This window comes from Cynara cardunculus (assembly GCF_001531365.2).
Source record: "Cynara cardunculus var. scolymus isolate 2C chromosome LG 11, CcrdV1, whole genome shotgun sequence".
NCBI lineage: Eukaryota > Viridiplantae > Streptophyta > Magnoliopsida > Asterales > Asteraceae > Cynara > Cynara cardunculus.
Genome location: NC_037538.1, coordinates 12,169,531 through 12,241,619, shown reverse-complemented (window position 1 = coordinate 12,241,619; position 72,089 = coordinate 12,169,531). Strand labels below are relative to the sequence as shown.

The following is a 72,089-nucleotide window of genomic DNA, read 5'->3' as shown; positions in this document are numbered from 1 at the left end:
TAATTTTTGGAGAAATTAATGGAAATAGTCAATTTATGAAATCAAATTTATTTTTTTAGTTATTTTAGGAATCAAATTCCCAAATAGCTGAAATTCACGTTTCTACATAAACACTTTTTTTAATTCTATTAATATATATGTTAGACAATTATATCATTACATATCTTTTTATATACATATATTTTCATTCTCTTCTTCATCTCCATAAAACTCCTTGTATATGTTAAGTAAATGTGAACATATAGATGCAAATTATGATGATGAAAAAGAAATTATGGGTAGAGAATACAACATATATAAGGTTCGGATAATATTTTTGATGTAACAAAGTATCAACCTAACCAATCCGAACGGTTTGGGTTGGATCGGGTTGAGATTTTTGAAACCGCAAATATTAGATTGTATTGGTCAAATGACTTCAACCCGATCAACCAAACCCATAAGCACCCCTAATTATATGTATTTCGTCAATACGTTCAAAATGAGCCTAATATTGAATATTTTTTGGTTTTAATCATATTATTAAATATCATAAATAAATATGAATTATTTTTAGTACTTACATTTTCTATCCTTATGGTTATTTATTTGATGTATAAGTATAAGGGTGTAAAGTGTAAGTATTTATAAGATTTACTAATATAGAATGAAATCAATAAATATTTAATATTAAACTCATTTTGAACGTACTGACAATATGATTATAATGATGTAATTTGCAAAAAAAAATGTATTTTTATATATTTTATTTAATATACGATTATGTGTATTAATATAATAAATGTGTAAAATACAAAAATGAAAAAGTAAGAGATATAAAATAAATTAAATAATTAATTATACGGGTGTAGGGTGCAAATGTTTTTTAATAAATTAGAATCCTTAGGCAGAAAACCTTTTCTATGTAAACTTCATGTTTCTGGGTGAAGCTGTATTTTTAAATTCTTTTTTCTTTTGCCCCGAAAGCAAACCTTATGTAAAAAGACATTATGTATAAAATTTATGTGTAAACTTTGGCTATTTAGAAGAAAAGGTTCTAAAGATGACTAAAAAGTTTAATTAATTAAATGAATTGACTATTTTTGTAAATTTTCCTCGTTAAGCCTACCTAGCATCATCCATGTACATTGGTGATTTGTGATTCGTCTGAGATCTTACAAACACCCTGTCAGGGGTTCATTGTTTTTTATGAGGTTTGTTCCACCATCCCAACAGTACAAAGGTCTCGTCAACTTTGAATATAGACTAGGTTAAGGGCGTAAAAAACATAAAGGGAAAAAGTTATTTCGGTCAAAAGAGGATAAAGAATGGATTCTGATTCAAATAGGGAATGGTTATTGGTGTTACTATGTTTAATGATTAGTTATAGATGTTAATAGTTGTTGGTATGCAAAAAGAATGACTAAATGTGAGTGAGAATTGAGTTAAGTGGAAGGTGGCATGGATTTGTGCAAAACATAACCAAACCAAACTGTACAAAAGCAGAACACAAGCTTAGACCCCGCATACAAGGTCGTGCATGACAGGAAATAAGGTTGAGGGCGAGTCTGCGTAGGATCTAGTCATGAGCTTGGAGGTCGTTCAAGAGATCGTATAGAGTTCTCACCTGTTTGACCCATCTTTGACCAGTTTGACCTAATTTGATTAGGGTAAACTATACGTGACCAAGTTTGACTAGGGTTAACAAAATCTTACGAGGGTTGACTAAGTTTGTGTGTTTGACCCTTTAACCCAATTGGATCATATTGTTGGGATCAGATGAGTATTCAGAGATCAGTTAGAAGACTTAAATGCATGTTGACTCTAGGTTTGAGTCAGGTTTGACCGTTATTGACATTTTTGACAAAATTGACCTTTTCTTTGAGATGTCTACCTATATATGTACATGCTTTATTTCATGTTATATGGTACCGATAGCGAGAAAGGAACAATATGATGTACATGTGTTATTCATATTTCATACGTGTGGTTTAATTATCGAGACAACACATGCTATATGGTTTATAACATTTATTTCAATCAGATGAGTATGTTCAAATGAAATGGTTCAAAATTATCTATTGTTTCACTCTAGGGATGTTGGGATTTCAGCAGGCAGACCAGTGTGGACTACAAGAATCAATACGGTAAGGACCGAGTAACTCCTACTTGAACTACATGGTAGTATAGTGAGCCAGATTAAACGGATAAATATGAGATCTCAAGTTCCATTTTTGGAAAGTTTATAGTAAACTAGGAACTTATTTACTTATGATGTTTATATACATATGAAAGAGTAACACTGAGTACGTGATTACTTGTTGCATTAGATCATAATTAAACTCTATGGGCTTTTTAGTTGACTAATTGTATGCATTTCATGAGCATGAACTTGGGAGCTCGACAGGTATAAGAGGTGTGTCAAGGCTAACTAGGCTCCATCTATTCCATACTTCAGTATTTTCTTTACAAGCATATTGGTCTGATATGGAACATACTACAACCTGAACATTGTGTTTCAATTTTGTTATAAAATACTTTTAATATGAAATTCTTTTGGTTTTCGATCTTTCATTTTCTGATTGGTGATTGATTATATTAAATGATTAAGATTTATTCTGATTTATATTCTGAAATTTTACATTAATTACATTGTTTTTATTTTCACAAACTTTGAATCAACTATCGTTTTTACAGCTAATGATATTGAATTTGATTAATGATTTTCTTTTTCATTTCATTTGTTTGATTCAATAAAAGCCGATACTGATCAACTCAGTTTATCCTACGATTGAATTGTGATAGTTGGATTCCATCTTCCATCTTCCTATAGCTATGACTCGTAAATGTCATAATCGGATTTGTTGTTAAAAGTTTAGGGTTGCTTTTAAATAAGTGTTGAAAGTTGAGGGGTGTTACATTAACTCCTATAAGTTAGATTTTACTCCTTTTACTTTATTACTACAAAATGAAATATTATATATAATAAAATATTTTAATTAAATTACATAATCTCAAATAGTGTGTATATAATATAATCACCTAAAAAAATACTAATGAACTAAAAAACCAAGGGGACGTTTACCAAACACTTACCCGGTAACATTATTATTTACTTATCAGGTAAGATTTTAGTCCATCAAAACGACATCGTATGTGGTAAAAATCGTCGCCCTCACTTACCGGGTAAGACTCTTGGTCTTTGTCTCGCTCTTACTTGGTAAGATTCTTGATTTTTACCATATTCATACAATGAGATAATATTAATTGGTAAGCGTTATTGGTAAACGTCGCCTTAATAATACATGAATTATGTTTAGGTGCATTATTTTGACAATTTATAAAAAATTCCTATAATGTGGAATTTTGTGGTTAAAAAATAATTTATAAAAATGTTGCCATATCATTTTGACTAACTTCCATTCATGTATGGAAAGACTTGCAAAGAAATATACTCTTCTTGAAAATAACCATCCATTGTTTTCTTGTTTTTAACATGTTTCATATTTATTACACTTTTCTCGAAAGAAAAACAAAGATTGCGTATAAAGAACTTGACGTCTCATCTATCAACTGTGTTTTAAACTCGTAAGTTTAGGTATGATTAAAGTGGACAATATCTAGTACAGTTAACTGAAATAGTATAATACTAAATGATACCATTACGCCTAAACCATAATCATTTGGTTAGAGTTAAGTTAAGCGATAATTGTTTTTTTTTATTAATAGTTAAAACTATAAAATGTTAGCTTGATATTATAGTTTATCATCGTCTTTTTACTTTATTTGATTTATATAAAAAATGTTTTACATATTAATAATCAATTACGTCTGGTAATATGAAAAAATCAAGTTTGTGACTTTACAACATCTTCAATAAACACTTTAAAATAAAGATTTTAGAAATTATTTTACTGTATTCTAAAAAAATCAAACGGAGAAACCAATAAAGAAAAACTATAGGTCTCTGAATTTAAAAAAAATCTTTAAAACTCAATATTTATGAGAAAAAAATATTATTTTAATTGTTCGTCACGAATGAGATTGAATGTATTATTATTTTATATAAAGTTTTTTAAAAAATATAGTGGGATGATAAATCTATAAAATGTTAAAATAAATATAATTAATGTTAAAATCTACAAAATCAAAAATATGTCGAAGTTTAATGCATTTTTTTCTGATTCTAAATTTTGGGTCTCTATTTTAAATTTAAATAATTTATTGGAGATGTTCTTATGAGCTCATTTAAGTGGGGGTGGGGTTGTGACAACTTACTATACGAATAGAATATGAGATTTATGATCTCTTATGTCTTAAATTGTGGGTTACCAATAATTTATACCATATCTTTGAGCTAATTTAAAAGTATGAGTTAGTCTATTGTTTTGGGCTTTTATACGTTACACAAGGGCAATATGTGATAACCTGACCCTCTAAAATGGAAGTTGTGAGCTTCTTATAACTATCAGGTTGTGAATTACCATAAACTTTTACTGCATTTTTAAAATTGATTCAGAAGTTTTTGGACTGGTTCATTAGTTTGGGATTAGGGTGCTACAAGATAGTATCAGATTTGATCCTTGTACCATCGGGATGGTTGGGCAAACCTCATCGAGCATAATGAGTCTTAAAGGATAGGTATTTGTAGCACATTAGGCGAATTCTAGTTCAACATCGTCGATGCAAGGAGGATGTTGGATAGATCTTTTTGATGATATCAGCATTTTAAATGGAAGAGTTTGTGAAAATCCGGCCCACATAATTAAAAAATCAAACTTGTGAACTAACAATAACTTTTATCATGGTTTAAATTAATTTAAAATTAATTGGGATAGTTCATTGCAACGGGTTTTAGGGTGTTCCACGACACATCAACAAGTTTTTAAAGATGGCTCAAAAAATCTTATGACTTAAACCACAAGGGTGGTGCTTGATTGGTTTGAGTTTGGCTCCAAAGGTCAAAAGTACCAGAAGGTCTCAGGTTCAAATCCAAGAAGAATAAAAATACTCTTGTGGCCACGGAGGTTCAAATACGGTGACTCCGGGCTATCTGCAAAGCAGGTGGTCGTCCTGAGATTAGTCGGCTCGCATAGCGGATTGGATATCCAGGTTAATAAAAAAAAAATCTCATTACTCAGACTAACTAAAATAGAAAAATATACGACATCATAAAAAAGGTTAACTGGTAAAATAAAGTTATATATACAAAAGTCGATGAAAGATATAAGTTGTTCTTTTTGCTCCTCTTGATTATATGGTGTGCCCTATGTCGACATTTGAGTGTGGGATCACTAAACCTGAAGTTATACATATCAACCAACCAAGCAAGCAAGTTCAACTCTTTGTCGTTTGCAGCAGATATATGATGACTAAAAATGACAATAAAGGTATGAGTGTAATCTTTAGATATAAGTATAGTTCAAGGTTTGTATTATTGCTATCGGCTTTATCCATCTTATCCCAGCTATAAGAATACTTTCAGTTCTCTAGGATAGCTAGATACGACAATGACTCGTTTAGGTTGTGTTATATTCCCGCAACTATGGCAACATCCATGGTCGTTTCTTTTTCCCTTTTGGTCGCTTTTGCAGTAAGAGCATATCCCGAACACTTTTTTGAAAAAGAAAACTATCATGCACTTTCATAATACCAACAATCTAGGATGTCGTCATCTCGATGATGATGCGAGTTGTTTAAGGTATGAAAAATTTTGTTGATTACAAAAAGACTTGTTTCCGTTTTATCTCTTTATTTATATGTTTTTCAGTTGCACCCTTTACTAACAACAAATGTCTTAAGGTCAAAACAACATATTGACTCACGGGCCGTTTACCAAGCGCTTACTCGGGTACATGTTTACCAAGTCACACTATCTTTTTAGCGAATAAATATGGTAAGAATCAAGAATCTTACCCGGTAAGAATCAAGAATCTTACCCAGTAAGAGCGAGACAAGGACCAAAAGTCTTACCCGGTAAGTGAGAGCGACGACTCTTACCATCGTAAGCGCTTACCGGGTAAATTGTTGCATACGATACTGTTTTGGTGGATTAAAATCTTACCCGGTAAGTCAAAGATAATGCTAAATTTTATTGGTAAGCGTTTAGCTTACTACCCGAGTTCACAATCTTGAAGATCCCACTTTCTATCAATATGAGACAGAATTGTCATACAGGCTAATAGAAAAAAGGTGATATTGTGCAAGATTTCGTATTAACCACTTTATCTGACGGGTAATGCTATCTGTACTTTTTTTATGTCAAAATCAAATCAAACCAAATCATGCATTGAAAATATAAAAAAACAAATATTACGAGAAAAAAAAAATTAATAGGTAAAAATACATTTAACCCGTGAATTAAATGTTGTCATGAAAAAGGGGTTAATGTATTAATTATTTTTGTATGGATATGTTTCCACTAATTCGGATTTAACTTCAAATTTTGAAACTTGCCTTCTTAAGCAATTACGTGATTCTTTACTCTTTTAATTTAGATAATTATTTTTGTTGAAGAAAAAAAGTTAATTTTGTATGTTTAAAAGGGAAATTAATAAAAATACTCTGAATTTATCTTTTAGTTATTTCTCTTTTAATTTCAAAAATGTCACTACCTCCACAAGTAACTACCGGTTAACTTGTGAAAGAGTCAAAAGTGTAAAAAAAAAGTTTTTGATTCTGATCCGCAAATGTAGGGACCAAATCTGTAAATTATTCTCAACGCTTCCGCACAAAAGTGGTCCTTGCACTTGTGGATCTGGTTCAGAAACTTTTTATATATATATATTTTTTAACCCTCTTTGCAAATTGAAGAGGTGTCATTTTTGAAGTTAGTGATATTGTTAGAATTTAGAGAGAAATGACTAAAAAATAAATGAAAACAGGCTAAAGTCCTTCACTTTCAGACACTTTAGCATTTTCTTTTGTATTTCACCAAATATAATACTTGGTTTAAAACGGCATTACAAGTATAATGGTTGAAGTACATTTAATATTGAATTTTCAGTCAATACAGTTGCAAAATTATAAATTGAATTTCGGTGGAAATAATGATCTTCGACAATTGTACTCAAGGTTGAATATTATCTACAACAGTTGATGTGTGGAAACAAACTGAGTTTAAATTTAAACAAAAACAATAGATTATCAAATTGTATAATCGGGATTAAATGATGTTAAATCATTTAGAACAACTATGTTGATTATCATAAATCAGAATTCCCCTTGAATTTTAAAGCTTCATTTAGGGGTCTTCATAATTTGGAATTTCAGATCAATTCAATAACTGGTTAAATCCATTTACTAATTATTCTGTTTGAGTTCATATTGGGATTAAACTAAATAAGGGCACGTTTAAATGTTTGGTTTTGAGTTTACGCATTTTGAATCCAGCACCGAACACTTTCCTAAATAAGTAACGATTTTTATAAAACTTTAGGTTTCTGCTTTATACTTTAAAGTTTTGAAATAATGAAAATTCATTTCCAATCATGAAATACCCTTCCCATTGCCCAAATACTTTCCTATCATGGAATCCCCTTCCCATTGCCCAAATCCCTTCTTGATTGTTGGTATTTATTTCCGATGTATGTATTTGTTAAACTGTAATCGATGATATTCATACAGATTATAACGATTTGTATTCATATAAGTTATAAGCTCAAATAAGAATTTAGGTAATTCAGATTGATTGGTGCCTAATTCAGATTGATTGGTGCCTAATTCAGCTTGGATCTCAGGTAAATCGACAATCTGGCAAAACCCCAATAACCACTCCTAGCGTCATTCAAAAAGTTGACCCGATGATCAATATGTTTATTTATTATACTTGAATTGGGTAATTATTAGATTTGTTGTCGCTTCGAACAATCTTTAAGTCCATCATTACTAGCTTCATTTTAATGATATGGTTTCAAGTTCAAGCAACAAAGTACAATATAAATAAAACTAATAAAACCGTTGGAGATGAAACAAGATAACATGGCATCTATTATATTTTGATATACGTTGTACATATGACCAAATTGATTATTTAACATCGAGTTAAAGATGGTTTAAAATCTCAAAATTCTAACAAATTTAGATATTGTATGTATTGAATTGTTTTATTTAAATTGTATTTCCATAATTTCATAGATTATATATACATACATACATACATACATATATATACATATATAGACCAATTTTTAACCTTTGTATTAGATCTACAATCTGAACATTCATAAACGTCACGAGACTTCTCAATAATCACAAAATTGTCACCGTGCAACTTTAGACCATTAGATCATTAACTTATAAAGTTGATCAATGAACATAAATTGGTCTTATGGGTCTCACGAAAAACTTTTTGTCTCACGTGAACCCAACCCTACACACACACACACACATATATATATAGATTTGGGATCATGTGAGATCAATGGTTTTTCGTGAGACCCCTAAGAACAATTCTCAACCCTTTGATTAGATCTACAATCTGAACATTCATAATCACAAAATTGTCACCGTGCAACTTTAGACCATTAGATCATTAGCTTATAACGTTGATCAATGAACATAAATTGGTCTTACGGGTCTCACAAAAAACCTTTGGTCTCACGCGAACCCAACCTTATCTATACTATCTTATTAAACAAATTTAACAAAAGTCTTAAAGTCTTAAAATACTAAATGACCAAAATATCTTTTATACTCACTTTTTCACTCACTCCTCTCCTCACATGCACTCACCCCCTCACGGCCTCACATACACTTACCCTCTCACAAACGGATTTTTTTTAAATTATAATTTTAAATTTACATTTTATATCCCTATAATTAATTAATTAATTTACTTTACATCTTTTACTTTTAAATGTTTCATTTTAAACATTTATCAAATTAACATACATAATCGAATATCAATTAAAACATGTTTAAAAAATACATTTTTATTTTAACAAGTTACACTATTATAATCATCTCGTTAATACCTTCGAAATGAGTCCAATATTGAATAGTTTTTGACTTGATTATATTATTATATATTATATATATTGTGATAAAATATTTTTAATATTTACGATTTATACTTTTATAGTTATTTATTTATATATATATATACTATATATTTTGAGGTTAGGTTGTCCAAATTGCACTGTATAATATGTTTTGAATTAATATGTTCTTAGGTTTTTTAAAATATATATATACATGTATTAATTCAACCTTAATCTGATTTTCTGGACAAGAAAGAGGGTAAACAGTTGAAATTTCATTCTAAAACCTAACTTTTTTTGTCTTTTCATGGCTTATGATTTGTCAAACTTGTAGTTTTCTTTATTGGTTTTGAGTGTTTATCTTAAAACTCAAGTTTTTTGGTTCTTTGCTCTTGGTGTAAATCGAATACATTTGTGGAGTCGTTTAAATATGTTGGATTTTAAATATATTGGATTTTAAACTGTCATACAATTTTTTTTATCGATAGTCTGTAATTGGAACTATAACTCTTATTTATTCAAATTATATTAATATGTAAAGACCAAGTGTAACATATATCATCGTTAAATCTTATCTTATAAAACCAGTGGAACTTCAAAATCGTTAAAAATTCATGGCTTCCGCCGCATTGCATGGATACACAACTAGTATATATACATATATATATATATATACATATATATATACATATATATATACATATATATATATATACACACACATACATATGTATATATTTTGTAAGGAGAAAGAAATACCTTACATATGTATATTAGATAGTGGTTTTCCTCATGCTTCTAGATGTAATGCTTTAGTAGTTAAAATTATATTAATAAATTCAAATAAAAAATAAAAAATTCGAATTATTTCCCATTTTCTTGATTTGTTTTAGGGTTTTTCCTTTTTATGTAATTGGGTTGGTGGTGGTGGGTCTTGTGGGACACCATCTACACCTTTTCTTATTTGCTTGTTTGTCCCTTTTCTCTCTCTTCTTTTTCAAACTCTCAATTTCATATCATTTCGTTGTGTAATACATTTGTCCCTCATTCTTCATGTGTACCCAAATTATGATTAATAGTGACATCATAAGGGCAATATGGGAATTCCATTCTTGTATTATAGAATTTTCAACATTTCTTAAATGATATGACGTATTGTTTATTCTATTTTTATTATAAATTGGTAATAAATCCATATTAAATATCTTTTATTTTAGACAGTATATTACACGACAGTAATTTTGATAGAAAAGTCAAAAAGAGCATTGCAAGATGCAACGAATGTGTTCAGTTTTTATCAACAACAAAAAACCTACTGTATCCTTTATATATATGGAAGTAAAACAAGACCATCATGCAAAAAAAATGTATAAAAAAATATGAACAAAAAATACAAATGCAGACAAAAGATAAAATGAAGTGTATTCATATTTTGAAAAGATTTACGCGGTTAAGAAAATTTGTATTAAATGGTAAAAAATTGTTCTTTGGCGAACAAGATTTGACGTTTTATAAAAAGTTAACACTAAAGTCTTAGGCGTTTATTGGTAGGATATTTGATGGCACAAGAAAATTGTTGATTTAATTGAAAGAATGTTCGATTTGGTCTATTAATCTTTTATTAAGTTGTATTACGTTAATACTTGCTGGTATTTACTTAAAAAAACTCAAGTATTTTTGTATATCTAATCATGAAAGATTGGTAATTTCTTGAATGATATAAACGACATTTGAAACCAGAATGATTCTTAGGCTTTTTAACTTTCGATGTTTATTCATTGCATCGGTAAATTCAAAAAAATGGAGCTTTTAATCCTTAAAATCAAATCGATCTTTACATAAAATTGAAGGTGAAATTTAATAGGTATAAAATTATATGTGACATTGAAACACACCGGTTTTGTTAGTTTTGACATACAAGTTAACTTTCAATTGAAAACATAATTAAAAAAATAACAGTTTCATACCTGTATTATCATAATACACGGGCCAGTTTTATGAGAAGACTACAAAAAAATGGAAAACTGATAAACAACCTAATAACTATTTATTTGTATAGTATGCACATGAATTTAAAATACATGCTTGCATTACTTTTATGCATATGTACATACCGTGCAAATGAATTGTTATTAAAGTATTTCTCAGTTTTTCATTTTTTATGGTTTCCCTTGAACCCGAGTCCATGATAACTACATAAAATTATATGGTATAACTCATCAAGAATGGTTGAGATTAAATTGAATTTAGTAACAATTATATTTATTTTCAACAACTTTAATAGCAATAGATATTAACCACAACATTAAGGGAGTGTTTGAGATTGCTTATTTGAAACAACTATGCTATTTTTATAAAAGCACTTATCAATTTATTAGAAGTCAGAAGGGTTTAACTTCTTCAAAAACTCCTTATTACAGGTTTGGCACCGGTATAAGTTGTTTATCCAAACACTCAAAAGTGCTTATTACCGATGTCACATCGAAATAAATCAATAAGTTATTTTTATAAGCAATCCCAAACAACCCTAAGACTGAAAAATGATGATGAATATTGTTTTTGTGATAAATGAAGTTCAAATAAGACAATAAATTGCTTTCCAACCATATCTATTGTCCTTATTATCTATTTCATGAAATATGGTGATTTTTTACAAGTATGTAATATCAAAATGAAATAACCAAACATTTGCATTTTTGTAAAAGAAATAAGCAATTTTCAAGACTAAGTGACATTGCATTTGTATAATTGGGGCATATGAACATCATATGGTACTTGAGCTACCAAAAAAGGCACAAATTGACCATTAAAGATACACTAATTAAGCTACTGATATGAGCTTCAGAAACTAGCACAAGTTTAAGTTTATAAACCTCCATAACACATGACATGGAATTATATATGACCTACAAAAACCAAGGGTTTCTAAAAATCAATACATGACAAGAAGCATACCGACCAAGGCTCTCTCGCTACTCGGTTTTAATGTCTTGTGCAGATTCGTCATTTTGGTTTCCCCCGCTTTTCAGCCCATCTTTTAACTGAATTACACCAAAAAGAAAGGAATCAGTCTTGGAATTAACAAATGAATTTACAACTTCATTTCTGGGATGTTGGTAACTATCTTATCTAAAATTGCAAAGTTGCTAGCTGTCACTAGAGATGGGTGTTTGGGCATGAAGGCCAAGCTTGGCCCATGACCAGTTATAAAGATCCCAGGACTTGGTAAGACCAGGTAGTGCCCGACGGTTACAATCAGTTGTAACTTCATTTCTGGTTAGCAAAAGGACCGGTTACTATATATATACACACACACACACACACATAACACATACATATAAACAAAACAGATATAACACAAAAACCAAATCAGAAGTACCTAATATGTCCCACTCAAAAGTAAGGTTGGAGGGTAGGATGTATGCAAGACCTCTTCCTCCACCCCTAGGAGTATAGAGGTTGTTTATGTGAACGGCTTGTAACAAGGTTGTGGAAAGTATTGAAAGAAGCGGAAAGTTTCTATGATTTTTATAGAGGTTTGAACATTTTGTAGCGCTTGAGACGGCAAAGTCTTACCAAGCAAAGAGGCCACTCTCTAGGTACCCTAGCATTACCCCACCCAGTTTGCTTTGTTGAAGGGAGGAAGATCACAAATAGTGTCCACTGCTAACCTATCCGTCAGCCCTCTTAACTCTTCCCCTCCCACCCTTTACCCCTCCATCCCCCTTTGTAGTAGTATTAGTCCCTATAAATAAATTGCTACCATAATCCGGTGTCTCCAGGAGCTTGTATCAGAGGTCTATGTCCTTGAAAAGATTTAAGATTGCCATGTCCATTCTCAGCTGCTCATCCCACATCATTGGCACTGAATCCTAAACTATTACGCTTTCTACCCTCCTGACCAGTGTCATTGTATATAACACACATTAATAAATACATACATACATACATGCATTTACACATACATATATGATATAGACCAAACCAAACAAACCCAATACATCTACCTAAATATATGATATATAAACATTAATACATATATAAATATACATATACATTTTAAATAAAAATATCTATAGGGGACCAGGCTTACAGAGTGGTTTAAGGACTGATGGTCCTACTTCAGTTATGATTTTCAGGTAAAGCACTGGTTATGAAGGCCCAGTTAAGGCCCGATTTTGGGCATCTCTGGTTGTCATCACTACAAAGAATTGGTGATATTGATTCTTAAATTTTGTTACTATTGAAGACTCTGTTCAATAACCAAATATTCATCTTAAAATACGATTTCGGGATTTTGATGGGAGGGAGAGTTTCACAAATATTAACCGAGATCTCATAGAAATAACAAATAAACTGCATCTTTACCTGTCGCAGGACTTTTTTCTGGTAACGGTAGCCCTGATGAGAAAGAAATACAGCATTAGTAATTTATGTTGCAACAAAATAAAGCTGCAACTATTGCCTTGTGGGTTCTGAAATGCAAACGGATAAATTGAAAAAAAAAAATACAATACCTTGTCTGTTCCATATATGTAGTCACAGTAAGTGAAGACAGATGCAAAATTGCTTTGGCTTTGTCCTCCGACATAATGGTGATAATCATGGTAATCAGCTCCACCATAGAAAGGGATAAACTTCGTGAAAGTCCAGGGGAAATCATACCTGCATAATGCAAAAAGTCCAATAGTATCAAGTGTTTTTCTGTTCAGTTGTACTTCAGTCCATATTATGTGAAATCCGGAAGTAGCATTTCAGTGGAAGCACAATATCTATAATCTATCTTCCCATTTCATACGACTGACAAAGCCACAAAACCTTTAAGCAAAGGTATGTCAAAGCCACAAAACCTTTAAGCAAAGGTATGTCCATACTAGATGTGTCAAAGGTACTGAAGAAAGGGTTAAAAATGCATCAAACGAATAAAAATCAACAATTTTTAACCAATTCAGGCGCTGATGATACATTGTATACAAGTTGCTCAAAGACATGTGTTTTGTTTCCATAAATGTGGTTTGTTTTGAAATTTGGTATTTTAGGATTTCTCTACAAGAATCTCTTTCAAATAGATGCTAGATATCTATCTCATTGCAGCACCTCAACTTCAGAATGGGTAGCTTAAAACTTTTTGTCATCCTGGCAAGGGCCAGCATACAACTGTTGGTCAAAATTATTGGATTAGGAGGCCCAAAAAGAATTGGGCATGCTAATTACAAACTGAAAATTATTTAATACTAACCAAATTATTGTGGCTGAATCAAAAGTTAAGACCAAACTACATAAGATTCAGGTAGTTGGCCTTTCATATAAATATATATTCAGAAGCCATGTCATCAAACAGCGACCATTAGAACACTACACCTCATTTTACATCAACACTCAGCAACAGCATCACAAGAACTATCATACAGCAACCTCAGATAAAACACAGAGCAGCACCACACAGAAATAATCCCCAGCAGCAATATTTCATCTCATTAACATGATCATTCATAATCATAGAAGTTCAAGAATTTTCCCGAAAGTGCAGAAAAATTTAGAATTTCTCTTCCGAAATTCCAGCACTTTCTATTTGTGAGAGAACCACGGACGCAAATCTTCCTTTTGACAGTTCCCATATACTTATTATCAGTACTTTTAACTCCACATTTGCACACACAACACCACCACATATGCTTGACCACAAAAACTGTTGATGAGGTAATTAAAACAAGACATAGAACTCCCCAACTTCCAACAATCATCAAACCTCCAGCAGCATATGCACTAAACATGATAAATGATACAAGGGTAGGGCTATAGTATCCACAAGAAAGTACCTTTCCTTGGATAGAATAACTGTAAATCCCTTAACTATGAAAGGTATAGAACCAAACACATGCTCAGACCACAAGGGAGAAAACTATAAGAAAACGCAAAAATTAAGGATAAGTGCCCTCACTTCCAGAGCCTACTGAAAGAGCCCAAACTGAAAATAACAGAATCGTACCTTCCTTGGTGACAATGTGACAAAGATGATAAGAATGAAAATTGTTTGTCAAAGGATCCAAACAAAGACACAATTTAAGACAAACAGAGCACAGCAAAATTACTGTTTACTGTTAATCAAAACAATGGTAGCAGCATATACTTTCCATCATACTGTTATTTCTATTTTTGACATAATAACCTTGTGGTTGTGCGAAAGTAGAAAATACTAGTGATGGCATAATCTATGTTGCTTCGAATACAAAAATAAAAGGTTGACTACTACCTAATTGTGAAGAAGGTCTTTCAGCAACCCATGCAGCTACAGAAACTTTATCCAAAAATATGATAGAGAACTATTTAAACATTGGAATCATGTGGCAAGCAATGGCTTATCTTGTCTTCTAACCTCTTGAGAACCATTATTAGAATCTTGGAACTGACAACTGCTGTCTGATACATGGATATGGAGGCTCTCAGAGATCTTCTTTATGATGTGTAGGCTGTAATGTTATTTTTAGTGTTGCAGTTAAGTAAGCCATTACAGAATGAAATCAATTTTTTTCACAATCTTGAATGTCTATATTTGATGGGCTTTCAAGAATTGTGATGACACCCATACCTACCAGGCTATAGCATCTCCTCCAGCTATAAGAAATGCCCCACACCCACTTTGTTTCACGTCATGTAAAATATATCCTGAATTGTTTCCTCTTGGAACTTCCACACATGGATGAGACTAGTGCACTACATCACTATGGCCATCTTTTCCTCAATCACTAGGCAATGCCACAGTGAAATGCTCATCAATTCTGATCAATATGATTATGCTATGCTACCTAAAGAGTAAAGTTCACTAAGATGTGAATATAGCTATGTCTCAATATGATTACACTTCCAATCTGAAATCTATGAAACAAATATGGAAGACCAAATGTATCCATCCCATATTTTTCTTCCAACTTCTCACGATTCATCAAGCAATAACTCAAATTTAAATATTAAAAAATAATAAGCTATAATAATGCAAGAGTAAAGAAATAAGTACCCTACGTTATTTTAAAATATTCTGTAACATGTTCACTCATATTAATGCACCAGTATGCCCGATCCTAAAGCCCAATAGAATAAAACCATTTGGTAAAGACTCCACATAGAATTCAGATAACTGAAACTCCATAAGAACAAGGCAACGATGATTGATTATCTTTGAAATAAATAACAAAAGAAATTTTATTTTCCTATCAACACAGCCTTTCCTTGGTAAAATTTCATAAAAGCTTAATGTAAAAATTGACCTTTCATGATATGTTTGGCCTTTGAGTGCAGTGCAAAAGTAACAAAATAAAAAGATGTAGAAAGTAAAACACACACACCACAGGTGAGGGCAGAGAAAGAGATAAGTGCGGTGAGGGGAGGAAAAAGTATGTTGATCATTTTTCCATATGGCCAAAAGTCAATCCTTTACTTAACATGACACTATTTCCAATCAGGCCTAATCTTAATCTATTATTAATCATCATTTCATCAAATAAGCCAAATATTAAAGAGAAGGGTAGTCACTCACATCAAAAAGTAAGGATCAAAGATTGAGATAAATACAAAAGCATGCTTACTTACCCACTGTGAGTCTCAATGGCCTCGATCTGCCTCAAAGCAATCCACAGCCAAAATGTAATCATGTGGCCAGGAACCATGGCGGGCCCAAGAAAAGATGGAATCCCAAGTATCAAAACCTCGGCCCAGTGCGCATACGGTGCTGCAAATCCTATAGGTGCTGTATATTCATGGTGAACCTTATGAATTTTTTCATACCCCCACTTTCCATGTAAAAATCTATGGATCCAGTAATTTGTGAAGTCTTCAACAAGAAAATAAACGACCAACTGAGATATGATCTCCATTAGTGATGGCAAGGGCAAGCTTGTCCGGATGCCGATCATCTACAAAAGCAATTTAGTAAGTTGGTCAATATTCCTACAAATCTATAAAGTGAAAGTAAAATATTCCCAATCATCTCAAATAAAATAAAGAACAGTAATGCATCACTTCACTTTTTCTTGCCTTAAGGCCAATATTTTTTTGGTCTTATAGGGGATTGTGAATGTTAAACTTTTAAGTCCTGACGATTGGTATAAGCCCCACTTAACCATTAAACCACCAAATATAACTTCATAATAAAAGAAAATCTGAAATTCTGAATACATAGCTGTTAATGAAATAGCACAGGGATCAAACTATGATGTAAGAACAGCATGAAAAACATCTGATTAGTTCGAGACTACAAAACTGAATCCTGTTTTTGAGGCTTGATAACACCATTGAATAAAGAGATTTAGTTCCATGGAATTCAGAAATCACTTGGATCAAACATAGAATACAAAAATCAAAACAAGATAACAAACTTGTTCTTATTGAACCAACCAATCACAAGGATTACATAAAATTTATCAGAGAGAACTAAAGAAATGGAAATCACTATCGCTGTGAGACCAAAAAATTGGCAACTAAAATGGGCAAACTTGGTCAAAAATACAATCACTTGATTAGATGGCTAATACAAGTAAAATCACCAAACTACTATACTAAAGTTGGAATCTATAGTCCAACCAGGATTCAGGTAAACTAAACTAATCTTGGATGTCAGCAATAGCAATCACACATAAAAAAGGTCACTACAAAGGTCAATGAACTATAATCTTGTATTCAAACTGAGATTAGAATACTAAAATATTCATAAAAAAGAAGTCCGCAACGTCACTAACAAGAATCACAGAAACACCATACAGTCGCTTATTTAAGTCAGCAGTATAAAAAAAGGAACTGGTTTTCAGCAAGAAAACAATAAGATTAATACTCGGCAATCAGATATCAGGTAAACTACAAAAAATCAGAAGTCGTAATGAAATCAAACTCTAAAAGACTTACTTGAATCGAAGGATAAGAGACGAGTTGAAGAGGTCCAACAACGAGGAGGAACATGCGCATTACATCGAAGTAGCAATTGAGATTATCTGCAAAGGAGTTTTTAACTTTGGGTTGAATTTTGTAAGGGAGGATGCTTTTGGAGAAGACGAGTTCGATGAAAACGTACAAGAGAGGGACGAGAGTGAAGACAAGGAAAAGGAAAAGAATGTTGTGGCAGTAGAGGAAGTAATCTGATTTGGTGGCGGAGTAATTGAACCAGAAGGTTTCAGCGGTGGTGAGTGATCGGCCGATGGCGGTTTCGGCGTCTTGAATGGAGGCGTAGGGCAGCATTTTGCGGCGGTGGAGAATTGGGGATCAGCGGCGATGTGAACTAGAAAGAAGGGTGGTTGGGTTATTTCCGTTGAAAAAATTGGGGGGAATCTAAAGGAAACCGGTGGTCGGAAATTGTAGACGTTTTCATTGAGATTATACTCTGAAACTTGGTTTTTATACCATTTCTGTCAGACATTTTTTTTTGCTGCTAAAACAACGGGCAGGGGTTGTTTAAAGGCTTATTTTGAATAGTTTGGTGTATAATGATTAAATGATCATAATGGTTAATAGGTTTTGTAAAATGAAATATAAATATTTGGTAATTATTTAAAATGAAATTAAGACGTTGAATGATTAAGAGCAGGTTCCTTCCTGACATTTTATACGCACGGGGACGAGATCTCAAAAAAGGCTCTCAAGAAGTACAATTTTGTTTCAATATATTGTTTTTAGTAAAATACTAGTTCATATAAAACTTTTTTTCCGAGTAATCTTAGATGACAAAATTAATCAATAGTTATTTCTAAATTAATATTATCTACCATATAATTTTTACATATCATCGTCAATTCGTTTCATCGTCAAAAACATCCTATAATATACGTTTAATATATAGATTGACATCATTTGAAATCACAGTTTTGATTATTTGGAGTAACACTCTACGTAAATCAATATAAATCAGTTGAGTTTTCATGTCACATCATGTTAATGTTTTACATCACCATTTTAAACTTTTAGGGTTAAAAGAAACTATTTTGAAACCAATAATCTTATAATCAAAAACTTACTTTGGTTATAGCTCTAGACATATTTTTGGTTTAAGTAATTAATAGTCAATATAGATAAAAGTTGGACCGTCTCATATGGTTGGTAATTGTTTTTTAAAAGATAGGAATTTTCTTAATTAATAACAAGAAATGTATTATATTACAATACAAAAGGGTAGGTTAAATGCACCCTTACCTACTAATTTTCTCGTCAGTTTTCACACACATCAATATCAAGGTTTACTTATTATATTTTCAATGCATTATTTGACTTGATTTCGACATAAATAAGGGTGCATATAGCAACACCCATACAAAAATAGAATTCATACGAATGAAATAATCAAAAAGAGTTAGTGGGAAATGAATACGGAGAATATATATTAAGATCTATAGTTAGGGTTTAGGGTTGGTATTAGACAAAAAACATAAAAAGACAATAAATTGAACGACCTATTAATATATCAAATATAATCTTCTTCGATATTAATTAATACATTTTTGGACCATTAATATAATACTAATTTTTTTGGGCCTATTAGATTCTTAAAAACTGACTCTTTTTTATTTATTAATTTTTTTAAACTACTACTATATACCAGTGTTCAAAAAGACACACATGGCTTGCGTCATGGCGCAAGAGGCCTCTCCGCTGTTACGAAATGACTCGTAGCATTCCTGTAGGCATGACTCATGTCATGGCGTCTTGAGACGTGCCACAATGTGCGTTTTTTGTAGCACATGATTTTTTTTCCAATTTTTATTTTATTTTATTTTATCTTTTTGTGTTTTTACACTTTTAACTTTAGATTTTATATTTTAAAAAATTTAATTAATCACATCACTTACAGTTTCACAAATTCATAAAAGTTATAGACTCACGATTGAAATGAAGTTATAAAATTACCTTTTTAAGTTTTATTTTAAATATTTAATCAAAAACTTATTTTCATAATAATAATCTATTAACTATATGATTTTTCTTCTTTTAATATGATTATACATTTTTTTAATATCATTATTTGATTAGATAATAATACATAGGAAAAAAAAAAAATATATATATATATATATATATATATATAATACTAATAAATAAGTAACTTTGGGGACACGTGTCACGTTTCTGTGCGACGGTTATTGATTTTTCCCGCCTAAAACACAATTTTCACTTGCGGCCCCCAGACTTACAACATAACTCTGGAAAAATTCACGTCTGAATTTAACTCTGGAGTGGTCATCAAAATCGGGTTTAAAATTTCAAATTCGAGTTTTTGAAACATTTTTCACAAAACAATATTACCCGGGAAAAAAATTCCAAGCTGACCTGGCAGCTCGACCCCAGCCAGGGGCTCTGCCCCTTGGACCCCGGCCAGGGGCTGCCGCCCCTTGGACTCCGCCACCCGAGGGCGCTGCCCCCGGACCCCTTCTGTTAGGGCTTCGTCCCTAAATCAAAATAAACTCAAACAAGTGTGCACTCCGCACCTGCCTTACCTGTTCAATATTTATCATGATTACATTGGTCAATAATTTAATCTCATTACACTTAAATGACATTAGTGATACAAATCATCAACATGAAGTCATCAGATATTGGTTATTTCTCAGACTTACAACATAACTCTGAATTGTTCTGTTCCAAACTTAGTTATATAGTTTATTCCCAGACTTAGAATACAACTCTAAACTCCTCTTCAGAGTTACGTTTCTGAGTTATGAGAAATCAAAATTCTTGTAACTCAGAGTTACGCTCGTAGATACTTTCTAGACTTAGAAGACAACTCTGAATTCCTCTTATTCAGAGTTAACTCCAGAGTTATTTTCCAGTCTAACAATAAAATTCCGAATTCTTGTGTTTCAGAGTTAATGTTCAGAGTTTTCTTTCAGAGTTAATGTCCAAAGTTTTTCTCATTTAATAAGAGCAAAGGACAATCATTTTCAAAAGTTGGTTTATTTCTAAAACAACGGAAAATGTATACAAACTTGTAGCATTAGTTAATTTTAGCAATTAACTCTTGAAAAGAACTTCACACTTGTAGCCAAATTGGTCGTCTTGATTTAGAAGTCTTGCAACGCTAGATATTGTTCGTCGTGAACTCTGGAGGATTTCTTAGCCCTTGTGTTTGTCAAGTCTGATTTTGTCCTTCATACAGAGCTTAACAGAGGTTCTGCACGTGCTATGCGGTCAATCTGAACTAGACTCTGTGTTTCGTGCAGAGCTGCACAGAGGTTCTGCATCTTAGTCTTGAAAAAGAGCTCTATCTCTTACTCCGAAGATGGCCTTCAGACTTGTAACTCTGAATAGTTTCCGTCTTAATCTCTGGAAACTTTCTTTACGCTTGTGTCCTTGAAGCTTGATTTCGTTCTTCATACAAAGCTTAACAGAGGTTCTACAGGTGCTACAGGGTCATTATGGCCATGCCTCCGTCCTTCATACAGAGCTTCATAAAGGCTCTGTACTTGTCTTGAGTAAGAGTTCTATCTCTACATGTACTACCTAGAGCTTCTGATTCCCTTTGTTTGTCTCATACAGAGGTATACAAAGGCTCTGCATATATTACGCAGCGCTGCATATTGGATCTACATTGTTCGTCTTCATTTAGAAGTTTTTTTGATCATCGAAGCACATGCCGTCCTTTGTATATGTAACATTTAATTCTCGAGTAAGAGCATCTTTATATCAAAAATTTAATCGGACTTGTACTTTTGTCTAAGTTTATAAATTACCTCCGATTATTAATTCTTTATAAAATACATATCAGTTTCGTTTAATTTTTGTCACTAACCCGTGTAATACACGGGTCCAAACCTAGTATATATATATATATATATACATATATATAATTCTATATATGACATACAAATTTGTCGTCTTATTCACGTCTTGAAAAACACCGCATCCTCGGCTTGGCGTGTAAGGCTTGAGGTTTGACCACGCCGCCACACCATGTCTCACGCCTTTTTGAACCTTGCTATATACTAAAAAAAAAATTGGCCCCCTATTTCTTGTGGGCCTTGGGCATGAAGCCGGCCAACCCTCCCCCAAGGGTGGCCTTGGTTAAGAAAGACCCAAGATACAAATCATTCAAAGGATTTTAGAACTATTAAAAAACATGTTTTTCCCCAAACAAGATTCACCTTTTAAAATATTGGAGATTGCATCTTAGTGGAACTTTTAAAAGGTAAATAAACAATCCCTAAGTTTATCAAGAGCATAACGAGTCTAACGGGATTTACTATTTATTTGATCAGTTATACATGACTGTCTGACAGTAACTTAATAATTAGTTTCTCGAGGGAAACTGTATGCAGAAAGCCAATTGTTTTTTTCAAATATCTTTTCCAATTAAAAAGCAAGCTCTTTTCTTTACAAAAATAATTTTGTCAAATAAAAACCTTTCTAATTTCTCTTGATATATTAATCCATACATACAACTTTATTCATATAAAACTTAAGCAAAGAATCCCAAAATCTTATTTGAAACAAATCGATTAGAACGTAAAAAAAAGTTTGATTTTAACAAGTTTAGGAAACAATTTTATTTTAAATCGTTAATAAAATAATTTAACTTTAAAAAAATCTATAAAAAACTATTCAGATTTCAATAATCATTTAATTTTAATTACATGATAAATAAGCTCCGTTGATACCTTATAGTTTTTCTGATTGAAATTATGTAAAATAATTGATTTTGAAATGTATAGCGGTTTTTAATAACAACTTTTAAGATGTAATGACTAAATTATAAATAAAGTGGACGTATAATTGTTATTTATTGTAAGTTTCTTTGAAACACGATATAGCTAGGGAAAAAAAATCAAACCTCAAAATTATGAAGCAATTAAAACAAATTGTTGTCTTATTCATTTTCATCATTAACATACAGTTGGGTCCTTAATTAAACTTAAACCGACAAGACTAGGTCTCAAGCTTTCCTTGCATGATATTGCATTCTAAGTCTGAATCAAATCTATTTGGATCCACAATGAATTATAATGGACTCATACATCGATTAGACTTGGATTACTTCTTCTGTATATATGTTGGAACCTCTCATTTCTCCTCAAAAGTTCTTTTGGAGAGTAATCTGAGGGTTCCACATATTTTTACAGAATGCAATAGAGGACATCCGGTATATTCCTCTCTCAATCATATTTAGGTTTCATCAAAACTGATCTTAAACTTATCAATTATCATATTATAACAGATAAACAAATATTTACGGTATTCTCTTAAGTAATATTATTATTTTAAAACTGAAGAGTAGTAATCTTCTGCAAAAAGTGATTGTGATGATAAGGTGAATGGCATGAAAGAAGAGAATTAAAGCTCTCAATTTGCAACCATGGCCTACCCCAAACCATCATCATATTACATTCAAATCAATCATTTTCTTAATATTATTTCCTCAATTTTTATTCCACATGGATTAATTTCATTGAGAACTTATATAATCTTTTTTTTTTAAATAAGAATTTAATTACCAATAACTTAATATTTTTATTTTAAATAAAAACTATTTATCAACAATTTAAGAAAGATTGTGCTTTTTAGGCTAGCCGTGGGTTTCCGGGCTGGCTTATGGATACCCACTAATCCCTTAGGCAATCACGATGATTTGAAGTCATCACAGGTGAACCTCCATGGTCACAAGGGTTAGCAGCACTTGATTCGAACTTGGATAGATAAGATTTTTTACTACATCCCGCTGAGGTTTAACTAGTGTGCCACAACCCAAGGTCGTGTTTGATTTGCTCTTTTTGTGAATTAGAGGTTGTTGTGTTTGATTTGTAAACAAACATCTATTACCAAAGGGCCTTTGGCCTAGCGGTATCGTAGCCCTTGGTCTTTTAGGAGGTCAGGGGTTCAAACCTCACCATATGTGAGGAGGGGTGTGAGTTTATTTGTTGCATTTTCCGTATATAAATATTATATATTTAAAAAAAACATATATTTCGTGACTAAAAGAGTTGTAAAATTGTTGATCCAACTCTTATACATTCAATGGCCAAATCTATTAATTGTTGACCGGTTTTCTTTATTCATTGTTGATTGCAAACAATCATGAGCCAAATCGCCTTCTTTCGTGTTGTCGCTGTTGTCGGCTAAATCAGCTCCATTGTTAGCCAAGCAAGTAAGGATTGACCAGTACTACTGATACCGTAAGAGATGAAACTAAGTTTGATAATAAAAAGAACATCACATATAACATATTGTTATATATACTCATCATTAGTTATTTATCAGATTTGTTTACTTAAAACACAATTAAAAAGGAAGATGGTTTGTAGCCAGCTTTAAAACAAGACATGTGCTACATGGTCCCTGTTTTACTTATAATTGAATGTTCAACTATTGTGTTGAATATTTGATAATATCGGGATAATGTAATTTATTGTATTAATTTGGACAAAAAGTTGATTACATGCAATTTCAAAACCAGCTTTGCATGGAACCCGGCTGTAAGGACACCAATGTGAGAAACATTTTTTTAGCTTGCTTAGCAGTTGAGATTAGCAGGGATCCAAGGATTGAACCCATGACCTGTCCATTGTTGTGCATTTGGTAAAGTCACTCCACCTCTTTACCAATCGAGCTGCTACGCAGAAGGCAGTGCATTGCATGAATTGATGTAACATCTTATTAAAGTTTTTTGTAATTACAAAGGATGTTCAACACATTTTTCAAAATGGATATTATTGATTTAAGGATCTTGAGCTAATTTTTTGATTTCGACAGATTTTTTAAAACTTTGTCCAAATTGGAGAAGATGTGACATAAATGGTAAAAATTTCTAAATTTGGGGAACAATTTAAAATATATTTAAGAATTTATAAACAACATAGATAAAAGCATCTCTAACAGATATATCATTTTCTTTCTAAATTTAGAGATTTATCAATTTTCTTTTTTATTTATTTTGGAAAATAGTTTAACATAATTATTTTATAACAGTTTTTTTCTAAAATAAGATAGTTGCCAAAAAAATATTGTAAAAGCATGATGTTTTATTGTGATGATGATGATGATTTGATGTGTCATGATGTTTCCATTCATAGAAAGAAAGCAGAAAACACTGCAACATAATTGACATTTTATGATGTTTGAGATTTTATGTTTATAGCACAAGAAAAGATTTTTTTTTAATTAATCTGGATATTTAATTCGTTATGCGAGCTGATTAATCTTAGAACGATCACATGCTTTGCAGATAGACCGGAGTCACCGCATTTGAACCTCCGTGGCCACAAGGGAATTTTTATTCCTCCTTGGATTTAAACCTAGGACCTTCTGGTACTTTTAACTTTTGGAGTCAAACTCAAACCAATCAAACATCTATTTATAGTTCAAGAAAAGAATTTATGTTTTCTCTAAATACTTTCTAATAATTTGTCATACTCAAATAAGTTGTTGTGTGGAACACTTTCTTTCAAATAAAGTATTAAAAAAAAAAATATATATATATATATATATATATATTTAATCTCAATATCTATTTTAATTTAATAATGATATCATTTAATGAAATATTTAATTTTATTATTGATGGAAAGATATTAAAATATCTGTTATAGTTTAGAGATTTCGTTAAATTTAAAGATTTTCACATTATCTTTTCTTTTCTATATTTTTTGCAGACGTTTTTAGTATAGCTATTGAAACAAAAAGAAATTGCTAAAAGATTATTTTATCATAGCTGTTGGAGATGCTATTAGACATTCTAAAAACATCTCCAATAAATTCTCCAAAATGGAGAAAATAGAGATGCTAACAATTTTTAACAAAATTTCGTTTTAGCATGTTTTCTAGAACTTTATCCAAAATGGAAAAAGTAGTTGAATTGTACAAAATGTTGCATCGACCATTTTACAAGACACATTTGAGAAATATTCTATGAACACATCTTTTTATAACACCCATTTTTGTTGTAGTGCATATATCGTAAATTTAATAGCAGCAAAATAATTGGATTAAGTTATGAATACAATGTGTGAAGCTATAGTGACAAGCGTAAGAATGGATCTCCACCTTTGGATCAATCCTAATTGAAGATCAGCCCTAATGAGATGTACCGAAATGTACCATATCAATTTTTGTGAGAAACGCAATTCATGGGAGTGTGTGAGATTAAAAGTGATCAAAAGTCCAGATCTCTTTTTACGCTTCTCACTTTAACTTTTAAACCCACACGTTCCTTCGTCATAATATAAATACATACATATATATTATAGGTTAAATTATATATTGGTGTGGGTCGGACCCTTTAATATATAACCCAATACATAAATATATAATGTATTTATATATTTATAGGTTAAATTATATATTATATATAATGTAAATACACCTATGACAGTTATATATTATATATAAATACACACATATAAATTATACATAATATAAATACACCTATAAAAGTTAAAGTATTTATAAATTATATATATTACAATATATTGGGTTGAGTTGTATAATCTGTTAAATTAAATAAATTAATTAAAATTTGATAACTAAATTTATACATATATAACAAAAATATATAATTATAAGTTAAAATTAGAAATTAGTTTATTGGTGGTTTAAAATTAATGGGGAGGTCTTTTTGTCTTGTTGGATTCAAAACACCGACCCGTTTTTACGAAACAAATACTAATTAACCCGTTTTTGTAATAAGGTTTCAAACCCATTTATGTAAAACTCTCCGGTCTCCACGATTCAAGGGCAAGGGTAAAGCCCAAGACCCATAATTGGTTTTTAAGTTGATGATCTTCATTAATTAACTCTTATTTATTTGATGATTAATTTATTTTCAAATAAATTAAATGTTTGGTATATTAATTACTTAAGTTATATCTGACAAAGTAACTGATAATTTAACTGATGGCTGATGAACTAATCATGCCCGTCAAAACTAACTGATAACACAGTTAAGAAATATAAAATGATTAAAAGATAATGTTAAAAAGTTAGTCAATTCTTACATTTCATAACATAACTAAAACAAATAACTGATAATGTAATTGAATTAAAATATTTAAATATTTCAAGTGGAGTATTTGACTGACTTAATTAATTGAATTATAATATTTGACCTCTAGAAAATTAATATAATACGTCAAGGTACTTAAATTATGATTTTGAATTAACCAAGTTCCTAGTACTGTATGTCGTGTGATATGTTTTAACTTTTTAAGTTTCAGATTATTATTTAGTTTGTGAATGTTACGAAAATGTTATTGAGCATATATATCCATTATTTTGGATGGAAAATACTCATTTTTAATTAAGTTTATTGACGTTGTCAATAAATACATTAAAGCAATAAGGTATACGTTATGATATGTGGTGATAAGAAAGTTGATTGAAGTAGATGTTTGAATATTTGACCGACCTAAAGATTCGGTATAAGTCTAAGCGAGTTTTTTATTTGTGAGCATTGGTCGAATAACTAATAGATTTTGATTAACGTACTTACAAAGTGTTTGATTGTGTAGGTGCATTTCAAATGAGACTGTCAAACTTACGATAGCAGGTATGTTTCATGACCCTCATATACAATTTTAGCATTATTATCACAAGCGAAGATTTAACTTTTCTCCTATTTTAATTTTATAATGTATTTCATGGTTTATTTTTCTTCCCCATGTCAATTCATATTAAAAAATTGTTCGTTTTTTATTTAATCTTTAAGACAACATATATTTATTTTAATGAATAAAATCGATTTTATTTGGAAAAAAAATGTATTTGACTTTCCTAATCAACGCAATTGGCTTTTTTTAGGTCAAGTTACGCTGACTATCTCCCAAATCAAACCATGATCTTAGAGACTCTTGTTCATTTTAAAGATGCACCTATTCAGAAGTTTTTATTGGGCCTGCCACCTATTCCAAAAACGGAATGATGATATATTTCCATTTGTAGGCAATTTAAGTGGTTGGTTGTATGTAATAAATTCCGCTATATTTTGTTTAAGTTGTGATGATTTTAAGCGATATGTCACTTTTCCCATAAGGTGAAATCAAGGGTACGACAATTATCAACTATGGGTGCTTAAAAAACCGTTTAACCAAGTTAAACCAGATTGTTTTTACCGTTCGATGGGTATGACAGTTCGGTCTAGTCTGAAAAATAGTCAAATTGTTCGGTCTGGTTCGGTTCAGTCTACGTTTTGAATGTTTTTGAGCGGATTGGACCGAGCCGACTGCTAAAAATATATTAATATTTTGATTTTCATGTTGTAGGCTCAACTTTTACAACCAAATTTAAAAAAAATACTCAAAGACATTAAGTTACTAGTTTTTTTTCGTAACTGTCCGCGTTCCTTACATTGGCAAAATTATAAAATAAATCTAAAATCTAAAATTCTAAAATTCTAAAAATCGTCTTTCGACTCACTCAATATTTGTTAAAACTTCAACTATTGTTAATGAACTTGTTTAAGGGGCCGTTTACCAAACACTTATCCGGTAAGCGCTTATCGGTAAAATTTAACACTATAATTTACTTATCGAGTAAAATTTTAATCCACCAAAATGATATCGTATGCAACAATTTACCCGGTAAGCGTTTACCATAGTAAGAGTCGTCGCCCTCACTTACCGGATAAGACTCTTGGTACTTGTCTCGCTCTTACCTGGTAAGATTCTTGGTCCATACTATATTCATCCGATAAGATAATCTGACTTGATGTTCACTTACCCGAGTAAGCATTTGGTAAGCAGCTCCTAACTTTTGTTCAACTTCCTCAATACCTTTTTAATATTGGAGATAGATGTTTCATTTACATTTTGGTGTAGTGTTTTTTTAAATAATGTCATAATGGTATAAATTTCATAATGGAGATATATGTTATATATTTTGTTTAGTTCGAAGCTCATAATAGGTCCAAATCGGTTAAGCTGGTCAGACCAGACCGTCTTTTTGTGATCCGATTTAACCGCTTTGGTCACTTGCTACCATCCTGCACGGTTTTAAAATTTTTCTAAACCGCCATTATGGTTAGATTTATGGTTGGAGGGTTAAATCGATCAAACCAAACACAGATACCCCTATGATCAACTTTATTTAATCTTTACATTAAGAAAGTATCTACACTACAAAATCTCTTATTCATTCAATTGATTGCATATTTGACATGATAGTTGAAAATATGTTAAGCCACTTGTATATCATAATTAGTTGTAATTTAAAACTATATTGTCAATATATGTAAGTCGACTAATCTCAAACGACCATCTGTTTTATGGGTAGTTTAAAATTATCTTATTTTTTTTGGATTTGTATCTGAGACCTCTAAATAATTTTAAACTTTAAAGATCAGACTCAAACCAATCAGTAACCATTCTTATAGTTAATTTTATTTTTATTTTTTTGATTATTGAAAAGAAACACAAGTCTTCATTGAAGCGGTAGATCATTCTCATTAGAACACGTACGTATTGATAGAAACCTATTGTCACCCAATGAACAATAAATGTATATGATTTATTTACGATTAAACTACAAATTTGGTCAAAGGACGGTCAAAATTAACACTTTTCACCCTTATAGTTTTAAAATTATAAAATGGTCATCATGATTTATAAAAATGTCTTGATTTGATCCTTTTTTTTATAAGACCGTTAATTTTTTTTATTAAAAAAGAGGTATTTTTATTCTTCTATCGATGTTTTTGTCTTTCAACTAATTAAAATCGATTTTATGATTTGATTAATGTGATTTTTATTTGGGTAAATAACAAAAACTTGGAGAAAAAGACAAAAATATCCTTTATTTTTTTAGACTATGACTGCCATCTTATAATTGCAAAATATTAGGGACGAAAATGTTATTTTTACAAACCAGAAGGACCAAATTTGTAGTTTAGTATTTGAATGTTTTAAGGACGGAAATGACGAAGGAACGCGGAAGCTTCACAAGTGTTGGAATCTAGATTACGTTGGCAACCAAAAGTTGGAAGGCATGGTCGGTTCATTTGATGGCGGCCCCATTTTATGATATCTTTGCAAATTCAAACACACAAATTATTTTCACAATTTGTTTTTATGCCTAAAATGTTATTATGATTCTTAAAATATATAAATATATTAAAACGATACATGTTTAGAGTTGTTTTGCAGGTATTGAATAATATGGTGAAGAATGATTAAGTGACTTTAATGATATAGTGCAAAATGAAATATAATTGTTTGGTAATTATTCATAACGAAATTAAGGCGTTGAATAGTTAAGGGAGACTTAGGATACAAAACTATTCAAAGGATTTTAGAATCATTAAGAAACAGGTTTTTTTTGTCAAATAAGATTAATCTCTTAACGATTCAGAGGTTGCCTCTTAACGATTTAGATATTGTCTCTTAATAGAACTATTAAGAGGTAAACAAATAACCTCTTAGCAAGTTGAATTAGAGATCTACAAATAAATGGTTAAATAATTTTGAATCGGTAAGGACTAATTAGATGAAAGTTTGTTTTTATCATAAATTTTAAACTTGAGACAAACATTTAACTGGTTAAAAATCTAGATAAAGTCTCAAAACGGGCCATTGGTTAATCGAAAATCGGTTTGGTCAAGTCCCGGTTAAAAAAACCCAAATCAAATCCCAGAAAAACTGGTCAAAAATCGTTGTTGTTAACCCAGCTATATTTATGACAAAAATATTAAAACAATATCAAAAGAATAATTTGTGGTCATCAACAATAAACTAATTAATATAAAAAATAAATTATAAGGTATTTAAAAATGTGTTATGTATTTTATGTGTACCTTGATTTTAAGCATAACATTCAACACAAATGAAGTCGATGATGTATTAGAAATCAGAGGTGCACAAGGGCCGGGAAATTCCTACAGTAAAATTAGCATTATATGTATAGCCAAGTGAAAAACAATCAAACAGAAGTAAAAAAGAGAAAAAAGTAACCACAAATGAGATATTATTGTAAGTCAACATAAGTAGAGACGTGACAACTGGTATTGATTAAAACATGATCACAAATTAACAGAATCACATCTATGAATATTCTCAAGCACTTTGAATCATCAGACAAAATTGAATTTTGGTGTTTCAAAGTTTGTTAGACATTATAAACAAATTCAGAACCATCATGGATCAACAAACAAAGTATTCATTGAAGGGTAGAAGATTCATTTTATATGTTTTTGGAGGGTCTTGTGTAAGAAAAGAAGTTGGAGAGTCTACAAGGAGGGTAAAAAGACGCTGATTTAGTTGAAGACTTGAACATACGAGGTATTTTTTTTTATTAACCTGGATATCCAACCCGCTATGCAAGTTGACTAATCCTATAACGACCACCTGCTTTGCAGATAGTTCGAAGTCACCGCGTTTGAACCTCCGTGGCTACAAGTGAATTTTTATTTATCCTTGGATTTGAACCTGAGACCTCCTGGTACTTTTAATCTTTGGAGTCAAACTCAAACCAATCAAGCACCACCCTTGTGGTTCGAGGTATTGTTTCTGGTCATTGCAATTCAACATCTTCAAACACAAAAACATCAATCCCCTGAAGTAATATTGACTCCTTGTCCACCAAGGAGAAAAACTACAAACGATAAAGGTAAAACAAACATCTTCATCAATCAATCAAGATTTATGAGATTAGTGCATTGAATTATTGAGAAAGAAAAGTTAGAGATAATAAAACATCACATTATCGTATTCTTGACAACACAATAAGAAGAAAAACAGAACAACATGAAAATCAGATGTTAACAGAAATTGATCAATGAGCTATGAGATCAGTTGATGTATGCATAAACTGGTCCGGACACCCATAATTTCCAATTAACATATATCTCACACTTAAATTCTACTTTAAATAAAATACACTGAATTTGTATGTTTATTTTGGATTTATAAGAAAATTCTACATACATATACAGACTTGGAATCATGTGAGACCAAATGTTTTTCGTGAGATAGGGTTTTTCATGAGACCCGTAAGACCAATTCTCAACCCTTGGATTAGATCCACAATTTGAACATTCATAATCACAAAATTGCCACGAGACTTCTCAATAATCATAAATTTGCCACCGTTCAACTTTAGACCATTAGATCATTAGCTTATAAAGTTGATTAATGAACATAAATTAATTTTACGGGTCTTACGAAAAACATTTGGTCTCACGGGAACCCAACCCTACATATACATATACATATACATATACATATACATATACATATACATATACATATACATATACATATACATATACATATACTTATCATCTCATTTTTTTTTCAAATAAAGAGAAACGAAAATACAGAATTGATTCGATAACACACATGCTTCCAAGTATTACCAACCAACAACTACCTCTTCATTTCCGAAGGCTATAAATACACCTGACCTGTATCTATAGTAACTCTACATAATACATTTACTCGAACAGCCTTTTCATTTTCATAATCAATGTCAGAGAAGCGCCTCCGTGGAAGAGTTCCGGTCAGCCGGAGAATCAGACCGCCACATCCTTCACCGTCTACTCACAGACTTCGCCGCCGAGTCGTAATTGTTCGACGGTCATCTTCAAAGAAGCCGTTGAAATTCATCAACAGATGCAACTCGGTGCCTGCTTTGTTGACCGTCGATGTTGGTGGTGCCACGGAGGATCCCGGCGGACTGATGTCAATTTCCCGATCTCGTCCGGACATCTTCTCGTCGGCACCGGAGTTAGTGTTGCCTTATTCTCCGTCCAAAATTCAGGTAAGGAAATTGTGGTGACGTTGATAAACAAAATAATTAATTAATTTCAGATTTTTCAATTTAAGATTTCATTTATTTATAATTGACACGAAATTATGAGTCAGTTAAATTCATATCTTGACATGACATGAAAATAATAGTAGAGATTTTTATTTTAGTTTGTTATTAAAATTAATAATTTTATTGTTAATTATGAGATAAAAGAAGTAATTAAAAAAGTATTGTAAAATAGTTATTTAATTAATTAAAAGAAATATAATAATTACAAATTTATAAAATCATATTTATTTTTTATTGTGGAAATTTATGTGGATTTTGTAATTGCATGTCTTGAAATCTTACATCAGTTAGACACAAACCGTCAAATCTGAATATACATAAGAATGTCTCATTTTTCTACAAATGAGTTTTTAATTTTAGAGAGATTCAAAGGAGTTACACATGCATCAGTACAACAAAGACGCAAAGGTGGTGGTGAATGTAACAGTTGAGGGATGCCCGGGAGCAATCCGGGCAATGGTAAGATTAGGTTCGACCGTGGAAGAAACAATGAAGATCGTTAAACATCAGTACGAGTCCGAAGGCAGGTGCCCTCGGCTTGATCAACGTTCCATTTCAACCTTCGAGTTGCATCCGTCACATTTCAGTCTTCGATGTAAGTTTCAAGTGTATATACGTCTTTCCAAATCTTGTAAGGATTTGATCTTCTTTTGAAGTTATTACAATGTTTGTATATATATAGGTTTGGATAAGTCGGACAAGATCGGAAACTTTGGCAGCCGGAGTTTCTACATGAGGAAGCGTAGCAACGAAAATTCCATCATAGGACCCGAGATAATTTCGACAAGGCGAAACGGCTCTCCTTCTCCACCTCCGAGTCCAACCGTTCTCTTCCCCAATTTTATATGTCGAAATTTCAAGAAAGTTATAAGATTGTTGGGCAAACTTTTGGGTTGTCTTGATGGGTGATTTTAATTCTACAACAACCGGTTGTATATACTTGAAAGATGTACATATGTTTTTGTTAAGAAAAAGGTATGAAATCTTCTCGTTATAATGGCTCCAAGACCATCATTGACAAGATTAATGCTATGTTCCATGGGTATTTTTGATTAACTTGGATATCCAACTTACTATACGAGCCGACTAATCTTAGGACGACCACTTGCTTTGCAGATAGCGTGAAGTCACCGCATTTAAATCTCCGTGGCCACAAGGGAATTTTTATTTCTTCATGGATTTGAACCTGAGACCTCTTGGTACTTTTGACCTTTGGAGTCAAGCTCAAACCAATCAGGCACACTACCCTTGTGGTTAATGGTACTTTCTTACCCATCACTATACAGTTGCAGGGAAAAGTTCATGACATATAATTCTCAGAAAAATTGATCAAAATAATCAATTTATTCAACCAAATTCATTTTTTAACCAATTTTAAAACCGAATTCCCATTTTAGTTAAAATCAACGCAAATGGCTTATGGGAAAAGCCTATTTTTAAATTGAAAAAAGAAAAAAAAAAATATTTCTGTCAAGAAAATCTTTTTTTAGTTTAAAAATTAAGTTTCTGATTAAAATAGAATTTTGATTAAAAAAAAAATACTAAAAATGAATTTCATCGAAAAAGTTTGATTATTTTGGTGGATTTCCCAACTCCGGTTCACATGCATGTTGTGCATGCATATAATAAAATCATAAGCATTCAAATGAACTTTTCAAGTGTACCATGAAACCATTGCATTTATAAGTATCAAATAAATAACTTTGGAAAGTGCAATCTCACACATCAAGTAATGAGTTATTTATCTATTTCTTAATAGTTTTATAATAGACAATCTCTGAATCGTTAAGAAGTGAATTTTGTTTAACAAAAAAAAAGTCTGTCTCTTAATGGTTCTAAAACCCTCTGAATGATTTTGTATCATGGATCTCCCTTAACCATTAAAAGCCCTAATTTCATTGTACACAATTATCAAACAATTATATTTCATTTTACATTATATCATGAGAACCTCTTAATCATTTTAACCACTTATTCATTCGGCATCAAACCATTCAGCAATTACCAAACAACCCCTAAAAGGTTTATATTTTTTTTATTGGGTTTTCTACTACCATTTACCAAATGTCTCTAAACTTTACGTTTTCTATTTGATTGTCAATCATATGAAATCACATCATCAGGTTGTTGGTAATTTATCATTATTTATATTGACAAATCTCATTTTAGTTCCTTCTAACAAAACTTATGATCAAACCTGATTAATTTTCATCTCAATTCATTTTACATGTTTCATTCTTTCATGAAAAACATTATGCAGCTTTAACGTCATCTTAAATAAATCTTTTGTCATTCTAGCGAATCAAGAATCAACCAATAGAATTATAATCGATTTTATACGAATTTTCTAAAATTATGCTCTACTTCCGTCTAACAACATCCCTTCTTCATAAACTCTCAATTTTAACCTACTTAAAATCAAAACAAGGTTATGACCGTCTCATAGAGATTCTCAATAAACATGTTGTATTCTTATTACAATGAATGTAAATAACATGAAATGTTGAGAATTCCGTTATGGTTTTTACGAACATCATGTAATTTTGAGGATTCCATTTACTATCTTTATTTCATCATATCAACATTAACGACCCCCAAGAATTGAATGAACGGCCTTAAGGCCTCTTTCTCAACTCCATCGACATGGTAAACTGCTCCTTAAGGTTGTATGCTACTAAACGCATATCATATTACAACAAAATTGGCTTTATAGAATGTTAATACAATGGTTTAGACATAAATCATATCTTAAATCAACGATTTTTTTATTGAAACTTTCTACTATTTTCATCCCTTATTCTGGCTTCAAGTAACACACCAAAACAAAACACATCAGAAGTGATTAATTTATGTTTTTTCGGTTAAAATATCACATTGAGAAGTTACAATCACAATCTTAACTCTTTCCTTATTTCTTTTATATGATTTTTTTTATTAACCCGGATATCTAACCCGCTATGCGAGCTGACTAATCCCAAGACGACCATCTGCTTTGCAGATGGCCCGGAGTCACCGTATTTGAACCTCTGTGGCCACAAGTGGATTTTTGTTCCTCCTTGAATTTGAACCTGGAACCTCCTGACACTTTTAACCTTTAAAACCAAGTTCAAACCAACCAGCCACCACCCTTATGGTTTTCTTTTATATGATTTGATGATTATTTCTTTTAATTGAATGTGTTTGACAAACACACCAAATCAAGTCCTCTTCTTTCACTATATATCTAAACAATCCTTAAAACTTCCTCATGACAACCTTAGTCCCTACTTAAGATAGTCATTACAAATTACCTCTATTTTCGAGGTTTCAGAGCATCTTTAATATGGGTGTTCATGGGTTGGATTGATTGAGTTGAAGACATTTGAAACCTAGCCGAATGTTTACAGTTTGAAAAATCTCAACCCAAACCAAAGTGCAACCCAGCCCAAACAAAGTCGTATGGGTTGGTCGGGTTGGTATTTTGTTACATCAGAATATTCTCGTAACCTTACATATGTCATTTTTTCTACTCATAATTACTTTTTCATCATCATTTGGTACAACTTATTCATAGTCCTTGAATTTTTAGTATATCATATTTAACTACTTTTCTCAATTCGCATAATGCCGCGAGAATCGAGATACATCTTCATTTTATTGTTTCGTTTTATTTTTCATCTTTGTTGATATAATATGATTTATGTGGTTTTGAGAAAGATAATGATTTTACTTTTGAATAAAAATAAATTTGAAGATATCATAAAAATATGAAAAAATATATCGATATTAATATCAAATTAACTATTTAAAAGTTCTCGTTTTTTTTTAATAATTTTTTTAATTCAATTTTTTTTATACTTTAATTTAGGTCAAAATGAGGTGATTTATTTTTAGTTTAACAATATTTTTTTATAAAGATAATGATTATTCTAATTATATTTTAGATTTTTTATATTTTAAAATAAGATGTTTATCCTCTATTTGATTATATATATCCACAGTTAGTTATACGAATTAAAAATGGAGCTTTAATAAGTTCTATTTTATGCATGATTTACTTGTAATCTTAAATTTTAAGTAATATGTATTAATACACAGTACTTCATGCATAAATAATGGTTTCTAAGAATTTTTGTCAAATGCTTTATAATATAGTATAGATATATTTGTTAAAATCATATTATTTTATATATAAAAAAAGAAAATAATGAAAATACCCTTTAAAAATATCAAAAGCAAATACATTGATACATAATTTTAACATTTGGTTTCATAATAAAATCTATAAATTATGTATGAAATAGAATAAATTAATTTTTAAACCAAAAAATATTTACCAATTTACTTTTGACGATAATGATAAAAAAGGATAAACCATATATAATAATTCCCTCAAAAAGTTAATAGAATGATAGGATTCAAATTTCAAGGGGATCAAACCAGATAATTCATGAAGTTCAGGGGGGCAAATTGTCAACTCAAGGTTTTTCGTCATTCTCCCTGATTAAATATAAATACAGATATAGATACACAATATGTATATAGAACGAGAGAGCACAGAGGGAGGAAGAAGAGAGAGAGAGAGAGAGAGATGGGGGAGATAATTACATGGCTACTGTTCTTCTTCATCCTCATAGCTCTCCTTGTTGTCGTTGTTTATCAGGTCAACTCAAAACTGTAGCCTTATTTTTATTAATTGTAGTTGTATTTATATGTGTAATCATACACTGAATCTGCAATTCGTGATCTGTAACTTGTTTAACTGTTACCAAGTCTTGGTTTTTTTGATTCGTTTTTGCTGGTTGAACTAGTTATAAATCAACTACACCCTTGGATTTCGTTGATTTTGCAGATTGGAAATTAGGGTTCTTCTGTAATTTCATTGGCGGATTGAAATATGTATCTGTAATTCACTTTAATTTCAATTTATGCGTAGTCTAGTTATGAAGTTTATCGTCTTGATGCATAGTACATTCCTGTTTTGTACCCTAATATTTGCTTTCGTTGCTTGATTTTGAACACTTATTCTGCTTGTAAGCCCTTTTGGCTTCCAGCAATCATAAAAAGTCTTGTAAAATTTCAGTTTCTATCTGGATGAGTATGCTCTTTACCATTCCTTAAACTAGGTAAAAAGATGAATATTTGATCTTCTGAACCATTGTGCTAGGTTTTGCATTGCAAACTGACCATCCTTATTGTATTAAAAAAAAAAAAACTGTATGCAAGAATGTGTGTGTGTTTTTGCTTAAATTGTGGTGTACTTGATGGTGTATGTCCACAATTGCTCATTCTTGAAGTCTTGAACATGTAGTGTTTATTCTGCATTCTTGCAAGTAAGATGATTCGTTTGCAATGAAAAGCGATTACGATTGTTTGAGAAGTCAATAACTTGAAAAATAACTGTTCATAAGGCATAGAGGTTGAAGAAATTCACATGTTTTGACCACTCAAAAACCCTTCTGCAGACAATGCATATATATACACACATATAATATACATGTGTATACTTTTGCATTGCCCAGGTTTTCTAGATGTAGAAGGTTCAACTTAGCTGCCATTTGTTTGATGGACATATTTGTATTCGATTATTACACAAGCCAGGGTCTTTCCAGAAACAACTGCTCTGTTCTTTGTGGTAGAGATTAGGTCTGAGTACATTCCACCCCCAAACCCTACTTCCGAGTGGGATTTACTGGTTCAGTTTGGTTTGGTTGGGATAAGGTCGTGATATTGTACGGATATGTATGTTATATGGGCATAGTAGTGGGGAATGTTAGGTTGAGCATGTACTGCAATTAATTTGGTAATCAGCATTGGGTTTTGAGTTCTGTGTCCATAATTATTGGGTTCAAAACGGTTCTGACATCATATATTTTGTCTTGCAGCTTATGTGCTTAGCGGATTTAGAGTTTGATTATATTAACCCTTATGACACCGCATCTCGGATAAACTTTGTGATATTACCAGAATTTATTACACATGGCATTTTATGCTTGATATATCTTCTAACGGGGCATTGGGTGATGTTTCTTCTTGCTTTGCCATACCTTTACTACAACGTGAGATTGTAAGTCGTCTTCATCTCTTTATTTAATTGATACAAGTTTTCACTAATATTAAATGTTTTATATCTTACTCTCTCTTCCCCATGAAGTTTGCACCTACACTATTTGTATGTTTGATTTGTTTTTATGTTTCAGTGTCGTTGCTTACTTCTAACCCGTTTTTCAAAGTTTAACACTGCCTATCTTGTTTTATGCTCTTATCATATTTCTTTTTCTCTTGATACTTTGCACGAGCCGAAGGTCTTTAGTGAAACAACCACTCTATTTTTTTGGGTAGATGATTGGTCTGTGTACATCCCACCGACCTTCAATAAATATTGGTCTTGTTTGGGTTTGGTTTACACTTTCCCATGAAAATCACAGTTTTTTTTTAACTTGGTACGTAGTTTTTAAATGTTGTTAGATATCTAAATGCCCTTCAATAATACAAATAAAGGAACCCATGAACCCAAATCAATACGATCAAGCTTTTCGTACTAATGAGGATGGAAAAATATGCAAGTAACTTAGAATTTTTCTTAAAAAGGAAATGTTGTAACATTCATGGGACATCCTAGAAGGAAAGTGTTTGAGTCAGAGGAGATACATGATGACATCGGTGTCTTTCCTTAAGAAGTTGTATAAGTTGTATGCCACTTTTCTCGCTTATCTTGTTGTATATTTGTTTTGCAAACCGGGAGTTTTATTGGAAACAACCTCTCTATCCTTTGGGACAGAGACAATGTCTGCTTGCATCCTACCCCCAGACCCTATCTTGTGTGGATATACAAGGTTTGTTTGGTTTGGTTTATTATCCGGTAGGAGTGGTCTTATAGTTACAAAATCATTGATTTGGTGTTGTTTGTATATATTTCTGGTTTCAAAGGTTAGAATTGAGCGTTAAAGTCTGTTATTTCAAGGGTAAAGTAGTCATATATAGAATTTATGTTACCAGGTACACTCGGAAACAACATCTTGTGGATGTGACGGAGATCTTTAACCAGCTGAATTGGGAAAAGAAGCAACGGCTTTTCAAACTCGGATATCTCATATTTCTCCTCTTCATCACCTTATTTTGGTATGACACCTGCACTTTGGATATGAATATGGATATGAATATGAATATGGTGGGAATGGATTCTTACTTGTGACTATTACTTTGTGTTGATTGTAGGATGATCTATAATGCCTTGGATGATGATGAAATGTAGGTTTTGAAGCTGATGCATCCTCCCTCTCACACTTAGGATTAGATTGTGACATAAGAAACATTTAATTGTTGTATTATTATTATTATTCATTTTGCTCCCATTGAAATTTGGAGAAATAGTGGGGTTTTCAGATTTACAAAAAACAGGATTCAGTTGCCATGGTTTTTGTGAGTTCTTATTTGGATAATGTTTTATATCTTTAATTTAATGCAAACACTCGACTTTAGGTCTGCTGTGTTTGTTTGGAAGAGCAAGAATGAGACAAAAACTAAAAATTACTTACCTACTCTAATTTGATATAATCATAAATACGTAATATGATATTTGTTTTTAATGGTCACCACTACCAATTTCTACCAGTGGCCACTGTCCACCACCTTCAATTACCTCCACCATAACCACCGTCTACTACCACCTCTACTTTCACCACATCAGCCACAACTACTTCCTCCATCAATGGCGGCCACCATCACCACTTTCCATCATCTTCACATCCTCCATTGTCACTGTCGCTCACATTCATCATTGCCTCTACTCCTACTCACCATTATCGCTGCAACAACCTCTAGCTCCCATCCGTCAGTTTGTAAAGATTTTCCAAACCGAATAAAACATAAATTTTTCTTTTGTATAAATCATGTTTTTATAAACTACCATAAGTTATATCCGAATTCTTCATTTAAATTTGATAGAAAATTGTGTAAAGTTATTATTTAGATATTTACTTGATTTCTGTCATTTATAACTATTTATATAATATATAAAATCATCAAATAATTTGGGAAATTTACACAGGCAACCATTTTAGAAATGAGTTTTCAGTTTTTAGCCACTTTGTAAAGTTGTTTCCTGAAATAGGCATAGTTTACGCACGGACTTTATGCGGAAGAAATTTTTCTATATGAAGTCCTATTTTACCTTAAAAATTGAAAAATAAAATAAAATGCAAACTTAGCATTTCTGCATAAAGTTTGTTTTTTTTTTCTTTCCAATTTTTGAAAAAATATTGTGTAAGGTTGACATTTCTGTATAAAATTTGTTTGGTGTCAACTTGTCTAGTCATGTCCTATCTAACCCCTGTCATACCAAATACTATACAAACAACTTGTCAAGTTCTGTCTTGTCTGATCCTGTCATACCCTCTTATCATGTTGAGTCTCATTCAATCATATATTCATACCGGATTAGAAATTGTAAGAAAGTCGAGATCTTGTTAATTTTTTGCACTACTCTAAAAAATACGGGGCTTAAAAGCGTATTAAGAAATAGTATAGGGACTACTTTTGTAATTTACTCCGTAAGTTAAAATCTGACGACGGCAGATTGTGGTTAACGGAGAGCGGCCTTCTTCTCGCTGGAACCACCGCCACTGCCACCACCTCCTCTCAATTTCTCTCGTTCTCAGTCATAGACACACTCATAACAGTAAGTTTCGTTTCTCAAGTCTTGTTTTTTACTTGCATCTCGAGCTCGTCATTGATTGTTCTCGATCTCTATCTTTTTCTCCCTCCCTTTCCTTCTCTCGCAAAGATTGATTAATTGATTGATTGTATCTAATTGAGGATGTTTGAGAAACCATAATAATTTCACTGCCAATTGGGAGTTTTCCTCCTCGTAATTCTTAATATCTTCATGTAGAAATCTAGGGTTTCTAGTTGGTTCTGATTTTTGAAAGTCTGTTCGTCACCACATTATGTTTATCAATTTGATTTTCTGTTTGGTGCTTTTATATATAAATTTCATACTTAAACTCTGTTTGTGGATTATAATCAATATATACTGTTATGTTACAGAGATCGATAACCTCAGAACTACGTATTTGAGGGTCAAAAGACAATTTGGCATTCAGGTATGATGTTCTCGAGACATGCCTAGGAATTTTGATTTAGGTATTAGTTCTGTATCCCTGGTGCAAAATTATACTCTCTTTTCATGGAAATTGCAATACTTTCCATTTGCAGTTTTCATGGACTACTTTGATAAAGAAACTGAGACGATAGGTCTTTTGAGTCATATCAAAGTTATGCCACTTGGATAGTTTCTAAAGCTAGAACAATTTATGGCATGTAAAGAGTCCTCTTAATTCCGGTCACTTCTAGGTGCCTTTTGTAATCGGTGTCACAGTTGTGATTTCATAAAATTTGTCATGTGGTCAAATGCTAGATTAGTGGATCAGGCATCATGGTAGCTCTAATTCACTTGCGCCTTTGTCTTATCGTAATTGAAAGAGAAACACTGTGACCAAGTTTGTTCTGATCATGACCCTTAATGACATTCCTCCTAATTCATTTGTGCCTTTGTCTTATCGTAATTGAAAGAGAAACACTGTGACCAAGTTTGTTCTAATCATGACCCTTGATGACATTCCTCCTAATGAAATAACTTAGAAGATTACATGCATTGCAATGTCAAATTTGAGTTTTCTTGTTCTTACTTTGAAGTTGGCATCAGATTCTTCTGGTGATTTGATAGAAAAATTACAATTACTTGTCTTGGCTTTTACATTTGAATTTTGAGAATTGCTTGCGACAATGCTACTACCTTATTCGTTCAAATTTACAATTTTGGGAAGAATATATGAAATCATGTCATTTGAGTCATTTTCAGTAGATGCAGAATCTGGGTACGAGTAATCTTGGATCTTGGATTAACTTGGAATTGTTTGTTACTATCAGTTCCTTTTCAAACTAGCAATGCATTTGACTTCTTTAGAGATTTATGTGATTGATACGCTTTCATTTGTTTGCTCAACTGTAACAGTTATGATTTTATATTTGTTTAAATAGTAGAAGTTCATCTTATATAATATACAACAGTACCACTCTTTTTCTCTGAAGATGATGGTTTGACTCATTTTCCAAACGTGTCTCTAAATTTGAAGAAAGGAAGTAGTAAAATTCCAAGCCACATTAGGTTTCCTCATTCTATTTTCCTGTTTGGGTCATTTCAAATGCTTTGCACAATGTATGTATGCACTATGTGTGTGAGCTTGCTTTTGCTCGTAATTGTCTTGCTGTGGGTTTCATAATTTGTTACAAGGGTTATTTTACCTTACTTTATATGGTTCTTATATTCGTCACATAAAATAAAGTTTCTATTGGTTGATGTTGCAGTCAACTACTGATACATTACATCCACATCATGGTGCATGCAGCCAAAGGGATATTTATTTCTTGGTAAGTGGCTTGTTTGATACAAATCCTTATTTTTGTTGCCACTGTGTCATCTTTGCTTTTACTTGTGAATCCATCTTGGTTAACTAGGCATGTAGTTGCTATTAGGAATAATTTTTAGGAGTATGCCTAGGGTATGTAGAGAAGCCTTTTAGATGCCAATATGTTTGTCTATAATACTATAGTGCCTGCTATTTCAACTGCCTTTAATTTGTAAGTTTCTTGTTTCCTGATGCCCTATGAGCTATCCATGAAGGAAACTAGTGGTGGAGGAAGTAGCCAATAGGAAGTTTTAAGAAGTTAAAAATAGTTAATATTGCCTGCTATAAGATGTGAATATAAGGGTGGAGCAACAATACTAGTTTGCAAGAACTAATGTGGGAAATTTAGATATTAAAATTCAGCTGTCCTGAAAGTGAGGAGGTAAGAGTGTTCCCTATAAAGGGAAATTAATCTCTTTTTTTGAAAACTTAGGAAATCACACTCCAATAGGGGCTTTCCATCTTCTTGCTTGCTTGCTTTTAAGGCTTCCTATGCGATAATCAAGTCCCTAAAAGTAGTTATGTCAGCGTCATTTTTTTGGAATTAAGCAGGTGAGAATTTTTCTGTCCCATCCGTTGTGCACAAATATACCGAATCTCATCCACTTGATTAATCCCAGCCGGGCAAAAGAAAGAAATTATCTTCATGTTTCTTACATTCTGTACGTTTATTAGCAGATACCTAAAATAAAGTTTTGTTCAACTTGAATTTTACTCATACCGTGAGCCCACGATGCCTAAACTATCATAGAGAAGAATTGCTTTCACCATCTCACCTCCTTCCCCAAACTCGCAGCAAATTTTCCCTAAGATCTTTAGCTTTGACCTCTAAATTATATTTTAATCCATGAATTACATTGCATATATCTGACTTCTATTCAACGAGTTGTGGATGATGTTGACACTCGTGTTGTCTGAATAAGTTGGGTGATTCCTATACTGCGGTTAAAAGAACAAAAGGGTACAACAATGGGGCTGATCTGAATCATTGCACATGTTGTCAATTCTCTCTAGTAGGTATAACTTAGTTTTCTATTATTTCCCCCGATTGTGTTGTTATTGCAGTGACATACCAATGGCTCAATTTATAATCAATTACAACGCTTCGTTGCCGCAATCACAGAAGTTTATTATACACATCCTGGATGGTACTCACCTGTTTGTGAGCAGCAATGTGGATGGAATGATAAGAAGTGCTATTCAAGAGTTCAGGGAGAAAAATACCTACGAGAAACCTGCTTGATTCTTCTTTTTACCATCAACTTTGCAAAAAGATTATATACACATCCTGGATGATAGTTATATGTTTGTGATCTTCAAGTGCAACAAGAAATGGTAATGATGCATTTATGCATTTACTTGATTATGACATCTAGTTTTTGATTAAAAAATATACGGGTGTTGTGGGCAAAAACTAGGGGTTGTGCCTGTTGGAATCTTTGTTTTTTTTTTTTTTTTTTTTTTTTTGAAGGAATTGGTTAGTTGTCCGGTAACAAGTAAAAATAGGAAATTTTATTTGATAAACGAAAAATAGAATGAGAGAGGAAAGACCTTAAGGGGGCTTTGGTTTGACGAAATGGTTTCGAAAGTATTTGGATTTTGTGAAGGGATTTGGATTGAAATCTTTGGTGTGTTTGGTTTGTAGTATCTGGAATGGAATTGAATTTCATTTTTTATGAATAATTTGTAATAACAAATTATAAATAGCTATAAAAATAATTAAATTACCTTTTTATTCATTGATTATTAGAAAAACAAATGTTTTTAATATATTTTATAACATTGTTATATACAAATCCTACGAAGTCCTTTGAAATCTTAATCACCCCCGTGGGATTTCAAAATCTTATGTTTTGAGAGATTTCTAATCCGAGCAATCCTACAAACCAAACACGTGATTGGAATGGATTTTGAATTTCAATCCCCCTGAATCCTTTCCATTCCTACAAACCAAACCGACCCTTAGGGGCCATATACAAACACTTACCCTGCTAGAGAACCCCCCCAAAAACACTCGCTAGAACTACAACTGAATTCATGGCTGCTTATGATAAATATGTCAAGGACTCGCTGATTGTTGGTTGCCTGATGTTAGCCCCCATGCTACCAAGTTATTGTAGGATCATGCATACATGACTGCTTAGATATGATGTCCTCACTAAAGTCTATGTTTCAGTTACAAGCTAGGTAGGTGAGGTGATCCAGTCAGGGTATTACATGCCTGTATGATGACTGAGGGATCGTAGGTCAGTACCTACGTTTTCAAATGAAATGGTATATTAACCGATTGGTCCGTCTTAGCTTCCCAGTGGAAAAGGAATTGGAAATGGACTCGGTTCTCGTATTCCTTATCTAAATCATATGATCAGTTCGTTCTGTACTACAATATGAACAGTTTAGATAAAACTCTCACAAAGCTTCACAACATGCTTAAAACTGCTGAGAGGAATATAAAATCCAAGTTAGATTTAAACAAACCAAAGCATGCTTGATGATTAAACCTAAAGGTAGGATAGTCAAGAACAAGATGGTGGTTTCCTAGGGAAGAGGAAAGGTTGGAAGTTCCAACAAAGATAAGGGCAAATGAAAGATTCCTGAGGATGTAGTATGGTACATTTGCAATCACAAAGGATACCGGAAGAAAAACTGTCCAGCCCGACTGGTAGAGCAAAAGAAGAAGAAGGCCGATACAAAGGTGCTTCAAGTGTGCTTACTAATTGATTTGTTTACTTCCGATTATGACTCTTAGGTATTGGATACCAAGAGTGGTACTCATATTTGTATTATTCTACAAGGTCTAAGAGAAGATAAGATGAAACCAGACCAGTTGGAACAAAAGATGGGCAACGAAGCTAAGGTAGTTGTTGTTGCTCAAGGCACATATGATATGCAGCTAAGGTAGTTGCTGTTGCTCAAGTCACATTCTTTCTCATTTGCGTGACTATCAATGCTATGCCACACTCTTATCTCATCATGAACCTTATTCCTATACGGAAGCCTCTACTGACCCTCTTTGGCAATAAGCAATAAATGCGGAGCTTTGAGCTCTTGAGTGTGCTCAAACATGGGATTTGGTTTCTCTCCCAACAGGAAAATCTATTATCAATTGAAAATGGAATTACAAAATAAAGACTAGGTCTGATGTTTCAATTAATCGATACAAAGAGAGACTAGTTGCTAAAGGATTTATTTAGAATACGGTAGAAAACCTTTGCAATGTAGCTTGGGTCACAACTATAAAAAGTCTACTTGCCATTCGAAATTGGTCTCTTTTTTGGATGGATGTCAAAATTGCCTTCCTTAACAATAATCTTTCTAAAGAAGTTTACATGAAACCAACTCCATGAATCTCTCATCCAGAGGGTTTGGTATGCAGGTTAAACAAGGCCTTACAATCACTCTCACTTTACCGTAAAACACAATTTAGAATATTTGCGATGCGGTTTACGGTTTCTATTTTCATCAAACCGTATTTTGTGGTGTGGTTTGTAATTTTGAGTCATTATACCGTGATTCAAATCGCACCGCACTACATATATATGTATATATATATAATTATTTATCAAACGTAAGTAATTAATACATTGTTGATTATTTATTAATTTTTCAGTTTTCCATTTAAGTTTTTACGTTACAAATTCCTTGTTTGAGTTATTTTCATTTGTCTTTTATCAAAAATTGTGGTCGAAATTATTTATAAGATATATTTGGATTAATCACGAACTATTTTCGTTTGCATTACGTCGTTTTAAATACAAGAACATCATCATCGAATTTATTATAAAATTGTGATTGTATATAATTATTGGATTGGAATGCGTTAAGCTCAAACCGCATAAACAACACCAAACCTTACAGCATTTTGTGTGAGATTTTTACAGTTTGAGACATATGACGTACGGTTTATAGTTTGACATTGAACCGCACCAAACTGTACCTTGAACACCCTGCTTAATACAATTAAATATAAAAGCATTTAATTTATAAAATAATAAATGATGAAAAGCAGTTCGTTGTCTAATTCTTATTGGCTACGCTTTACTCTTTTACTAATATAATTCATCAAGTCTCCAAAAGCTTGCCACTTAATAAGTCTATAAATGAAAAATGATTATTATAATTATATGTATTGTAAATTATATATTATTATGTAGTTGAAAACTACAATTTTAAAAATATTAAATTAATCAATTTACCTAAACATAATTAATGATTGATTTTATTGCTGTCAATTTGTTCTTTATGATGATTTAATTTAAAATTAGATTAATTAAAAAAAGAGTGATAAAGATAATTGAATTTAAAAATGTAAACTTTTGTTTCTAGTAATTATTTAATGTAGGAAAATATTCAGCTTTCTTAATGGTTTTATCTTTATGGAAGTTGATGTCACATGGTGAGCCTGCCTGCTTAAACCCAATCTTACTTTTCTAACTGCATCGCTTTATAAACTTCAAATTTATTGGTGTAATTCTAAATCTTTAAATCTAATAAAAACAACTTTTATAAATAATAAATGATGATACATATTTGATTGTTGATTTTTTAAAATAATGTTTAAAAATTAGAAATAAATTTGTAATTCTATAATTAATTGTAATAAAATAGAGGATAATTTGAAAACTATGTTTAGGGACCAATGATTCAACTCTTCTATAGGTCAAAGATGAGAAATTTATGTGAATTTTAACGACTTTTTGCCTGTTGTTAAATTGTTTGATACATAATGATTAAGTGGTGATAATGATTAAATATTAGTAAAATATAATGATATCAGTGTTTAGTTATTCTTTTTTTAATGTATATTTTGAATTCTTGAAAATACAAATGTCTATAAAGAATAATGATACTTTTAATATGTGATCTAGAATTTTTTATAGATTTTTTTAGAACTAAAACCATATTTAAATATAATAATTGTTTTTTCTGAATTTTAAAAAGGCCCTAAAATGTTTTAATATTTGTTTGGACACAATCATGATGTTGACCGTTTCGTGTGACAGCCTTGCCCATAAAAAAGAGTATGGGTTTGTGAAGCTTGTGTTAAAGAGATCAATATTCATATGGATTTAGGTGAAATAAGGGCTCGTGGTCAAAAGGGTGATTTTTTTTAATTAATTTGGATATTCAATCTGTTACGTGAGCCGTCTCTCTTAAACACACATACGCACGGACATATATAACACCTCTTGATTTTTCATTTTGTTATTATATTTATTATATACATATAAAAGTTTATCGTCAGTTCGGTGTCGGGGAAGAAGGGTATCTCCATCCCGGTCCATAAATGTGGGGATTCCCATTCCTTGTCAACTCGAAGTTTCCCAATCAAACTGAGTTAAGGTATCAGGTTCCACCATATACATTTTTTTTTTGTCATCCCTAGGTTGTGCCTCCTTAAACTTTCATTTCGGTTCCATGAATTAATCTTGAACCTGTGCTATCCAGGTTATTGTTAGAAGGTCAAGGGTTTTGACTTCACTAAAGGCGAAGAGCGTGCAAGAGTATTTTTTGTTTTAAATATTATATACTTCAAAAAGTATGGACTTGCTATGGTTGATTGCAAGAAAGAACAAAGATTTTTCTTGTTTTTTTAAATTTCAGATAAATTTGGATGTTCAAACCCTTTCATTCAGTCTTACATTTTGTTTTTATATCTTTGGTGCAATGATTTCAAACGGCAAAAAAATTGACATTCTTCTAGAAAGTTCAAATAGATGCTCGCATATGTTTAAATGAACTTCTAGATTGACGAAAATATAATATATATTTTGTTTAAATTGGATTCTTTCGAGTCTTAGTACGATCTTGATTGAATATTTCTCTCTTTCTCTAACTTTCAAGAGCCAAAACTCACTCATCCAAAAAGAGATTTGATTTAAATCATTGTGCCTTTGTTAATACCGTAATATTTTTTTTTATCAAATATTCATTAAAAGTGAATGGTCCGTATACATCTTGCTTAGCTAAGCAAACAGCGAGATAGTGGATCGTGTATCTTGAGACGGCAAAGTCTGAACAACTATCTATCTCCAAAACGGAGCATCAAAATTTAGTAAGTGATTATTTGGTTGTAACATTTGGTGGTTTTCATCTATAGCAGGTTATAGATCTCAATGCTTCAATTCCGTGCGTCGTATAGAAAATCATGTCCCCGATAGATCGCAAAATGCTCTCATTTTGTGTAATATGAAATGTTGATTTTATTACATATAATGTAAACTCAATTTTCAAAATTTATCATATGATAAAAAAAACCACCACGTTTTTTATTTGTTTTATGATATTATAAATGTACGCATGTCAATATTCACGTTCAAAGACAGAGTGAAATCTCGATCAACATCATCACATGCCCGTCCTCAACATTTAAATAAAAATCATACCAACCAAAAAATGAATCAATAATCTGGTCTCACTTACCCCTGTCCAATCTAGATCCAACACCCTGAATATAAATCAAGGCTCCATCTCTAATCACATCAGCAATTTGCTAATTGAACATGTAGATATTGGGCAATGCTATTTGCACCCCCTCTTTTGATATTATAATCAAGTCAATTCATGTATTGAAAATGAAAAAAAAAAAAAAAAAATAGGTTCTAGTGTTAATACATATGAGAAAGAAATTTATAGGTAAATATACATTTAACAATTTACACGTATTTTGATCAATCTCATGGGGTTTAGGAGCACATTGATCTTAAAGAATTGAAACTAAGGGGCCTTTTATCAAACACTTGCTCGGTAAGCGATTACCGGTAAAGTTTAACACTATCATTTACTAATCGGGTAAGATCTTAGTCCACCAAAACGGTACCGTATGTTATAATTTATCCGGTAAGCGCTTACCGTGGTAAGAGTCGTTGCCTTCACTTACCGGGTAAGACTCTTGGTTCTTGTCTTGCTCTTACCGGGTAAGATTTTTGGTTCTTACCATATTCATCCGGTAAGATAACGTGACTTGATGTTCCTAAAAAAGGTATTTTCAATTTTTTAAATTGTTTCTATTAAATAATGTGGATTATTATTTTGGTTATAGTTTTCATAATCATATTTTCATATATTATTTATTTATGTAATTATTTTAAAAGAAGCATAAAATTAAAAACAAAACCAACAGGTACAGCAAGTTACACCATTTAATATTGCAAGATTCATTAAGATGATGGAAACATGCAAAAGTAAATAGTCCAAGGGGAATTGAAGGAAGCCGTGACATCCGAAATTTTTAGACATCTTGCTTTTGTATTCCGCTTGCTATTCTTACCTTAAATATACCCTCTTTATCTATATCATTAGGAAATGATATAGAGTGGATGTCATGTTAAGACCAAAAAAAAAGGCTTTCGAGGGTCAAATCGGGAAGTGGGTTACCAAGCAGGTTCAACTGGCACCCCAACCCGCATTAGGGTCTGTCTGCCAAGGAATTGGGTGCGGGCGAATTTTAGCACGGGTTTAGCCGTTGCCAAAGTCGCGTTCGTAGTACTGGTTGTTTTTAACCTCGATTTTCATAGGTTTCTTCAACCCTCTCTCTCCTCCTCTATCCTTTTGTGCGACTTTACCTTCTTGAAAGTCGATTTTAGAATGGTTTTTGGGACCAATCGAAAGTTGACCATGAACATTGAAGGTTTTTTTTTTTTTTGAAGTATATAATATTTATATACGGCAAATGTAACAAATAAACTCACACACCCTTCTCACCTATGGTGAGGTTTGAACCCCTGACCTCCTAGAAGGCCAAGGGCTACAATACCGTTAGGCCAAAGTCCCTTTGGTTAACATTGAAGGTTTATGGTTGTTGATCTCAAGTCTTGAAGAGGTAAACATTTTTGGGTATTTTAAGTTTTGGTCTGTTTTTGTTGTGGATCTGTAATATCTAAAAATTATGAATACTTCTATATATCAAAAATAGTATCCCAAGATTAAACACGTACATTGCATTGGAAATAAAATCTCAAAATATTACAATTTTGACGAGCATAATTTCTCTGTATATCAGTGCCTTGATTTGCACATATTCTTCTTCAGGTGTCAATCATCAAGTCTCTCGTTATCCCACTTTTCTTCATTGTCTAATAGCCGCTTAGGTTGCAAAACTTTTAAAAGAGTTTGGGTAACTTAGGACCCAGTGAATCCACGGTTTTCATGCACGAACGACAATTTATACAATAAACAAATTTCACAAAGCTTCACAAATTAAGCATTATTTGACAAGAATAACACTTGTCACCAAATAACGACATTATAGTGGGTGTCTACATCACACAACATTACCTAACGAACTCATACAACATGTCTATTGTCTTGGCAGAAATTCGGCAACCACACAAACTCACATAACATGTTTATTCTACAATTGCATCTTGACCAGGGACTCACACAACATGTCTCTTACCATATACACACACATTGTCACCCAAATATCAAATTATACATAATAATGCGTGCTCAAAATATTGTACGTGTTAAAGCTTATGCAACGTATTCAAATCATAAAAATTCAAAACAAGCTTACATATAATTTCAAATAATACATGCATGCGATCGTTTTTAGGAGAAAAATCATGTGCGGTCATTAATTAATCCAGAATGCTTGTTGATATGCCTCAAGTCCTCCTTACAAATCCATTCATATTTTTAATGTTGTTTGTTTATAATAATAATAATAATAATAATAATAATAATAATAATAATAATAATAATAGTATGAAAAAACATTTCTTAATAAACGGTAACATCAATTAGCCACAAATAAGGTCATTAAGCACTCTTTTGGACCCCACCACCTTCGTGAGTGACGGTTAAAACACCATTCTTTAACACCGCCTATGGGAACTCACCAAATAGCTTGATACGATGAGATATACTTCCATATATTCGCTTTGGACTCACCATCGGGTTTTGTTCATCAGCGCTGCTACTTTAGAAAAGCCTCCATAATTTTACATCACATTTTATAGGCCTTGAACGAACGTCAAAACAGGGCCCATTGCAAGAAATAAGGTAACGACTTTTGTCGTCGCAAAAATTTCATTTATCATCAGAAAAAGTATCTAACAACGACATGCTATAACTTGTAGCGGAAACATGTCATCTCTAAAAAGTGCATCGTCATAGTTCACTTTTCTTTTAGTGACCCTCGGTAAGTACGAAAAAATATTCAATAATTTTTTTTCATTAGTATAAAATTGAGTAGAGGAAATGCTAATAATTTAGTGAGGAAAGAAATCTTAATAACAAGAAATATGTGTTATTTTGATACAAAAAGAGAATTCGTGTGAATGAAGTAATCACGAGGGTTAATGAGAGATCAATAATAAAGAAGATTATCAAGGTTTTTTATACAAGTAGACAAATGAGGATCAATAAAAATATGAAAGAAAAGATTATCCATTGAGATCCAGTAAGAATAAATATTGAATTAAACATATAATATGCAAGCTCAACAAATGATTATTTGAGCACTTAAATAGAATCTTGTGGTGTGGTGGAATCCCAATGAAATATACATAAGTCAAACAATTGATGAAAATATCTAAATTCTATTTTCCTTCTTTTTTTTGTTAAACTAAAATAAGATGATAAGATTAAAAGTTTGTGGAACATGACATATGTAAGAGACATTACTAAATACATCTAATACAAAAAAATTATTGATTAATCACAAAATCATGAAACACGTCAAATTATAAGAACAATAGATTGATTGTGAAACAATAGTAAAATAATTTATGTAGAAGCAAAAATATATAACAATATTCAACAAAAAACAATTATAACAAGATAACCAAATAACAATAGTCAATAAAAACAGAAATTGATAAAAATATCCAACAAAAATATATAGCAATAGCAAACACATAATCTTAACGTTGAATTGTTGAAGCACAAAAACATTCAAGCATATAGAGATAACAATAGCCAATATCACTGGACCTTATTGGAGATAACAAAAAATTAGAGAGACAATAAACAATAGCATATAATGAATGACTAATTAAATTTTTTTTATTTTCTTTTTCAATGTAATTAGTTGATATATTTTTGTGCCTTTATTATCTATTAAATTTTTTTTTGCCTCTTATTATATGCTATAATTTTTTGGGTTTTTTTTAATTTATTAAATTCTTTTAGATTATGGGGAAATTTGGGGCCCTTGATATTTTTGGGCCCTGGACGTGCGTCCGTATCACCGTCCCTCGTGACGGCCCCGTGCGTAGAGAAAGTAGCAGCAGGGATAGAGCAAAGCCTCCATAATTATTCATATATAAGTCGGAGCCTTTACAGCAAAAGTTTCCAAAACCTATGGTTTTCCAAGTGCAAGTTTAAGGAATTGGCACATTACACCCTCTTCTTTCTTCCTATCACACAAAGGGTCCCTCCTGTATAATTCCAATTTTTTGGGTTATTACAGGATCTGCTCTTGTGGTTGCAATTGGTGTTTTTTCCTAGGCTCGAGTTGATAGTTTTACAAAGTTTCTTTGGGGAAATTTGCTTGTGGATTTCAGATCCTTATCTTATGGAAGCAATTAAGAGTTTGAATTTGAAACATAAAATAACTTAACCTAGTAAGATGAGTTCATGTTGCTTTGTGAAAACTCGGTACATGCTAAAAATGTCCATTTTGAACTCCTGGAGATGTTTTTTTTTATATTTATTAAACGTGTTGAGTATTTGACGAGATTTAGAGCTTTGATATATTTGACTTGTAAATATATGACACTGAGTATGTTCTTTTGATGATTTATTGTATCTATGTTCGTTATTTGATGATTAATGCACTTTTAGTGTATCTGGTTTTATAAACTCCATGAAACATTTTTGAAGTATGAAATGTATGTTTTCATTTGGAAAATGATTTGTCTTAACAAAAGGGGGAGTTTTGGTGTCGAACATACTTCTAGAGAATGTACTTGTATAAAACGTGAGTTAAATGCGTTTTATTGCTTATTTTGACTTTTATTTGAGTTGTTAAACAAGTATGGCCTATTTGGCTTGATTTTTGCCTATTTGAGTTTTGGGGATACTTGTCTCGGTCAATTTGTTCGTTGATTGATCTTGGGCATGATATGCATTTATTGCACTTTGATTAAGATTACATGTTTGAGTGTGTTATTCATTCATTAGCAGTCATGCAATTTAGATTGTTATGCATAGGCATGTGATTCATTCGTGTTTGATAAACGAGGAGTCTTGATGCCATCACTTTATGATCGATGCTCGTGTAACTATTATGGTCGTCTCGGTATTGTAAAGGTGAATTCTTATGAGTTGGACTCTAGGACCGTGAGTGTTGTGTTTAGATGCTTTAACCCTTATACATTGGGGTTAGATGCCATATGATGTCAAGTACAAATTCCTAAACATATCTCTAAAATCAAAAAAAGTCAAAACCCTAAACAAAATCTGGAAACTGATCTATCCTACAACCTAGAAACCAAAAACAAAATTTGAAGATTCAAAAACATCTAAATTCCCAACCCACAAAACATGAAAGTTAGTAATACTTTTTTTTAATATTTATTTGTAATTAATAGTAATAAATAACTAATAACGTTACACTATAACAAATTTGGCTTTTGGCTTGATAGGACGTCTAGATTGTCTAAGTATTCTAATAGAATATTTTGTAGAACTTATGTTTATATGACTAAATTATAAATATATCTAAAAGCGGTAGAATATGTTTTTCAGATGCTTTTAAGCATTTTAACAATTTTTATAGGACATTTTTAAAAATAAAGTGTAATATTAGCTATTTTATAGCATACTTTTGATAAATGTTCTATAAACTCATCTTTTTATAGGACATGTTTGTTTATATGATATTCTGTCATATGGTACGTATAAAATAGTTAATATGATACTTTATTTTAAAAACGTCTTAAAATTTGCTAAAATGCCTAAAAACATTCTTTAAACCTATTGTAACAATTTTAGACATGATATTTTTTGGTTTCGTTCTATAAACTCAAGTCCTATAAAGTTTTTTTTAAATGCTTCTAGATTTCCGGCATCCTATAAGATCAATTTTGTTGTAGTGTTAATAAGAGTTTATAACTCGAAAAAGTGTCAAAAACTCCTAAACGATACTCCAAGTAGCATTTTAATAAGTTAGTTTATTTCAATTCACACAAAATCTCAAAAAATAAAGGAAAAGTTCAGAAAAACTCAAGGAACTATCCCATTTTATATGATTAAGTTCTTGAACTATTTTTCGAATGAAAAACCATTAAATTTTCTCATTTTGAATGAACAAGTCCTCGAACTATTTTTTTTAAATGAAAAAACTATCAAACTTTATAATTTTGAATGATTAAGTTTCTAAACTTTTTCCTTCAATACAATTAAACTTTTAAAAATTGATTACTTACATCATTTTATCCCCAAAAAACTATCAATAACCGACTAGAAATGTCTTAAAGTAAAACTACTTGTAACCTTTTAGAAATAGATCAAAAAGAGGGAAATCGATGGCAGAGGCCAACAGTATGACAGCCGATATGAAGAACGGACAACGAAGAGGTGACATGGAGTGGCGAGAGGGACTGATATCGTTGTTTGTGAGGGGTTTGAAGGGCGTAAGGTTTGGAAACAATAAAACTGATTTATGTTTCTTTTTTACTTATATCTAGTCGATTACAAATAGTTTTTTTGGTTAAAAAATGTAGATAACCAATTTTTAAAAGTTTGATGATTTATCTATTACAAAAAAAAAAAAACTGTTCAGTGATTTAATCATTTAAAATGAGAATGTTTAATGAATTTTTCATTCAAAATAATAGTTCATGGACTTATCATCCAAAATGAGAATGTTTAATTGTTTTTTATTAAAAAAAAATAGTCCATCGACTTAGGGGTCATCTACTAAATGCTTACCCGGCTAAGTACTTACCGGCAAAATCTAATATCATCACTTACTTACCAGGTAAGATTTTAGTCCATCAAAACAGTATCGTATGGAACAATTACCCGGTAATACCGTAATAGTTAACTATGTTAAAAGTCGTCGCCTTCACTTACCTGGAAAGACTCTTGGTCCTTGTTTTCGCTATTACCGGGTAAACTTCTTGGTTTTCGTCATATTCATCCAGTAAGTTAATGTGACTTGGTTAGCTTTTACGTGGGTAAACGACATCTTAATCATTGAAAATGACATAGTTTGTAAATTATTGATTATTTTCCAAAAATAAACTCGTTTATATTTATCAAACAATGTCTAATTATTTAAATATTTATTAAAGACACATGCAAAAGTGAATACGCTATTAAATACGGTATGCATACGAACTATTTGTTAATGCAATTACTGTTTATTTCATCATATTAAAAAAAACGTACAAAATATTAAAATCAATTCATTGTGGGATTTTACCAAACTCTCCTTTAATCTTTGGCTCACATGCTCTTCCTTCTTTATTACTACTTCATAAATTAATATTTTTTTTATAACAATTCCTTTTTCTTTTTAAATAATGTTAATTAATATTATTACATATTTTTAAATACATATTTAATCCCATTGATTGAGGCAAATAATGTTAATTAATATTATTAAAAGACATCTTAAATTATAATTAAAATACATATATATATATATATATATATTATTAACAAAACTTTATGGTTTTTTAATGGAGTGTTTTGAGACAAAATTATCATTTAAATACAACATTTTTCATCAAACTATATATAACTATTTAATAGTGACTCGATGATATAAAAAATAGCTTATCAAGCCAAGTTTTTTTTCTTTCCAAACATATTTTTTCCAATTAAAAATCATGTTTCTTCCGTCTATAAAAAAACTCTCCCAAATAAAAACATTTCAAATATATATACAAGTGGATTAACTCATAGTCTCATACAGACAATTTTATCCATACAGCTCTAATATTGAGGATCAACTTAACCAGCAAATAAAGGATATATACTCTCCAGTGGCACTCAGGGATTTTCCAGGTTGTTATTGAGAACCTATGAGATTAATCGAGATACACACAAGTTGGCCCGGATGTCATGTAAAAAAACCAAGATTTACGACAAGTTCATAATTTTGATGAAATAAGTCGGGATGAATTGGAAAATCCAAATCATCTACAGACAACACCTAACAATGATGACGATGACGATGAAGATGAAACATCTGCTCGAAAAACTAATCTAATCATCAAATCTAATATCGACCCCATCAAACTTAATTCAAACTAAAACAAACCCGAAAGAAATTAAGAGCTCGATCCAACATCACCATTCGTCGTGTTTTTACATACAAACAAACAAATCGAGAAAAGGTGAGATAAAGATCCGTCGTCTAATCGCCAATGCAGTCAGTTTACGTACCAAAGTTACGCGTGTGTCGTATTGTTACTACTGAAGACTCACATTGATGTCAGTTGCTTTACTCCTCGACTCAGGGGTATTAAAGGAAGACCAGTTATCTCCACGAAACGACGGATTTTGTTTTGCAGTGGTGGAATATGGCGGCTCGTTGGTGGCAGCTGGTGCCTGTACTGGTACTGGTACGGGTACCGCCACCGGAACTGCGGCGGTCGTAGGGACTGTGATCGTTATGTTTTCTGGTTTTTGTTTCTTGGTCTTCTGTTCGTGCTGCACCTGCTGCACACCCGTGAAGAAACTTCCTACAACAATCTGGTTTATAACCGGATACAAAAGGTCAAAAATGACGAAACATATTGGAACAAATGAAATCAATTCGAGATCGGGAAGTACCTGCACAGGACTGGCGGCCACCAGTAGACCCGCCACACTGCCACCAACTACCCGCCCATCTGGGCTTGACAAAGAAACACTCATCCCACCAGATCTGTTTCTTATGCCCCCGCTTTCAGATGGAATAAAAGATCCCGCCAACGAAAGGATCTCAAAACGCCCCTAAAGAAAGAAAGAAAAAGGTCTCAGATTTTCAAGAAAGTTTGACAATAGGCAAGACCAAACAACAGCAAGATCACATATCATTCGTCGTTCTCTATTTTACAGATCTTATTTTTTCTGATACCGCATAAATGGGACTCATACAGTGCAACACTATAAGCGATCAAAACCGATTGGATTTCTAAAAAATACGACTAATTAAGACAAGTTTAGCATAGATACAGCACCTCATAAGTCAATGTGCCACCAGAGGAGTCGGGCTGCCGAAGGGTAACACTTGAAATGACACCATTTGCCGATAAAATGCATATTGCACGGGGTCCTTGTTGGGAGAACGATATAACTTTCATCGTCACGTCCTAATGCAACCCAAAATCAAATTTGTGAACGCAAAATAAACGAAAATAAAGAAAATTTCTGCTGTTCTACACTTATAATGCTTGTTGAAATGACAAAATTTACCTCTCCGGTGTTTACGTTGATGATATGAGGCATAAAGTTGGCGCCAACTGAGCATGAAACCCAATCACCTGAGAGAAAAACAATGAACAATTAACTAGAATTCCTAAAGAATGTAATGTTCTCACAATCATTGGCATATTATTAACTAAAACCAAAGAACCCAAGATACAAAGTTTTGCAAATAACCAAACAAAAGATCAACAAATGCACCTACAGAAAGAACAAGTAGCTTTGTATAATCAAACCAAAAAAACCCAGTCTATCCCACCTAGAGGCAGGGTCCCATATGATGTACACAGACCAGACCTCTACCCCAAAGAGTAAAATAAAGCAGATATTTCCTTGAAAACATAATAGATTGATTTGGTTAATGCAACATGACTATATCAACAGGAACTGCAACTGGAAAACAATACAAATGAAAGACCGATGTTCTTAACCCTAAATACGAATTCAAGTATTTATACACTCCAATACAGATGTAATCCTACAAGACTCTTAACTCAAACAGATAAAATCCAATTATGAACATATTTATGGAGTGTGCTTCAAATATCATGAAATAGAACTCGCGCCTTCAACATCAAACAATCGTGGAAGACAAAACAGGCGCAAACCCGAGTCCAGAAAGACATAAAATGTGGAAGAAAACCCCACTGTTGAACAGAACAGATAAGCACTTTGAGCCAACAACCAAACCCCACACCATAATAAAAGCAAAGTCTTGATCTTTACAAGTGTAGCTAAATATAGAGAGAGTGACACTACAATACAAGTCATTTAGTTCTTGAAACCTTAGTCAATCCAAACCTAGGTTTTTAGGAAAAAGATTCATTAAAACCTCAGCTTTATCTTCTTCTCTGTTCATTCTTGTCATTTGTATGTATCTATGTATGTATATATATCCCAAAAGGTAAGCAACAAAATTAGAATCGTCTGTTTCAAGATTCTCCTAATTCACTCACCAACTTCCACACATAAAAAGCAGAGCGCTTCTAGAACTATATACTAACATCAAGATCTATGTTGGAAGGGTTCTATTCAATTAGGTCCCACTTCAATCAAAGCCCTTAAAAATCTTGAAATCATTCCGTCAGATCAAATAATACCCAGTTCTCATTAACATAAAAGACTCAAATTTTAGCAACATAAAGAAGATCTTTATTGAGAAGGAGATTGTTGTTGCTACCTAAAGCTTCCGTCTCTTTGGGTGGTTGCCGTTGGAGTTTTCCGGCGGAGGTAGGCCTGATTTTGCCTCTTTTTCCGGTGGAGAAGTCGATCACTGGCGGTGCAGCAGATGAGATGGGTTTTGGAGATAAAGCCTTTCTAACGGACCCATCTGGAGCATACTTTCTGGGTCTGCCTCTTTTCTTCTTTTCTGTCAAGGGTGTTACACCTGCCGGTGGTGGAGCCGCCGGGTACGTCGGAGAAGAGGCAGCCATTTGGCTTGTGATAGATTGAGGTGCTGATCCGGTGGTGGCGAGCTTACTAGGGGCTTCAGTTCTCGGAGCAATATGGTAATCCGAGGGTGCATCTGATCCAACCACTGTAACCCCACTACTATTCATCCCTTCCCTTCCCTCAATCATCAAAAATAACAAGAAACTAAAAATCAATAAACAAGACCCTTCAACAAGAACACATTGATTTTTTATAATCTTCAAAGAAAAAAAAACCCAAAATATCAAATGATATTTTACAGTTTTTTTTTTTTTTTTTTTTTTTTTAAACTTAAAACCCAAAACCCAGAAATTTTAAAACAGAAAAGACTAAAAATTTGAAAAATCTTTTTAGAAGAAACAAAAATCTGGGAAAGCTTTAGATCAAAGAAGAAGAAACATATGAAAATATGCAGATGAAACGGTGGTCTGCATGAGGAAGATGATCAATAATATATATTTTTTTTCCTAAAAAAAAGAAATAAAAGTTTGGAATTTAGAAGAATAATGAGGGTAGAGTATGAGAAGATAAAGATTGAATTTGTTTTGTGAGATGTATGGAAAATTGTGGGTGTTTTAGATGTTAAAGCTATTTTGGGTTGCTTAGTTTCCTCAAGATTGTCTGAATAATAAAATAAAAATAAAAAAATATATTAAAAGAGGAAAAAAGAAATAATTTAATGTTGGGCTTTAATTATCAACTATTAAAGTGGGAAAATTTATGTATTTTGGTTAATAAATGGTTGAAGTCCGGTGAAAAGAAAAGTGAAATTAGGTTGCCAAGGCATGAAGACAACCATACCTCTTTTTAAAAAAACAAATAATATAATTCTCTTTTTTTATATTTAGTTTTAAAATTCAAATACAAACAAAGAAAGGTGTATGAAAACAATTGAAATGTTAGAAAATAGAATATTATTTAGTATTTAATGATTAAGATAATAATTTATATAAAATACCCCATCTTGGTTTCTACCCCAAAACAATGAATCTCAAATTATCAATTTTTTTTAAATTGCTATTTTTTTTAAATTAATAACTAGACCTTTTTTTTTAATATCAGCTAATTATAGCCATACAAATTTTGTATCTAATAATTGTAAATAGTAAAAATAAAATTTGTTAATGTTGACGAGCGTCTTTGTCGATTTGTATCACCTTGACTAATCTTGAAAACTTTAAAGAACAATCAGAAAAAATTCAACAGATTTGCAGCCCCGATAATCCAAGATTTGTATGTATATATAGAAGCACTCTTACAAAAAAAAAAAATAGACAATATAAGCAGAAGTGTAATTAAAGTTTATGTTTTTTTATACTGTCGTATTATACCTTAATATAAGTTCATGAAAATGAAATTTATATTTTTTTTGGGTAAATGAATATTTAAATTTTTATTGATTATTGACCGAATACTGTATCTGGACAATTATCGTATTTTAATAATAAAATTTTACTTTTTTATACATGATTATTTAATATTTAATTAATAATTTTAATGTAATTGTTAGTGAAATTTGAGTCTCTATGCTCAAGAAAGCACATATATCAAAAATATGCTTTTTTAACAAAAATACCTCCCAATACTCAAAAATTGGAAAAGTAACTTCTTTTTCTCTCCCTCTCTTAATCTTTCCATCTCTGTTTTCTTGGTTTTTACATTTTATTGATTTTGTATTTTTGTGGCATATGTTTTGGGTTTTGTGATATCTATTATGTTTAATAAGAGCACGATATATGTTGTAAACTTATGGGCCGTTTACCAAACGTTTACTCGGGTAAGCGCTTATCAAGTAACATTGCTTCATCGGATGAATATAATAAGGACCAATATTCTTATCCGGTAAGAGCGAGACAAGGACCAAGAGTCTTACCCGGTAAGTGAGGGCGACGACTCTTACCACGGTAAGCGCTTACCGTGTGAATTGTTGCATACGATGTCGTTTTTGTGGACTAAATCTTATCTGATAATTAAATAATAGTGTTAAATTTTACAGGTAAGCACTTACCGGATAAGTGTTTGGTAAACGGCCCCTTAGGTTGAAGATGATGTTCGATGGTGATTAATTGAAAATTGTATAAATTAATCACGAAACTTTGAAGGCTCATATCTTTTGGACCTTCGATCAAGATGTTTCTTTAAGTTGCATACTTTTGTAAGACACTACTTCAAGTTTAAAAAAATTGAAGGAGCAGTTTTATAGAAAAATTATGATTTGTCACAGTTATTAGGAAGTCAAAATTGATATTAAGAAAACGAAACAAAAACTAAAGGTGGAGACGGTTTTTTATTATATAGAAGGTTTAAAAAATACACAATTTTAAATAAAAAAACACATCGATAATTGATATTTCAAAATTCCGTGATTAACTACACTTTTTCTAAATATTTGCAGACTTGTAACTTACGGAACTTTCCTTTAATGCCATCAAGCACCATTAAGCATCTATAAGGTACCATCGAGCATTGTTTTCAACCAAAGTCCACTACATATATTGAGCTTTTATCGAGCATGTCGTTGAGCATCTGTTTAGTTAACTATCAAGCAAATCATTAAGTTTAAATCGAGTTGTTATCGTGCAACCATCATGAGGTCGTATCATTCCACTGATAACTTGAATTGAGATGATTTTTAGTAAGTTACTTATATTTTTAGGTATGCGTGTTAATAGAAGTTGTGAGATTCATCAAGTATATTCATGAATATTGTTGGTCCCTAGTGGATGGCAGACATACAAGAGTTTTTGTAAAATGGGGAATTGAATATAAATTTACGAGTTTTTCAAATTTTAATTCCCATTGATATAAATCAAAGAATCACATACTGTTTCGGAAATATTAACCTAACCTAAACAATCTATTTGAACTGATAAAAATTGTTTTACATCGATCTCTCAAGAACATGAAGTTTTCTTCTTGGAATTCCTGCTCGTAGAAAATATGTAAGCTCCTGTACCGGGCATGGGAAGAGCATCATGCCTCTTGCAGTAACTCAAGCATTAAATGTGACGCTCTATAGCCTAAAGGAACATACTACTCAATAACCTACAAATCAACTTTAAAACCATGATGGAAGTTAGTGGTACCTCGTAGTTATGAAATTATAATGATCCCTTAAATCTACTTTTCTATCCATGTGGGATAGGGTCTTACAGACTCCCTCACTTAAATTTGTGACGTATTTTTCATGTCCTCCCAGCATCTTTCATGTTCATTTGTGATATGGGATCCTCTTAAAATGTTACATACACCCCTTAGGGACTCATTATGCTTGTTGATATTTACCTTAACAACATTGATGATACAAGGAATAACCCTAATAGCATTCGTAACAACCCAATTTTTCCACATATATAAATAACATCCCATGATCAACTTGAAAATAATGCACCGAAACATAAACTATAGCCAAAACAGCAAACTGACCCAATAATATCTAATGCAACTTTAAAGCCACGAGGTGAATTATTGATATCCCATCATTTGAACGTATAAGGAGACCATAAATATACTATTATATCCACGGGGGATGAGTTGTTGCATAATAGTAGCCATTAGTCAACATTTGGTACATTTGTCATCCACAAACAAGTTTGTCATAGTTGACCTACTCACCTAGCTTTGGACCTTTTTGGAGCATAGATTGATGTGATAACACATTCTCTAGTTGTCATTTGAGCATGGTGTGAATAGCAAAAGTGGACAAGAACAAATATACCTTTACTAACGCTTTTAGAGAATGTCCACATCAAAGGACATGTGTTGTTGAAAGGTTGGTGAGTAAAAACTTGATCGATAAGCCTCCAAATCGGCTTCAACTTGAGATTCACTTGATGGCTTTTAATTGGATAGATGCCTTGTGGAGCCATTTCGACATCCGTCTATCTTCATTTGGTCTTGTTTTTATTCACCAAAGGTTTGAGGTTTGTATCGGTGTGAATCTAAAAATTAAGATCAAGATAAATCATTTGGTTGATCTTCTTACGTAAAAAGACACCACACGCCGACTTAAATCCAATTTGATGAGCACAAACGTTCAGTATCTTATAAAGAGAAAAAAAAAAGAACTATTCTACTAATTGTTCGGATCAGATAGAAGTCGTTGGATCAGTGTCGTCATAACATCAATAGCAAGACCATGAGATATGTTGAAGATCAAGTAAAGAAAACAAGGAGATGTGGACAAGTATTTACTTGAAGTGTGTTGTATCTTCTCTATAAATATTGATTGTTACTTCTTGGTTGAATGTTCATCCGAGTTTTTGAGTCTATGATTTTCTTTGTGTCAAAAAAGATAAAAGAGATGGAAAGAGAAAGAGAGAGAGAGAGAGAGATGGACATGGAAAGACTAAAGTTGAGCATATAGCGAAAACAAGGAGGTACTTTGAGAATAAAATAATATTGGAGCATAGTTTTGTAATAATCAATTGTTATATATATATATATATATTTGAGCATATAGCGAAAACAAGGAGGTACTTTGAGAATAAAATAATATTGGAGCATAGTTTTGTAATAATCAATTGTTATATATATATATATATATATAGAGAGAGAGAGAGAGAGAGAGTCTTGGGATCATGTGAGATCAAGGGTTTTTTGTGAGACTCATAAGACCAATTCTCAACTCTTGGATTAGATATACAATCTGAACATTCATAATAAAAAAATTGTCACGAGATTTTTCAATAATCACAAAATTGTCACCGTACAACTTTAGACCATTAGATCATTAGCTTTATAAAATTGATCAATGAACATAAATTGGTCTTACGGGTCTCACAAAAAATCATTGATCTCACGTGAACCCAATCATTCATATATATATATATATGACCATGGTGATTGGATGATTAATACATTCATTTAGAAGTTCTTATTTTTTGTGTCATAATTTCATGTATAAAAAATAATCATAACAATATTTACCTTTTCCTAAATACGAGTTTAATTTTTCTACATTTTAAATATACAAAAATAATAATATAGTTTTATTACTTGGTTTATAGATAAATCTATCTTTATTTCATGTAAAAAAGCCAAAGATGGAGTTTTTAAAACATGAAAGGTATACAAATTTAACTATTATTATTATTATAAAGTTAGGAAATCTTTATAATTTCTATACAAAAATTCGATTAACAGTAATACATCAAAATATGTATTAAGACATGTATTTTTAGCGATTCATACAATTAATACATATGTTCTATGATATAATTTTTATACTTCTAACAAAATTTTGTGTATTTTCCCTTTATTATTGCTATAATAAAAATTATTATTATTATTATTATAGTCAACCTTTTGCAAAAGGAATCTGTACAAACAATAATAGAAAACAACTCTAATTGGTGTGTGTTATAAGATTCCTTTTTAATCAATTTCTAAAATAAAAATTACCCCTTTCGTTAAATATTAATAAAATTGTTAAATAACCCAATTTTGTAATTCATTTTTTAGGCTAAAATTCTTAGTCTTTGGTGTTCCAAACTTATGGAAAACGCAAATAGATGGTTACACAAAATAAGACAATTATTATACATACGATATTTAATAAAATTAATATTATTTAAAAAAGAGGTTTCTATTAATTATTTTGTACGTGGATTGATTCGTTTAATAGTCTTTGTGTTCTTTTTTTTTTTTCATTATAGTTGATGATGCTAAAATATTTATCTGAATTAACTTGAAACATGCACGTTTTTCTTTGAATACATTTGAAATAATATTTCTATAAGTACATCTTTGTATATGACACTTGTTTTTATAAGACATTTTTCAAAGAAATTTATCATATAAAAATAATAATAGGATGTTTTATTTTAAAAGTGTTTTAAAGAACTTGTTAAGGCGTCTAAAGTGTGCTGTTAATTTGTTACAACACATTTAAATATGACGTAAATTAGTTTGATCATATAAACTTAAGGAGTTTGATAGGACATTTAAATATATTTAACAAGTGTGTTAAGTTTTCTTCAATGCAAGATTTTAAATATAGATCATTTTGACAATTCTTGGATTTCTTATCGGCTTGCCCTAATAAGCTAGGGTTACTTTAGGAAATCATATATCACTTTCATGTCCTCTGTTTTTCTCAACAGTTATAAAATTTTAATTTTAATTTTTTTTGTGCATTATACAACATGAAAAGATGAATATGTAATTAATTTCCCGTTTATATAATGTTAGTATAATTTAAAATAAATCTCATTAAATGAGAAAATAAAAAGTAAAGATAGTTAAAATACACTCGGAATTGATCAAAAAAATTTAGAGGTATCATGAGTGTCCGATTCAGCTTATCACACTTGTACTGATCTCATGGGTCTCAGGAAAATAGTCAAGAAAATCGTCAATATCCTTGTAAGAACTCAAACTAGTGACCCATGTCGAGAGAAATTCCAAAGGCTCAAGCATGTTTCCCAGTTAAGTTGACCCTCAAAGTTTTAAATGACTAAAACTTATAATTATTTTAAACTTGATTTTAACTTTAAAAACCACTATAAATACAAAAAAAAAATGATATTGTTTTATTTTATGTTATGTTATTGAATGTAATAAGTCGGCTACTGATAATCCTCAATTGACCCGTCTCCATGATACTAATGTGAGGGAACAACTTTTGGTTCACTCTACGGCTGAGGCTAGCAGCGTGTCCGAGATCGAACCAGATACTTGTTTTGTATTTAGACAAAGTCGTAATCGCTCTTTTTTTAATCAAAAGCTTATCTTGTTGAATATTTCTTTCTCAATTTCTACAACTAAAACGTTTTCTGAAACTAAATAGAAATATGAAAACTCTAATTATTCAAATACTGATGTAGAAATACGGCAACGATCAATCATATTTTCTTATTTTGTATAAAGGTTTTAAATGCCAACTCTTAGTTTTTTCTCTCTTCCTTATTATTTTTTCTTTATCATTTTGTTTTTCTTTTTCCTTGTTTTTTCTTTTGTTGGTTTCAAGTTATTGGAATTTTGTGTATTTTTATAATATTATTTTTCTCATTATTGTTGTATTACCTGTATTTGACATTGTATATTTAGTTTTTCATTTAATTAAAGGAACTTTTGTTCATAGTATAATATTAATAATATTTAAATAAAAAACCATTAAACTTTTATTTTCAAAAGTTAAATTATTAAACTATTTTTTAAATAAAAAAATCATTAAACTTTTTTATTTTGAATGATTAATCCTTAAACTATTTTTTTTAATAAAAAACTGATAAAAGTTCTTGAACCTTTTTTAATAAATAAATCATTGCACTTTTAAAATTTGGTTACATACATCATTTTAATCTATAAAAAGTTGCATTTTTTTTTTGAAAGGCAAAAAGGAAGGGCAAGGAAGAGAGCTTCGGCAAGGCCATCACCCTCAACCAAGCCAACCACTAATATTAAACAAAAACATAAGCGAATCCAGCAAGAAGCTATAAAAAGTTGCATTAACCGACTAGTAAAAGTTCGATGATTTATATGCTTTAAAAAAAATACAAGGTCTTAATCATTCAAAATGTTAAAGTTTAATGATTATTTTATTAAAAAAAATAGTTTAAAAACTGAACCATTCAAAATGAGAAAGTTTGTTAGGTTTTTTGGACTTTTTTCTTGATAAAAATGTTAGTTTTTTTCGTCTTCTATTCTATAAATGCAGTTAAATTATGTTTAATATTGTCGATGTATTTTTATAAATAAAATGTATAACAAAAGAAAATTAATTTTTTGTGATCTAGCAAATATGCACCGTGTTTTATTGGAAATTGTTTTATGTAACACCCTTATTTTTAGGATGAATATATACATTGTATTTTAACCCGTCATTTTCGAAATCAGCATAAATGTTATCATTATATACAACGAAATATTTACAAAATACTAAGGCAACTCACATTGGAAGTGTTTACAACTGAAAACAAAACATTGAATTTTATATCATCTCTAGTCGCACCATATCGAGATTGACGTAAACATAACTAAAAATCAACTAAGATGCCGTTTACCAAACGCTTACCCGGGTAAGCGCGTACCAAGTCACTTTACTTTACCGAATGAATATGACAAGAACTAAAAATCTTACCTAGTAAAAGCGAAGACAAGAATCGAGAGTCTTACCCGGTAAGTGAGGATGAGGACTCTTACCATGGTTAGCGCTTACCGGGATAAATTGTTGCATACGATGCGTTTTAGTGAATAAAATCTTATCCTATAAGTAAGCTATAGTGTTAAATTTTACCGTAAGTGCTTATCGGGTAAATGTTTAGGTAAATGGCCCCTAAGTTTATGATACACACACGCATACACACATAAGAGCCTAATCAAATGAGAACTCGGTAGCTTGTGATAACCATAGGATTCAATATAAACCAATCAGTTTATTATATTAATTTTGTTTATTTAATTAATAGGTAAGGGTGTATTAGTAATTTGATTAATTATAATTTTAGATATTAATTATTTTGAAAGTTATCAATCAAAGATTCGTTTCGTTATTTTTCTCAACAATTTTGATTCTCATTGATCATGGCTTATGCTTGCCGGAAAGTTTAAAAGATTCATATTTTGAGTGGATTCACTGGCCAAATTCTTCAATTCGACGACATCTTCTCTATATGCACAATCCCTTCTAAATTCATGTCGTCTTCACCAAACTTCCAGTCGTCGGCAAACCTCGACCACCATCACTACACTGCCTAACCATGACCACCATCGCTACCCATGTTTGAGGCTGCTGTTTTTTTCTTTCTTTTATCCAAATCTTGATGTGGGTATCATAGTGGGTATGCTAGTGGTTATATGTGGTCTAAAACCCATATTAGATGTGGTCTCAACCCATATTCAGAACCATATCACAATGGGTATGTGTCTTATTGTTTAGAAGTTCTTGAGTATCACAATGGTGTACACTGGAAATAAGTTTGACCGGAGTAAAATTGGAGGGAAGAGATAGAAGAAAGAAGAGAGGAGAGAGAGTTTTATAAAAAGATTAATTTACCTCTAAATATTATCCATAATTTTTTTTTGAAAATTAATGAATAATTACAAAAATTAATATTTTTTTAATAATAGTCGTTGATTATTTATAATGGGTGATTGAGATTGAATCTCAGGTCTATCACAAACCCATATATATATATATATATATATGTGTGTGTGTGTGTGTGTGTGTGTGATGTGTTCCAATGAGAATGTGAGAAGTACAAGAAGAGATCTCCATCCTTGGATGCACCTTAGGATGAGATGCACCATATCAATCTCCGAATCAAGTGTCATACATGGGTGGTTTTGTGATTAAAGGTGATCAAGAGTCCAGATCTCTTCTTTTTTTTGATCTTAAACTCACCCATGCATCTCATACTAATAAACATTCAAAGATGGAGATCTCTTCTTACGCTTCCCATATTAACTCTCCTTCTAACCGAAACTCAACCGTATATATATTCCCCTTGCTTTAATCTACCATAGAGGTTCTTGCTTCAAAGATTTATGCAACTAGTTAACCTAAAAACTTCGTGATTTCATGCAACAAACATGTATTGAAACTTTAAACGTTGTTATATAGAGGTATAATTTAGAAAGAAAAAAAAAGTTTGGGGCAGATACCTACGATAATTAACATAATATAAAATAAAAACTAGTTATAGAAACTATGGTTTGATTAAAAAAACGATATATAAGTGGTTTTTCCTATTGTTGTTTACCAAAAAAAAAACAATAACAAAAAGCCAAACAAATTTCGAACTTGCAATTTGTAATACAGTAATACTAGGTGCAATAGGATTATCACTTTTTTTTTTAACTTCGTGTAGCACACAAAAAATTAAAGTGCTTGCATTTTAAAGACCCTTAAAAAAAATTCCATTACATCGGGATGAGAGAATAAGGGCACAGTCACGACTTAGGTTATTATTGAATCCACCCCTGTTATTATCCATATAATGTCATGGAAACATTCTTACAATTAGCAGTAGCAATAATGATAGTAAAAGGCTTCTTTTTCAATTGAGATCTCACTTATGCAAGCATAACACAGGTCAGGAAGCTCCTTGTACTGTGGCTTAGATGGGCTTGCCCAACTTCGGTCACTTTGACCTTCTCTCCTTCTTATATGATTGGCGTCCCTATACATCTATTAAACAATCTCAGGATCTTACATTCGTTTAGACTCGATACCAGTTACTTCTATAACGTTATATGTTATTAACACAACATCAAAAAAAATGTTTAACATTAAACATACATTCAATTGATGATTCCCCACCCCCCCTCCCCCCCTCCAAAAAAAAACTACCATTTTCTTTATTGATCTTGTTAGATTTGCTTCTAGAGTTTAACTAGAGAGAACAATGAAAGAGATTTGTGTCAAATGTGTTTACTTCCTCCTGTCTTTGAGCCCACAACTTTCACTTAATGGCTAAGTAGCCCTTGGCCTTGCATCTTTCATTCAATAACACTTTAGCCCCCCCCCCCCCCCTCCCCTTCTTGGATTAGTTTTTTTTTATTAACCTAGATATCCAACCTGCTAAGCGAGCCGACTAATCTAATGGCGACTACCTGCTTTGCAGATAGCCCGGAGTCACCGCATTTGAACCTGAGACCTCCTGGTACTTTTGATCTTTGGAGCCAAGCTCAAACTAATCAGGCACCACCATTATGGTTCTCTTAGATTAGTCTTTACATATAGGACTAGAAATCGGGTGTTAGATTTTAGAAAGAAAAAAAAAAAGATACATTTGATCTTTCCATTTGTAGTAAGATTAAAATATAAGTATTGTTCGTTAGTTTTTATTACAAACTACAATCATGTTGATTTTTAATTATAAATAAAATGACAACTTTTTTATAAATGTTACTTTTTTATCGCGAGGCATACCCCATTCTATCTGAAATTGGGTGTAATTTGAAATATGAGAGTTGTTGAAGTTTTATTAGTGTATATAACAGTGGAGTAACATATGAAATTGATAATTAAAATTAAAAAGATCAAATATCAACTTAAAAACAAATTTTAGGATATAAACCATAATATGATGTTACAAATTTCTAAATGTTTTAATAGACCGTTTTATAAGACGTACTTAATATATATGACCAAAATATGAAACGTCTTATTTAAAGTCGTCGTAGTAAGTTTGTAGAATGTTTTTTAACATCATAACAAGTTTTTTATAACATTTTTATATAAAGATGTTGTATTAACTAGTTTATAGGACAATATATGAAGAAAAAAAAGTGTCTTATACAGACAAATATCCGATAAAAAAGATGGGGTTATAGGACAATTTCTAAGAAATATTCTACAAAAAGAATTTATGTGATACTTTGTATTAAAAGTGGTTCTAAAAAACTTATTAAGACATCCAAAACGTCCTATAAACATATTACAACGTCTTTAAATATGACGTTTTATTTTTTAATCCTATAAATTAAGTCTTATAAAACAGTCTATTAAGACGTTTAAAAATTGATGACATCCTATAAATAGTGAATTCTCCATAGCATTGATACGGTGTTCAATGAAATCTTAGGTATTAGATTTAATTCATGGTGGATTAAAATATAATGAAGCTTTGTCATATTTTTTGATTAAATATATGATATTTTTTCCATTTAATGTAATAGACGTTCAATTTTTTTCTAACGATTAGTGTTGTACTTGTCATACGTGAATATCAAGTTGTCTAAGTTATTTTTCAATTACTAATTACATGGAGTAATACCACATCAAAATCAATGGATACCACGTCGTTTAAAACTAATTTATCATATAAATTGTGTAAAATATAAAAATAAACGAATATTTAGTACACTAATAAACAAAAAAATTAGTGTTACATTTTATAAAATGAAGACAAACTTCAATATAATTTTGATGGATTTTGTCATTCTAGTTATGGTATGAATTGAGATCATACAAGTAAAGTGAAAGGTTTAAATTTATCGGGTTTACTTATAAATAAAGACCGATGCTTATCCCATGAATTAGTTAAAGCAAAACATTGGATGGCCTGCGACTTTCCCCAACCATAGTCTTCTCCAAATGGCCCAAATACTGGCAAGTCCGGCTCGCTAAATGGATTTTAACTAATCCATATAAATTATTAAGTTG

The 72,089-nt window shown here is 31.5% G+C and overlaps 5 protein-coding genes across 7 annotated transcripts; 3 read left to right on the top strand and 2 right to left on the bottom strand.

Moving 5' to 3' along the window:
- Window positions 1-11,737: 11,737 nt before the first annotated feature.
- LOC112521181 (methylsterol monooxygenase 1-1-like) lies at window positions 11,738-18,330 on the bottom strand. The gene is made up of 5 exons (XM_025129892.1): window positions 17,856-18,330; window positions 16,548-16,870; window positions 13,478-13,625; window positions 13,329-13,361; window positions 11,738-12,001 (listed from the first exon to the last, which is right to left on the bottom strand). The coding sequence occupies exons 1-5, from the start codon at window positions 18,183-18,185 to the stop codon at window positions 11,933-11,935; spliced, it is 903 nt and encodes a 300-aa protein (XP_024985660.1). The 5' UTR covers window positions 18,186-18,330; the 3' UTR covers window positions 11,738-11,932.
- A 14,040-nt stretch (window positions 18,331-32,370) lies between these two features.
- LOC112522213 (uncharacterized protein At4g22758-like) lies at window positions 32,371-33,698 on the top strand. The gene is made up of 3 exons (XM_025131308.1): window positions 32,371-32,669; window positions 33,090-33,324; window positions 33,412-33,698. Exons 1-3 carry the CDS (start codon window positions 32,376-32,378, stop codon window positions 33,636-33,638), a joined length of 756 nt encoding a protein of 251 aa, XP_024987076.1. The 5' UTR covers window positions 32,371-32,375; the 3' UTR covers window positions 33,639-33,698.
- Window positions 33,699-37,254: 3,556 nt separating this feature from the next.
- On the top strand, window positions 37,255-40,194 carry LOC112521312 (protein cornichon homolog 4-like). The gene is made up of 4 exons (XM_025130089.1): window positions 37,255-37,371; window positions 38,594-38,775; window positions 39,708-39,830; window positions 39,927-40,194. The coding sequence occupies exons 1-4, from the start codon at window positions 37,300-37,302 to the stop codon at window positions 39,961-39,963; spliced, it is 414 nt and encodes a 137-aa protein (XP_024985857.1). The 5' UTR covers window positions 37,255-37,299; the 3' UTR covers window positions 39,964-40,194.
- Window positions 40,195-41,297: 1,103 nt separating this feature from the next.
- On the top strand, window positions 41,298-44,586 carry LOC112521546 (general transcription and DNA repair factor IIH subunit TFB5). 3 transcript variants are annotated; one of them, XM_025130464.1, is made up of 4 exons: window positions 41,304-41,388; window positions 41,757-41,812; window positions 43,077-43,139; window positions 44,243-44,586. In XM_025130464.1, exons 3-4 carry the CDS (start codon window positions 43,105-43,107, stop codon window positions 44,418-44,420), a joined length of 213 nt encoding a protein of 70 aa, XP_024986232.1. In that variant the 5' UTR covers window positions 41,304-41,388; window positions 41,757-41,812; window positions 43,077-43,104; the 3' UTR covers window positions 44,421-44,586. The 3 variants fall into 3 exon arrangements, with proteins under 3 accessions (XP_024986231.1, XP_024986232.1, XP_024986233.1); XM_025130465.1 differs by having other exon boundaries at window positions 41,757-41,852; XM_025130463.1 differs by lacking the exon at window positions 41,757-41,812 and having other exon boundaries at window positions 41,298-41,388.
- Window positions 44,587-57,202: 12,616 nt separating this feature from the next.
- Window positions 57,203-60,588, bottom strand: LOC112521533 (AT-hook motif nuclear-localized protein 1-like). The gene is made up of 5 exons (XM_025130446.1): window positions 59,727-60,588; window positions 58,538-58,605; window positions 58,303-58,434; window positions 57,914-58,075; window positions 57,203-57,832 (listed from the first exon to the last, which is right to left on the bottom strand). The coding sequence occupies exons 1-5, from the start codon at window positions 60,124-60,126 to the stop codon at window positions 57,551-57,553; spliced, it is 1,044 nt and encodes a 347-aa protein (XP_024986214.1). The 5' UTR covers window positions 60,127-60,588; the 3' UTR covers window positions 57,203-57,550.
- Window positions 60,589-72,089: the final 11,501 nt, after the last annotated feature.

What these genes read in the sequence shown, in the direction of transcription:
- LOC112521312 (XM_025130089.1), top strand. Translation starts at nt 37,300, where the DNA reads ATGGGGGAGATAATTACATGGCTACTGTTCTTCTTCATCCTCATAGCT. An exon ending in CTTTACTACAACGTGAGATT is followed by an intron (nt 38,776 to 39,707) that starts GTAAGTCGTCTT and finishes TTATGTTACCAG; the next exon opens with GTACACTCGGAAACAACATC. An exon ending in CTCTTCATCACCTTATTTTG is followed by an intron (nt 39,831 to 39,926) that starts GTATGACACCTG and finishes TGTTGATTGTAG; the next exon opens with GATGATCTATAATGCCTTGG.
- LOC112521546 (XM_025130463.1), top strand. Translation starts at nt 43,105, where the DNA reads ATGGTGCATGCAGCCAAAGGGATATTTATTTCTTG. An exon ending in AAAGGGATATTTATTTCTTG is followed by an intron (nt 43,140 to 44,242) that starts GTAAGTGGCTTG and finishes TTGTTATTGCAG; the next exon opens with TGACATACCAATGGCTCAAT.
- LOC112521181 (XM_025129892.1), bottom strand. Translation starts at nt 18,185, where the DNA reads ATGCTGCCCTACGCCTCCATTCAAGACGCCGAAACCGCCATCGGCCGA. An exon ending in GCCATTGAGACTCACAGTGG is followed by an intron (nt 13,626 to 16,547) that starts GTAAGTAAGCAT and finishes TGCATTATGCAG; the next exon opens with GTATGATTTCCCCTGGACTT. An exon ending in ACATATATGGAACAGACAAG is followed by an intron (nt 13,362 to 13,477) that starts GTATTGTATTTT and finishes CTTTCTCATCAG; the next exon opens with GGCTACCGTTACCAGAAAAA.
- LOC112521533 (XM_025130446.1), bottom strand. Translation starts at nt 60,126, where the DNA reads ATGATTGAGGGAAGGGAAGGGATGAATAGTAGTGGGGTTACAGTGGTT. An exon ending in TCAACGTAAACACCGGAGAG is followed by an intron (nt 58,435 to 58,537) that starts GTAAATTTTGTC and finishes GGGTTGCATTAG; the next exon opens with GACGTGACGATGAAAGTTAT. An exon ending in GTGGCACATTGACTTATGAG is followed by an intron (nt 58,076 to 58,302) that starts GTGCTGTATCTA and finishes TTCTTTCTTTAG; the next exon opens with GGGCGTTTTGAGATCCTTTC.
- LOC112522213 (XM_025131308.1), top strand. Translation starts at nt 32,376, where the DNA reads ATGTCAGAGAAGCGCCTCCGTGGAAGAGTTCCGGTCAGCCGGAGAATC. An exon ending in ATTCTCCGTCCAAAATTCAG is followed by an intron (nt 32,670 to 33,089) that starts GTAAGGAAATTG and finishes TTTTAATTTTAG; the next exon opens with AGAGATTCAAAGGAGTTACA. An exon ending in GTCACATTTCAGTCTTCGAT is followed by an intron (nt 33,325 to 33,411) that starts GTAAGTTTCAAG and finishes GTATATATATAG; the next exon opens with GTTTGGATAAGTCGGACAAG.